This window comes from Lithobates pipiens, unplaced genomic scaffold, assembly GCF_037356315.1.
Source record: "Lithobates pipiens isolate NorthernLeopardFrog02 unplaced genomic scaffold, aLitPip1_a1.2 Scaffold_16, whole genome shotgun sequence".
Lineage (NCBI taxonomy): Eukaryota > Metazoa > Chordata > Amphibia > Anura > Ranidae > Lithobates > Lithobates pipiens.
Window position 1 is genome coordinate 347,214,981 of NW_027507748.1, and position 72,089 is coordinate 347,287,069.

Genomic DNA, 72,089 nt, shown 5'->3' on the forward strand with positions numbered 1-72,089 from the left:
TATACCATACTGTCCACTGCACTACACTAACCACTATACCATACTGTCCACTACACTACACTGACCACTATACTATACTGCCCATTATACTATGCTGTCCACTGCACTATACTGTCCACTATACTGCACTGACCACTACACTGAACAATACACTATACTGGCCACTAAACTATACTGTTCACTATACTACACTGTCCACTAAACTATACTGTCCACTACACTATACTGACCACTGCACTACACTACACTGTCCACAAGACTATACTGTCCACTACACTATACTGACCACTACACTATACTGACCACTACACTATACTGACCACTGCACTATACTGACCACTAGACTGCACTGACCACTTTACTGTCCCGCCTATAGTCTTCCTATACTGACACTACATATACAGTCCATCCATTCCTTACCTTCTTGTCCTGCATTGTCTGGACCCCGGAGGATAGAAGGAGGAGGAGAAGACAGCGGCCCTAGCGGCTCACACTTTCCAGTGCTTGTTTCTTGTTTCCCTTTGCGCTCCAACCACCATGTTCAGTGTTTCCCAGCACACTGCGATTGGGCACATGGGGGTCATGTGCCGAGGTCGGACTTCAGGAGCAACTGTAATCACAGGCAGGTCAGCCCCCCATACGCCCAATCACAGGATGCCGGACACTGAACATGGAGGCCGGAGCATGGGGGACACAGGTAATTAAAATTAGGAGGAGGCAGCACTGTGACACTACTGGCACTAAATTGCACCCCCCTAAATGTTGCGCCCGGGGCCACGTCACCCCCCACACCCCCCACGCTACACCACTGCCTATAGATAAAATAACAGTTAGGGATATCATTACTGATTAAAACTGTCCTGCTGCTGACCAATTTTGCACAACTTAATTTTATTGCAGTATTTTGATTCTTGTAATAAATCCCCAGCCTGTGCTCTTAGTCTCTTGCATATATGGGTCTGGCCTTGCTTATTAAAGTGATTGTAAATGTCGTTTTTTTTGTTGTTAAAACAAATATGTTATATTTACCTGCTCTGTACAGTGGTTTTGCACAGAGCAGCCTGGATCCTCCTCTTCTTGGGTCCCTCTTTGCTGCTCCTGTCCCCTCCCTCCTGTTGAGTGCCCCCACAGAAAACTGCTTGGAGAGGGCTCGGGGGGCACCAGTACCGAGCTGCATCTCCGTGTGTCCATTCAGACACAGAGCTGCGGTGTGGCCCTGCCACCCTCTCTCCTGATTGGCTAACTGATTTTGATTGACAGCAGCCAATGGCGCAGATGCTGTTTCTCAGGCCAATCAGGAGGGAGAGTCCCGGACGGCCGAGGGACTTGTGGACATAGCTGGATAGAGATGGGGCTTGAGTAAGTATTAGGGGGTGCTGGGGGGGGGGGGGCTGCTGCACACAGAAGGTTTTTTTAAGCTAAAAAAACTAAAAACCTTCTGCCTTTACATCTCCTTTAAAAATGCCCTCCTGCTGGCCAATTTTCAACTACAAAATCATTTGCAGTCTCTTTACAGTGATTTCCTGTAGTAAAATACATGCCTGCACTCTTTTGCTATAGGCCTGTTATCCCTGACTAAAACAGTCCTGGTACTGGCCAGTTTTACAATGCTGTATCTTCTGCAGCATTTTAATTCTTGTAGTAAAAAGCATGTGCTTTTTGCATCTAGTAAATTTGGTCCTATTTGAAATTTTCCTGCTGCTGGCCAATTTTTCATTTATGTGTCATCTGCAATCACAAAGGAGATGACATCTGTCATCAAAAGAGATCTAAAGTGACAGCATACAATTTCATTTTATAACAATAGTTATTATCTACAGTCCAGCAGCATAGGCTTACTAAGAAAAAGCTATTTCATGATGAACTTGTGAGCGCTGTCTATCTTTCAGCAACTTCTGGTGGCTTTGTGGCTTCTCATCTGCTCATTCCTTTGGTTTACTTAGGCCCCTTTCACACTGGGTGGTTTTCAGGCGCTACATACAATAGCGCCTGTGTAATGCCTGAAAAAACCGGGCTCTTTCACTCCAGTGTGAAAGCCGGAGGGCTTTCACACTGGAGCGGTGCGCTAGCAGGACGGTGAAAAATGTTCTGCTAGCCGTATCTTTGAAGCGGTGAAAGGAGCGGTGTATTCACCACTCCTAAACCGCTCCTACCCATTGAAATCAATGGAGCAGTGCGGCTATACCGCCAGCAAAGCGCCACCCCACTAGCGACCGCAGACCGCCGCTAAAATGACGGTAAAGCACCGCTAAAAATAGCGCCGAAGCCCCAGTGTGAAAGGGGCCTTACTATTTCTAAGGATTACATATCCCATGGTACCTTGCTGCCTTGCAGGCAGTGATTGCTCCTGAAATTCCTCCTCTCAGAACTTCTGTAGTTCAGACAGCTCTGTGAAATCTGGGACACAATCAGTGAATCCTCAAAAAGTAGGTTTTCCAACTGTTTAAAATAATAGGCGTATGCTAGAAATAATTGTGATGCAATGTGGAAATGAATATATCATTTTAAAATGTGACCGCAACGCTTTCATTCTTGTAGTAAAACACCCACCTGTACTTTTTTTTCTAGTAGATTTCAGCCAGTTCTCTCCCTTTATTCTGCTGTCCTATTTTCCACTGCTGTATCATCTGTAGTCTCTTAATTCCTGTATGGATCAGCAACAGCAGCACACTTTTGCATCAAGACAGCCATACTGAACTAATGTTCAATAGACTTGCGCACACTGAAATATTTTGTTTCAGAATTTCATATTTGTCCGAAAAATACATTTATTTAGTTACTCCCTAAATTCGTTTTTTATTTTTATTTTTTGTTAAAACTGCATTCGCCCGAAAATCCGAAATAATTAAGGTTGAATCTGTCATTTCCGGTCGAATGTTCTGCCTACAAGCTATAGTAGAATTCTAATGTTGTATGCCACTAGTAATAATTATATTTATTAATTATTATTACTAGTCAACCAACATTAGAATTCTTCTATAGCCTATGGGCCGAGCATTTGACCATAAATGTCCACTTGCGGCGACTGCTTCTGTGAATCTTCATGTTGAATCTTTTCTCTCTATGTCAAATAATCTTGGACTAATAAAGTTAGGTTAGGCACATTTGACCTTTTTTGCTATTGTCTCTATAATGTCAAATCTTTTCTCTCTATGTAGAATAATCTTGGACTAATAGAGCTAAGGTTAGGCACATTCCACCTTTTTTGCTATTGTCTCTATAATGTCGAATCTTTTCTTTCTATGTCAAATAATCTTGGACTAATAGTTAGGTTAGGCACATTCAAGCTTTTTTGCTATTGTCTCTATAATGTCGAATCTTTCCTCTATATGAGATAAATTGTTGAAAAAATCTGGTCCCCAACCAGAGATGTCAACCAAAAAGAAAGAGCGAGGGGACTATTACGGTGCAGTTCACAAAATATAAAACATTGAAAAAAACAGACATAAAAAAATTATATCAATTTATTTAAATAAAAACATTTGACAGTACAAATGATCCACAAATGGTGTAAGAAATGACGTATTTCGACTAGTTTCGCTTTTTCAGCTTCCTCAGGAAATACATATGTCTACAAATATATGTAAAAATCACAAACATTGCACAGGGACTTGCCCAAGCACCCGTTTCTTTCATATTGTAACTTTTCCCCATTGTATCTTTCGATAACATATTACTATTAACCACATATCTAATTGTGATTTTTACATATATTTGTAGACATATGTATTTCCTGAGGAAGCTGAAAAAGCGAAACTAGTCGAAATACGTCATTTCTTACACCATTTGTGGATCATTTGTACTGTCAAATGTTTTTATTTAAATAAATTGATATAATTTTTTTATGTCTGTTTTTTTCAATGTTTTATATCTTGTGAACTGCACCGTAATAGTCCCCTCGCTCTTTCTTTTTGGTTGACATCTCTGGTTGGGGACCAGATTTTTTCAACAATTTATCTCATACTTATTTGGGATGAAGGTGCTTTTTGTAATGTTCCAATTGTAATCTAATATTACATTGTGAGGCCATCCATATCTTTCCTCTATATGTCGAAACTTTTCTCTCTATGTCGAATAATCTTGGACTAATAGAGTTAGGTTAGGCAAAATCAACCTTTTTTGCTATTGTCTCTATAATGTCAAATCTTTTCTCTCTATGTCGAATCTTTTCTCTCTATGTCAAATCTTTTTTCTCTATGTAGAATAATCTTGGACTAATAGAGCTAAGGTTAGGCACATTCGACCACAGGTTCAATGGACACAGATTGCTATTATCAGCATCATATCGTATCTCCTATCTATATCAAACTGTTGCCACAACAAAAATGAAAATAAAGCATTTGTTTATGTTGGATTTTTCGGTTTGCGGATTTTGCACGTTCGTTATCGTTTGTTAAAATGATAACGAAAATATCAGAAATTCGGACGAAAATGCATTCAGACGATAATGAATGCACATGTCTATTGCTCAATTTCTATCTGCTAAACAGGTCTATTAACGGTTTAAAAGTATTTTTTGTGTTGCTGTAATCGGATTTCCAGTTAGAGGGTGACTATATTCATTCTCTTTGGTGCCACTGCATGTAGGAATGTAGCCACCCTATCTCGCTCACTTCCGAGTTTGGACTAGGGATTATGGGGTTTGTAGTGTGCATAGAGCAGTGCATGTGACCGCAACAAGCAAGCATGGCTCATTCCAAACAAAGAGAAGTGAGGAAAAAAGGAGAGGTTCGGGAGCTCAGAGGACATTACAAGTTGGAAAAAAAACACAGTAAGAAATGACTTAATGAAAAGCAGTTTACAAAGCCTTTGTCTATGTGGATTATATTTGAAGAATAAAGATTGTTTAGTCGCACTTTAAGGCACCCCAAGCATGCTATTTCACCTCTTAGTGCTGGTGCCTCCCTTTAAAATGTTTATGATGCCGGAGTGGCTTAAGACCATGTGACTGCTGTGATTGGCTGTCACAGCGGTCACATAATCCAAAAAATCCAGATTGTAAGGAACAATCGGGCGCTCTCGTTTACGTTATCATAACTGCGCCAGAAGCGTGCAGCATGTGCGCTCTTGGCATAGGTGTATGGGCTGCAATTCACGCAAATATGCTGCGCCAAGGGGTGTATTTATTGTATGTTCATCTAAACGAACACTGTTTAATAAATTAATTAAATTAAAATCATAATAAAATGCACTTAGCACATTAGTAGGGAAGAAGGCATATTGGTATTGAAGAAAAGCCCTGGTGTTCTAGCTTCATGGTGTAGAATCTGTCAGGCAGCAGCTGGTCTTTGTGCAAAGATCAACAAGATTTTGTCTCTTGTTTTACCTATACATTGGTAACTCAGGACTTATCTACTGGGGAGCCGCACCATCTTCTACCCAACTTGAATTTTGCCCCCCTATTTTCAGACCCCCCCCCCCCCCGGGTTTAGATTCTTCCTACACCATCCTAACTCATCATGGGTTTCTGACAGCACAATATTATATCTTTTTTCTCAGTATTTTAATTATTATTTTATATTAAACTTTCTCTTCCTGTTGCACAGTATTAAAAAAACTATATATATATATATATATATATATATATATATATATATATATATATATATACAGTGGTGTGAAAAAGTGTTTGCCCCCTTCCTCATTTCCTGTTCCTTTGCATGTTTGTCACACTTAAGTGTTTCGGAACATCAAACCAATTTAAACAATAGTCAAGGACAACACAAGTAAACACAAAATGCAATTTGTAAATGAAGGTGTTTATTATTAAAGGTGAAAAAAAATCCAAACCATCATGGCCCTGTGTGAAAAAGTGATTGCCCCCTAAACCTAATAACTGGTTGGGCCACCCTTAGCAGCAACAACTGCAACCAAGCGTTTGCGATAACGTGCAATGAGGCTTTTACAGCGTCCTGGAGGAATTTTGGCCCACTCATCTTTGCAGAATTGTCCTAATTCAGTTACATTAGAGGGTTTTCGAGCATGAACGGCCTTTTTAAGGTCATACCACAACATCTCAATAGGATTCAGGTCAGGACTTTGGCTAGGCCACTCCAAAGTCTTCATTTTGTTTTTCTTCAGCCATTCGGTGGTGGACTTGCTGGTGTGTTTAGGATCATTGTCCTGCTGCAGAACCCAAGTTCGTTTCAGCTTGAGTACACGAACAGATGGTCGGACATTCTCCTTCAGGATCTCTTGGTAGACAGCAGAATTCATAGTTCCTTTTATCACGGCAAGTCTTCCAGGTCCTGAAGCAGCAAAACAGCCCCAGACCATCACACTACCACCACCATATTTTACTGTTGGTATAATGTTCTTTTTATGAAATGCAGTGTTCCTTCTACGCCAGATATACTTGGACACACACCTTCCAAAGAGTTCCACTTTTGTCTCATCGGTCCACAGAATGTTGTCCCAAAAGTCTTGGGGATCATCAAGATGTGTTGTGGAGAAATTGAGACGAGCTTTGATGTTCTTTTTGCTCAGCAGTGGTTTTCTCCTTGGAACTCTGCCATGCAGGCCATTTTTGCCCAGTCTTTTCCTGATGGTGGAGGCATGAACGCTGACCTTAACTGAGGCAAGTGAGGCCTGCAGTTCCTTGGACATTGTTGTGGGGTCTTTTGTGACCTCTTGGATGAGTCGTCGCTGCGCTCTTGGGGTAATTTTGGGCGGCCGGCCACTCCTGGGAAGGTTCACCACTGTTCCATGTCTTCGCCATTTGTGGATAATGGCTCTCACTGTGGTTCGCTGGATTCCCAAAGCTTTGGAAATGGCTTTATAACCCTTTCCAGACTGATAGATCTCAATTACTTTCTTTCTCAATTGTTCCTGAATTTCTTTGGGTCTCGGCATGATGTGTAGCTTTTAAGGATCTTCTGGTGGACCTTACTGTGTCAAGCAGCTCCTATTTAAGTGATGCCTTGATTGTGAACAGGTGTGGCAATAATCAGGCCTGGGTGTGGCTAGAGAAATTGAACTCAGGTGTGGACAACCACAGTTATAGTATGTTTTAACAAGGGGGGCAATCACTTTTTCACACAGGGCCATGATGGTTTGGATTTTTTTTCACCTTTAATAATAAACACCTTCATTTACAAATTGCATTTTGTGTTTACTTGTGTTGTCCTTGACTATTGTTTAAATTGGTTTGATGTTCCCAAACACTTAAGTGTGACAAACATGCAAAGGAACAGGAAATGAGGAAGGGGGCAAACACTTTTTCACACCACTGTATATATATATATATATATATATATATATATATATATATATATATATATATATATATATATATATATATATATATATATATATATATATATGTGTATATATATATATATATTTTTTTTTGCTTTGTTAATGAAAAGTGGAAATGAATACCTATTATGTTGCACATGCTTCAATAGGTTTACGTAAAGTACATCTAAAGTGAACATTTTTTTATACAATAGGGAAAGTTTAAAGACCCTGACACTTTTTGTTTGCTGTTGCCACTTTCACTTCACTTCCTTCCTTCACTTTGGACAGAAAGTCAGAAAAAAAAAAACGCGCCAAAGTGAGTGGAATTCCTCTGTTTGACAGTTGTTACAGGAACAGGTGTCTCCATTGTAAGGTTTTCCCTTACCTCCTGTGTCAATGACAACTGTAAAGTTTATTTATTTATTACAGGTATCTTTATAGCACCATTAGTTTACACACAACTTTACATATATATTGTGCATTCACATCAGTCCTTGCCCTCAAGGAGCTTACAATCTAAGGTCCCTAACTTACAGTCCTACACATACTAGGGCCAATTCACCTGCCTGAATGTCTTTGGAGTGTGGGAGTAAACCAGGGAGGTTCAGTCAGGGGAGGCAGGTGAGGCCTGCCTCCCCTGCCATGAACACCTGCTATGAACATAAAAAAACAAATAGCAAAGCAAAAAAAAAAAGGATTGAGATTCAAGGGTCATAGCTCTGAAACCTGGAATCACAGAGCTGAAGTCCTACCGCACCACTGGTCAGAATTTGGGGCCCCTATCATCTATGGTTCCAGAGATACATGGCTTCTTGCACAGCTTGCCAGAAGCTAAATACAGAGCGGCCAGTTTAAATACAAGCTGGCACATGCTATTTGCAGCAAACTGAGAGGATGAGCTCACAGTGCCTCTCACTTCCTGTCAAAGGCACTGAGCTCAATGGGCAGCTTAGAGAATGGTAAAGTACCTGGCCCAAGCCGTCCAATAAAAATGCTGCAGTGGAGGCTCTTCTCTCACTGCAGTGTCATAGAAGGGAGCATGTGTCTAAAAGACAAATGCTCACTTCCAGACCAGCCCTCTTAACTACAAGGAAAAAAATGTGTTTATGTGTATAAGATTTACCCATTATACCATGTTTTTCTCACACAGTTAGGAGGGAGAATGAGAATCTTCTGTTTTAACCACTTCAATACCGGGCACTTAAACACCTTCCTGCCCAGACCAATTTTGAGCTTTCAGCGCTGTCGCACTTTGAATGACAATTGCGCGGTCATGCTACACTGTACCCAAATGAAATTTGTATCATTTTTTTCCCACAAATAGAGCTTTCTTTTGGTGGTATTTGATCACCTCTACGGTTTTTATTTTTTGCTAAACAAATAAAAAAATACCGAAAATTTTGAAAAAAAAATGTTTTTTTTGTTTCAGTTTCAAAACTTTGCAAATAAGTAAGTTTTCTCCTTCACTGATGGGCACTGATGGGGTTACACTGATGGGCAATGATAAGGCGGCACTGATGGGCACCGATGAGGTGGCACCAATGAAGTGGCACTGATGAGGTGGCATTGATGGACACCGATATGTGGCACTGATAGGCGGCACTGATGGGTGGCACTGATGGGCGACACGAATAGGCACTGATAGGTGGCACAAATTGGCACGGATTGGCATGGATGGGCATGGATAAGTGGCACAGGTGGGCATGGGTTAGGCGGCACAGGTGGGCATGGGTAGGCGGCACAGGTGGGCATGGGTAGGCGGCACAGATGGGCATGGGTAGGTGGCACAGGTGGGCATGGGTAGGTGGCACAGGTGGGCATGGGTAGGCACTGATAGGCGGCACAGATGGGAACTGATAGGCGGCATTGTATTATAATATATTGCACTAATGGATGCCAATCAGTGCCAATCAATAATGCATGCCAATCAGTGATGCCCATTGTGGGCACTGATTGGCATCCATTATGGGCACTGATTGGCATCCATTGTGGCACTGACTAGAATCCCTGGTGGTCTAGGGTGGCATACCTTGTCCTTGGCATCCCTGGTGGTCTGGTGGCGTCCCTGGTGGTCCAGTGTGGGCATCCTCGGGGGGGCTGTGCTGATAATCGATCAGCACAGACCCCCCCTGTCAGAGGAGCAGCCGATCGGCTCTCCTCTACTCGCGTCTGACAGACGCGAGTGAGGAAAAGCCGATCACCGGCTTTTCCTATTTACACTGTGATCAGCCGTGATTGGACACGGCTGATCACATGGTAAAGAGTCTCCGTCGGAGACTCTTTACCGAGATCGTAGTTGCCGGGTGTCAGACTGACACCCCGCAACAACGATCGCCGCGATGCGCGCCCCCGGGGGCGCACAGCGGCTCATAATCCTGATCACGTCATATGACGTCCGGTCAGGATTATGAAACCACTTTGCCGCCGTCCATTTGCTATAGGGCGGGCGGCAAGTGGTTAATCAAGCTGAATCATATATTTATATGCTATATGTTATGGCATCATAATTTATTATTTATCTATTTACTGTGAAATTACTGGTTGAAAGTTATAAATTCAAACTTCAGTAATTTGTCCGTTAAGCCACCTGCTTGAGTACAGTTTTTGAAAATATAGTAAATTACCTTAAAAACAACATATAATAATTATTTGTATATTACTTACTTATGGTAATTAACCACTTGCCTCCCAGGCCAATTCTGACACTTCTCTCCTACATGTAAAAATCATAATTTTTTTGCTAGAAAATTACTCAGAACCCCCAAACATTTTATATATATACAGTGCCTTGCGAAAATATTCGGCCCCCTTGAACTTTTCAACCTTTTGCCACATTTCAGGCTTCAAACATAAAGATATAAAATTAATTTTTTTTGTGAAGAATCACCAACAAGTGGGACACAATTGTGAAGTGGAACGAAATCTATTGTATATTTTAAACTTTTTTAGCAAATAAAAAACTGAAAAGTGGTGCGTGCAAAATTATTCGGCCCCTTTACTTTGCAGCAAACTCACTCCAGAAGTTCAGCGAGGATCTCTGAATGATCCAATGTTGTCCTAAATGACTGATGGTGATAAATAGAATCCACCTGTGTGTAATCAAGTCTCTGTATAAATGCACCTGCTCTGTGATAGTCTTAGGGTTCTGTTGAAAGCGCAGAGAGCATCATTAAGACCAAGGAACACACCAGGCAGGTCCGTAATACTGTTGTGGAGAAGTTTAAAGCCGGATTTGGATACAAAAAGATTTCCCAAGCTTTAAACATCCCAAGAAGCACTGTGCAAGCGATCATTTTGAAATGGAAGGAGTATCATACCACTGCAAATCTACCAAGACCTAGCCGTCCCTCTAAACTTTCAGCTCAGACAAGGAGAAGACTGATCAGAGATGCATCCAAGAGGCCCATGATCACTCTGGATGAACTGCAGAGAACTACAGCTGAGTTGGGAGATTCTGTCCATAGAACAACAATCAGTCGTACACTGCACAAATCTGGCCCTTATGGAAGAGTGGCAAGAAGAAAGCCATATCTCAAAGATATCCATAAAAAGTCTTGTCTAAAGTTTGCCACAAGCCACCTGGGAGACACACCAAACATGTGGAAGAAGGTGCTCTGGTCAGATGAAACCAAAATCGAACTTTTTGCCCACAATGCAAAACGATATGTTTGGCGTAAAAGCAACACAGCTCATCACCCTCAACACACCATCCCCACTGTCAAACATGGTGGTGGAAGCATCATGGTTTGGGCCTGCTTTTCTTCAGCAGGGACAGGGAAGATGGTTAAAATTGAGGGGAAGATGGATGCAGCCAAATACAGGACCATTCTGGATGAAAACCTGTTGGAGTCTGCAAAAGACCTGAAACTGGGACGGAGATTTATCTTCCAACAAGACAATGATCCCAAACATACAGCAAAATCTACAAAGGAATGGTTCACAAATAAACGTATCCAGGTGTTAGAATGGCCAAGTCAAAGTCCAGACCTGAATCCAATCGAGAATCTGTGGAAAGAGCTGAAAACTGCTGTTCGAAAACGCTCTCCATCCAACCTCACTGAGCTCGAGCTGTTTTGCAAGGCAGAATGGGCAAGAATTTCAGTCTCTCGATGTGCAAAACTGATAGAGACATACCCCAAGCGACTTGCAGCTGTAATCGCAGCAAAAGGTGGGTCTACAAAATATTAACGCAAGGGGGCCGAATAATTTTGCGCGCCCCACTTTTCATTTTTTTATTAGTTAAAAAAGTTTCAAAAATCCAATAGATTTCGTTCCACTTCACAATTGTGTCCCACTTGTTGGTGATTCCTCACAAAAAATTAAAATTTTATATCTTTATGTTTGAAGCCTCAAATGTGGCAAAAGGTTGAAAAGATCAAGGGAGCCGAATACTTTTGCAAGGCACTGTATATATATATATATATATATATATATATATATATATATATATATATATATATATATATATATATTTATTTATATATTTTAGCAGGCACGCTAGAGTTATTTATTAATGGTGGTCATTGCAACTTTTTATGTCTCGTGGTATTTGAGCAGCAATTTTTGAAACAGTAACGTTAGCCTGATTTTTTTAATAAAATGTGAAAGATGATGTTACGCCAAGTAAATAGATACTTAACAGAGGAGGTCTAGTGCTGGAATTTTTTTTTAAATGAACTCTTCAAATACATTTCTACATATACTCCTTATATTGATATTATTCATACATGTGCAATGCACTGAGCATGTATCTGTTTTTTAAACTACCATAACATGCTCCTTGGGGCTTATTTGTGCATAGTAGTTAGCCATCATTTGCTTCTCTCATTGGCATTATTGCACTTTTTGGGCTTATCTTGCACACAGCCAACAATTGTTTAGGAGGCTTAGTTTTGCTTTAAGAGTATTATTTTTGCTTTTTGACTCAGTTTATTTTGGAGTTATAATGTTTTCTTGTGTACCATACATTTTTTTTAATTGTTCCAATTATTCTGTATGTTGAATTATTACATGTGTAAGTATTTATTTGCATACGAGCCATTACATCACTGCAACATCATTGTTGTTTCTTTGTAGCTGCTTACTACATTATTTATTTCACTGTTGTGGATAGGACTGAGTTAGTCAAATAGGACTTGCAAGCCAGGACTTGTTTGCAGTAAAAAGACAACTATTGCATTTGTTATCCCTTATTTTATGTTCCAGTGTTGCTAAGAGGAACAGAGGTAAAGGGTGAGCAACGCCAATACCTACCTATATGCTGGACTTTACAAGCTTCTACACGGGAGACACAGACAGATTTGTATAAAGAGAGCAGATAGCTACATAATAGATAGATAGATACAAAGTGCAATGCCACATAACATGCAGAATACATATGCACCACCCACCGGGACACTCGGTGTCCCAAGCCAGTGGGACACCCTATTATACCCCTGCCATGCAGCGTCACAACTGAGCAACGTGGCCCATGATGTCACACGACATGCACACTGACGTCATACATGCGCATTCATTTACTAGTGATATACTCACTAGAAATGTCTTCCTTTATGCCAGCTCCCACTACCTCCAGGTAGAGGGGGTTGCACCGTGCACATGCTGTACACCCTCTTACGTGAACCGGGAGAGTGGGAGCGTTTGATCTTTTCGGACTACGCATTTTCCCAGTTTTGCCAGCATATTTTGATTTAGTTTTGATACATCAATGATGTTCTGATGTTTTGGATGGGCTCAGTTCTAGAATTAGATGCATTTATTAAAACACTTGACTACAATTACTTTAATTTAAAATTCACTCTGTAGTCCCACGAGAGATCAATTTTATTCTTAAACATCCAAAACTTCAAAGAGACAAATGGTATGATTGCTCTAAAACGAGGCTATGCAAACCATGCAATAGAGTGTGCGGACATACCAGGGAGGATCTACTGTTTAAACGAAATGAGAGGTCTAGCCCTAAACGTGTAAGAAACATTACACCATATACACATCAACATGCCCAATTAAGAAATATACTGCAAAATAACTGATATTTGCTAACTAATGATTCAATCCTAAAAAAGTATGTAGGCATAAGCACTGGTATTTGCCAACTAATGATCCAATCCTAAAAAAGTATGTAGGCGACTGGCCGGAGATCACATGCCAAAGAGCTAAATTTCTTAGGGACAAACTCACGAGCAGTAACTTCAATGATGTAGTAGACCTTCCAGAACCCCTACCAAATGGCACCTGGAAGTGTGGGAACTGCAATTACTTTGAATGGGTTCTTGAGAATCAAGCCCTGTACCTGCCGAATGGCAGTCTACATCGGATTTGGCACCATGTGGACTGTCAAACGGCAGGGATTGTATATAAATTGTGTTTTGTGAATGTGGTATGCTCTAGATTGGTAAAATGAAGCATCCATTCTGGAGAAGGATAAAAGACCCCATTTATTATGGCAGATACAATAAACTGTCCACTTCCACAAGTAGACATATTAATTTGAAGCATAAAAATGACCTAACGGTATTAAAACTTGCAGCACTGGAACACATTATGCCCAGTCCCAGAGGAGGTGACTGGGATAGGACAATTCTGCAATGTGAATGCAGATGGATCGTTAACCTTTAGGGTACACAGCCACCTGGGTTAAATGATTATGCCAGCTTTAAACCTTTTCTATAAAATGTTGTCCTGTAGCTGGGATTGGATAGGCCAAGTATCTGACATCCCTATGCAATGTATGTGATGCTCACCCTTATCTCATGCTGTTATTTTGCCTGAATGCCTGTACCATATTATCAATATTCTACAATATTTTTATTTTCTCCGCTCTCTATGTAATTGTATTGGTATGTAACTGTTCTCTAATACTCTTCTGTGCTGGATTGTGGGAGTCCTTTTGGATTGCCACAGGTGGGCACATGCGCACTGGATATGCCTTTTGACATATTTTGGGTACTTGCTTTGGTAGCTCCTCTGGTTCCTCCCTTTGGGCGGTTCCAATTTGATCCCTTCCCCCACCGCCACACGTAATGTTACTGCGCATGTGTGCATGCCGTGTGATGTCACGGTCTACGTCACTCGGTTGTGATGCCACACGGCGGGGGTATAATTATGTATTTGTATAATAATACATAATACATTGTGATTGTTAAAACGTTGACCTGGCATAACTGGTTAACACGAAATACATACTGTATATTGTGCTACGATGCTACTTTAACATTATTTTAGTCTTCGGCACCTATATAGAGCTATATACAACAGTAATCACTGAATGATCTAGGCTGATAGAGCATTTTTTTTTTTAAATATAATTGGATTTAAAATTGTACAAATAACATTTTTTTTATATACAAATCTGTGTCTCCCGTGTTGTAGCCTGTAAAGTCTGACATATAGGTGGGTTCCAGCATTGCCCAGCCCTTTACCTCTCTCTTTCTCTATAGTTCTTTTGGATGTGGCTTTTTTACCAAAATGTGTTTTCTTTACAGTGGCTGGTGGTGGTTAGCCCTTCTGCCTGCCAACGCTAGGGTTCAAATTCCAACTATGGCACTAAATGCCTGGAGTTTGCATGCTCTCCCTGTGCCTGCGTAAGTTTCCTTTCACACTCCAAAGACATACTGGTAGGTTGATTGGCTCCTGTCTAAATAGCCCCTAATATGTTTATATATGAATTGAGGGCACAAACTGATGTGAATGTACGATATATATGTAAATTGATGGTGCTATATAAGTACCTGTAATATAAAAATAATGTCACAGACAGCAAATAAAATCCAACAGAAATTTGAGCCCCTCTCCTAGTCTGTTAAGGGCAAGTTCACACTGGAATTCACAATGTGGTCCTGCACCAGTTTTGACAGCCTATTCATTTCAATGGGCTGCCAAATGTACTGGACCATGGAAAAAGCAGTGCAAGCACAAATTTTTCAGATGTGCTGCACCATACCGCAGTGTGCTGTGTTTGTGAAATGTGTTTGGGTGCCATTAACCATTATTTGTCACTCACACCCACCTTGCAAGGGCAGCACGTTTATGCGCAAGGAATGTGCCTTTCCTGCTCCATATTCTGGTGTGAATGGGCCCTAACAAAAAGTTATGTCTGGAGTTGAGCTTAAATCATGTGTGCTGGTTTAATCACTTTCTGATATTGATACCCATTTTTACATTTTAAACATGAGTTAATCTAGTTAATCTATTCAGAAAAAAATGATAGTCTGTCAAAAGTTCAAGCATGACCTGCATCACCTTAAGGTGCCTATGTTTGGCAACAGCTCCATAAACATAAATGCTTTGCTTGGCCAAGCATGGGAAAGCACCTGTAGATACCATCAATGCTAGCTTATCTAGAGGAACCAGAAGCCGTTGTATGGGGTTTTCTAACCTCTCTGATCACACAGTCTCCTGAGGAGTGTCAGTGTCTTCAGGGTACTTTAAACACGGAATTGTCTCCTAACCCACCCAAAACAGACATGTCATATCATGTCTACCTCCACATTTAGTGGAGGTAAGAGTGGATACATTATCTGGGAAAATAGAAACAGACAATTGCCAAAGTACAGTTTAAATGGGATTTGTGAAGCCACCTTAAAGAAAGAAGCCAGTTTCAGCACATACAATTACACCTTGGCAACCACAGTTAGAAAGAAGGATGAGAAGAATAGAGGTGTTGAAAACAATGTAGTTGTCACTCCACTTTTTACAAAACTCAATGAGTTGATTTATAACAAGGGAAAAAGTCCCATTTTGTTTTTTCTCAATTTGTGGCTGTTGTATTCTGCTCTGTCCTTAACTCTTTCCATCATTAAATGCCAATAAATCCCATCAAGCCAAGTGTCAAAGTTGATTCTGTGTAGTAAAAACAGAGCTAATAGGTGGTCTTAACATCTCATTGATTTGAGTTTAGGTCAAAGAAAACAGATGAAGCTACACAGTGTCAGTTGTGAGGGTCTTTTGTTACAATGATTTGTTACCAGCATGATTTGTGACAGGTAGTGCTACAGTAAGAGTATCAGTTTACCAAAGTTTTGTAACAGTTGAAATGACTGGCGTGTGAAACAGACACATTCAGAATGTTATAAGATATACACATACATAGCAAACACAGAAATAACTAATTCTAATATATCTACAAGTCAACCATAATCTTTACAGTAAGGTATCACTTTACGTGCATACTAAGTATGTGCATACTTCGTTTTTTTTCTATACTGAGTAAAAAAAAATGCATACATTAATTAACAAAAGAAACAGAAATTGCCTAAATCCCTTAGCTTTTTGAGCCATCCCAACACATTTTAATAAGTTTTCATCCTGAGCTTACTAAATTGAGATAAAGCACAAACACATAACGCACATGCATAAACTCAATTCAAATTCATTTGATGAAGAATTATACCTTGTGTATCGGTGTCTCATATAACAAAAACAAATAAACTTTAATATGAAGATCTTGCCTGCTCAGTTTCTTTTGCCTCTATGCACCTTATGACTCCAGCATCTTGAGCCTCCTTGGGGTCTTTTTCATCCACTTATGTACTTGGTTGTTACTTTATTGTTTATCTATTTATTTTCTGCTGGCTTTCTTAAAATTGCACCAAACATTAGAGACCCCCCCTTTTTTTTTTTACTAATTATTATGAACTTTTGGATTGGACCTTTTTTATTGCTAACCTTGTTTGACCTGTTTTGAATACTGGCCATCCTGACCTATGCTCTGCACCCTAAGCCCCCATTCAAACCAGTGTAGCTTTGAAATCTCGCTACTTCAGCTCCTACTTTGTTGCACCAGTGTGAACGGGGCAAACGGATTTGTTTTTGTATCGATAACTGTCTATACCCCGCTACACTTATGTTTGTCCCCTATGAACTATCGTTTGTTTTGGGTACAATAGGAGAGATATGACCAATCCAAAGCTTCCAAACCTCTCATACAGTATCTCACAAAAGTAAGTACACCCCTCATATTTTTGTAACTATTTTATTATATCTTTTCATGTGACAACACTGAAGAAATTACACTTTGCTACAATGCAAATGCGCTCTCCCCTCAAAATAACTCAACACACAGCCATTAATGTCTAAACCACTGGCAACAAAAGTGAGTACACCCCTAAGTTAAAATATCCAAATTGGGCCCAATTAGCCATTTTCCCTCCCCGGTGTCATGTGACTCGTTAGTGTTACAAGGTCTCATGTGTGAATGAGGAGCAGATGTGTTAAATTTGGTGTTATTGCTCTTATTCTTTCATACTGGTCACTGGAAGTTCAACATGGCACCTCATGGCAAAGAACTCTCTGAAGATCTGAAAAAAAGAATTGCAGCTCTACATAAAGATGGCCTAGGCTATAAGAAGATTGCTAGGACCCTGAAACTAAGCTGCAGCACGGTGGCCAAGACCATACAGTGATTTAACAGGACAGGTTCCACTCAGAACAGGCCTCGCTATGGTCGACCAAAGAAGTTGATTGCACATGCTCAGCATCATATCCAGAGGTTGTCTTTGGGAAATGAGTGCTTCCAGCATTGCTGCAAAGGTTGAAGGGCTGGGGGGTCAGCCTGTCAGTGCTCAGACCATACGCCACACACTGCATCAGGGAAGGAAGCCTCTTCTAAAAATTATGCACAAGAAAGCCTGCAAACAATTTGCTGAAGAGAAGCAGACTAAGGACATGGATTACTGGAACCATGTCCCGTGGTCTGATGAGATCAAGATAAACTATTTGGTTCAGATGGTGTCAAGTGTGTGTGGCGGCAACCAGGTGAGGACTACAAAGACAAGTGTTTCTTGCCTACAGCCAAACATGGTGGTGGGAGTGTCATGGTCTGGGGCTTCATGAGTGCTGCCGGCACTGGGGAGCCACAGTTCATTGAGGGAACCATGAATGCCAACATGTACTATGACATGCTGAAGTAGAGCATGATTCCCTCGCTTCGGAGACTGGGCCGCAGGGCAGTATTTCAACATGATAATGATCCCAAACACATCTCCATGACGACCACTGCCTTGCTAAAGAAGCTGGGGGTAAAGGTGATGGACTGGCCAAGCATGTCTTCAGACCTAAACCCTATTGAGCATCTGTGGGGCATCCTCAAATGGAAGGTGGAAGAGCTCAAGGTCTCTAACATCCACCAGCTCAATGATGTAATTGTGGAGGAGTGGAAGAGGACTCCAGTGGCAACCTGTCAAGCTCTGGTGAACTCTATGCCCAAGAGGGTTAAGGCAGTGCTGGAAAATAATGTTGGCCACACAAAATATTGAAACTTTGGGCCCAATTTTGAAATTTTGACTTAGGGGTGTACTCACTTTTGTTGCCAGCAGTTTAGACATTAATGTAATTTCTTCAGTGTTGTCACATGAAAAGATATTACAAAATATTTACAAAAATGTGAGGGGTGTATATACCGTATGCATTGGCGTATAACACGCATTTTTTCCCCTTAAAATCAGGGGAAAATCATGGGTGCGTGTTATATGCTGATCCCTGCCGATCCCCCACTGATTGTGAGCGGAGGAGCGAGCGCCGACGAAATACACATAGCCAAGTGTACTCGACTAGGCTTGGCTCCTCTCAGCTCCGCTCTCAGTCACACCCAGTCCTGCCCTATGATGGACATAACACAGGGACTGGGCATGACTGTGAGCAGAGCTGAGCCTAGCCGAGAACACTTGGTTCTGTGTATTTTGGTGGCGCTCGGCTCCTCTCGGCTTTGCTCACAGTCACGCCCAGTCCCGCCATTGGACCTGTGTTAAGTCCATCATTGGGCGGGACTGCGAGAGGAGCTGAGAGGAGCCGAGATACACAGGACCGGCTCTGTGTATCTCAGCGGTGCCATATTTAAACTGCAGTGACACTGACAAGGCTGCAATGTCACTGACAAGGCTGCAAATGACACTGACAAGGATGCAAATGGACAAGGCTGCAAATGACACTGGACAAGGCTGCAATGACACTGACAAGGCTGCAAATGACACTGACAAGGCTGCAAATGACACTGGACAAGGCTGCAATGACACTGACAAGGCTGCAAATGACACTGACAAGGCTGCAAATGACACTGGACAAGGCTGCAAATGACACTGACAAGGCTGCAAATGACACTGGACAACATGGGCGTCCGCAGGTAGGGGCAAAGGGGGTCAAGTGCCTCCCCCTGCAATCAGGGATCAGATCTTAAATTCAACACAGTTCCATCACTATCGGGGTGCGGGCAGCCCACACCCGTGTGCAACCCGCCAGTGGGGTGACACCATCAAGGTTCTGTCAAGCCCCCCTTTCAGTGTAATGTGACTGCGGGCTCTTTTGCCTGCTCAGTCCAGCACAGAACTCGGCGGTGGTGTTACAGGAGAAAGGCGAGCTGCGGGCTATCAGGTTTCCCCCAGTCACCCCCCCCCCCCTTTCTCCTGTCAGGGAGAAGAGACAACGGCTCTCACCAGGTTCCTCGCCCAGCTTCCTGCCCGCTCCGTTCCTTCCCTATTGGCTATAACTGAGGGCCAATCAAAGGAAACTAGGAGAGGAGAGCATCATGGGACATGTAGTCCCAAAGATTGGTGGCCCCATTTTCCACAGGGAGGAGGCTACAGCTCGAACAAGAGAGAGATTGAGAGACTGCAGCCTGGAAAAAAGCTGAGGGAGAGAGTGCTACAGGAAAAAGAACAAGAGTCACCCCCCGGAACCCAGAGTGAGTGATCGTCCAGCCAGAGAGATCACTGCTGTAGTCTCACTGTGTCTGGTAAGAGAGCCTGTTGGCCATTATCCATTACTTATCCTAGGGATTGTACTATGTCTGCAGTCACTGACCATGATAATGTGATAATGACATTGTCGAAAAGGGGCGGCGCATGGGTTACCATAAACAAGGCTACAAATGACACTGGACAAGGCTGCAACTGACACTGGACAAGGCTGAAAATGACACTGGAAAAGGCTGCAAATGACACTGGACAAGGCTGCAAATGACACTGACAAGGGTGAAGATGGACACTGATAAGTCTGCATTGATGGGCATTTAAATGTACATTTTTTTCCTTAAAATTCCCTCCTAAGCGTGTTATATGCTGATAAAAAACTCCTTGAGAGTTAGAATAATATCATGACCAATTAGCATAAATATATTAAATAATATCCTTCTATTGATGAATAAAAAAAAAAAAAACAACTATATATTAAATTTGCCACACATATATGCTATTTGAAACTTAGAGGTTTGTTCTACAAATATATTCAGGATTCCTTTTGTACAAAGAGAAGCTATATGCTTTAAACATATATCATACATGCATAAGACTGGATCAATGCCTATATGAATAAAAGTAGAGAATGCTGGAACAGCAATCACAAAAAGATATATTGATGTTGTACATTACAGTGAATTCCAATGGTTTAAATTCTTATAGATTATCACTCTCATCTGGTAATGCAATCTTCCTGAGAAGTATAACATCTGAACTATTTTTTACAATGTGACCCTTTGCTAAATTAGAGGACACATATGAATGTTGCAAAGTATTTCAAGCTTGTACATTGATTTGACTTGCTGTACTGTAACATCTGCTGTAACATCAGTGGTATTTGAAGACTAGGTTACATAAAGGGATGAGTGAATCGGCCTGAGTTTAATTCATGGTGGTGAGCGCATATGTTTGGCTGTGGAATAAATTTTTTGGCTTTTACTCAGAATTTAGTGCAGTTGTGCTTGGTAGCCAATCCGCTTCTAACTTCAGCTTGATCAATTAAGCTTTGACAAAAAAAAAACACCCCTGAAATTTGATTGGTTTCTGTTTTCAACAAGGCTCACCACAGTGTACAGATGTTAATATATAAAATAAGTGGGGTGAATGGCATTACCTATAGATGGGGACCACAACTTAATCCCTATCCAATAATACCCCTCTAAGCCCACGTACACACGGTCGGAGATTTTGCCAACCAAATCCGCCAGATTTTGCCTGTCGGATTTAGTCCGACGGATTGTGTCCGAAACTGTTGCATACACACGGTCGGGCCAAGTTGGCGAAAAATCCGATCTTTCAAAACGTGATGACGTAATTTTGTTACGATGGGACTACATTCAGGCTAGTAGCCAATAGCTTTGATGTAGGAATTTGATCTGAGCATGCGTGGCACTTGGTCCGATGAAAATGCTCTACACATGATCGGATTAGGTCCGTCCGGCCCAGTTGGTCGGGAAATATTTCCAACATGTTGGAAAATTGGATCGGACGGAGATTCGGACGGAATCAGTCCGATGCATACCACACACAGTCGGATTATCTGACGACACAGTCCGATAAGACTCATTCCGACAGATTCTCCGACCGTGTGTACAAGGGCTTAGAATCCAATATAGGGGTATAATGTGACGTGATAAATAATACCATATATATGCATGAATTAATTATACCGTGCAAAAAACCTCAATAATAGTATTGCATAAAAACAAACTTTCCAAAACAGCATAAGTGATTAATACTAAGTACCCAAGCCAACATGAGTATACATACACATGTAACTAATTAATGCTGTGAATGACACTGTGTATGCCAAAAAATAGTAAAAAATAACTGAAAATTCCAGTCTGTTAAATGGTACAGAAAATACAACCAAGTTTGTGATAAGTGAACCACCCACAAAAAGGGCTGGATGAATTATACCAACCACAACAATTAAAAAATGAATTAGTACTAAAAACCATAAGTGAGTCCAAAAAAAACAATAAAAATGTTGTAAAAAATAGTGAAGCTGCAAAATGACCAAGTGTTCAATAAAATAAAAATAAAAATAAAAGTGACTCTTATGCTCAGCAGATCAGGTGACTCTTGTGCTTCCCCTCAAGGGTCCCCACTCACCAGCTCCTGTTGCCCCTACAGGGGTGATGGGTGTGTATCGATAACCATAGATGGTCTCTCTTGGTAGCTCATACAGTGATATACCAGTAGCCCCTCTCACTGGTTTCTCCAGCTGCCCCAGCAAACCAAGATATCCACACTGATCTCCTCTTATGCACTTTCCCACTCGCAATATCCAGGGAGAAAATCAGAGCTTGCCCAGGGATAGGTCCCATAGTGTAGTCATTACCGTAGAAATTTATTTAAAACAATTAAAAATGCTGGGAGAGACTTGGCTTATGCGCCCTGGTTGTCCCCGGAATATAGGGGGCTATCGGTGGATGTCTCCCCGCTCACTGTACAGTCTCTTTTGATTTGGGACAAACTGAACAAGACGCTGGGCCTATCCCCCCCTGTTTCTCCGCTTGCCCCGCTGGGGGGGGTTCCTATGGTTCCCGCCGGGGGAGCAGAGGGCCTTTTTTGGCCCCTGGGCGGCTGACGGGAATGCCAGTTGTGGACAGTTTCTCAGCGGTGGCCAAATGGTCAGCTATGCATCCCTGCAGACCGGGCATGCGCAGACAGCTATGAATTTTTGGCGATACAGGCAATTGCACCACTTTTTTGAAGCCCATGGCCACTTAATTAGGGATGGAGTGCTCCTTACACCATTTGAGCGTCTTTTTGTAGCAGACGAACCCACTCCCCACATGATCTCGGAATTATATCACTTGCTGGGCTGTGTTACCGAGGTCGCTAGACCGACGTACATACGGATCTGGGAGAGGGAGCTACAACTTGACTTTTCCGCGGCCCAACTGTCCCACCTCTACAAACTCACGCACGCTAGCTCCATGGAGTCCAAAACCCAAGAAACTAATTTTAAAGTTCTGTCTCGCTGGTACAGAGTGCCGGCAGACTTAGCACGTATCTACCCTTCGGTATCGGACCGGTGCTGGAGGGAATGTGGCCAATTGGGCACCCTCCTTCATATTTGGTGGGATTGCCCACGAATCAAGCCATTTTGGGAGGACATCCGATCCCACATAAAGGCAGTCTTGCATCTTGATGTACCACTGTATCCGGCCAACTATCTTTTGCACATCCCTCCGATCCCGATTGGTAGATACAAAAAGAGCCCTCTGCCGCATCTGTTGAACGCGGCCAGACGTCTTATACCGACTTACTGGAAACAAACTAGGACTCCCACAGTGGAAGACTGGGTCAAAAAAGTGAATGACATCAGAGAAGCGGAATATTGGGTGGCAACCTGTAGGGGTACACGGGCTAAGTGTGACAGCATATGGCAATCATGGACAGTCTACATGTCCGAAACTATATACGCTACCTCCAGTCTGGACTTGGCTCTACTGGAGCTAGCGGAACCCTCTTTGAGATCCCGCACACACAATAATGTTCCCACCTAGTGGCTGTTTTTCACCTTCTTGCCCCATGGACGGAGAGACGACTTTGCTGCTGAGACTCGCCTGGTGCTGGACCGCTGCACTTCGCAGGGATGTCAAGTAGGCACCACCCTCCTCCCTTACCCTATTTCCCAATCCCCTCTCTACCCCTTCTTGTCTCTCTCTCACCCTTCCTACTGTTCTTTTTTACCTTCTTTCTCTGTATTCCACACTATAAGATGTTGCCTCTTATTGACCTACGTGGTATTGAGCTGTGGTGGTACGTTAGGCTTCCTGTGGGCTGGCTGGCCCTGCGGCCACTCTGTTTGGCTGACGGGGGAATCCCTCTGTCCGGAGGGGTCCATGCTGGGACGTCCCTCCTGGGCGGGGGGGTTGCTGTGGGCCTGTCCTGCCCCCGGGGGACGCTCGGGAGAGGTTGCTGGAGGTGATTGTGCCCCCCTCTCCTGGGCGGCCGCTGGGGGTGGTCCCATGCCTCCCCAGCCTTCTGTATGGCGAGAGGTGGGGGACTGGGCACCGGCCCATCCTCTCCTTTCCGCTCAGAGGCACCTTGGAGCAGGGCCCTAGCCCATGGAGGCCGGAATTGCCGTGTGTGAGCTGGAAGATGCTCCAGACGTTCATCACCAACCGTTTGCCTAACTCATGTGTCTGGTTTAAGCCGCCAACTCTTGGCCACTGGGTCAGTTCTTCTGGCTGTCATTGTTTCCTACAGTTTATTTGTTCTTTGTTTGGTCCTGACACACCTGTCTACTGTATACTTAAGTGTGTTTTACTGTCAAACTATCTCAAAATAAAGATTTTACAAAAAAAAAAAACAATTAAAAATAAACACAATAAAAACAAAGACCTTCCCAGCAATTGTGTAAGGTCCTAAACCAGTGATGGCGAACCTTGGCACCCCAGATGTTTTGGAACTACATTTCCCATGATGCTCAACAACACTGCAGAGTGCACGAGCCTCATGGGAAATGTAGTTCCAAAACATCTAGGGTGCCAAGGTCTGCCATCATTGTTCTAAACCATCTACACTAGAGCACATACAGCGTCTAGAGGAGCTGGTTCGTGGCGTGCACTCCACCTGCGTTCCAGGCTCCCTCCTTGCGTACCCGAAATGACGTAAGTGCGTAGCTCCGGCTTACGCGTTGCGCCATGGACTTTTTCAAGGTGGCACAGAGAATTCACATGTGTCTTGTGCCAAAATGCACATACGCTATAAATTGGTTGGCAAGGTGCGTCAGAGTCCATTCAAATAAAAGCCACTAACACACCTCAGTGTCATGCATTACTATGTATAGTAGTAACTGCATGTAACTAGCAATGCACAGGTATGAATAATACTCAGAGGTTCTGCTCATTTACATTTCTTAGCTGGTGACTGAGCTACCATCTACATCTACAGGGAAAGGACTTCATTGCATAGAATTATTGTAGACATGTATGCCTACACTCAAGTATCCAACACTAATGAGCAAACACCTATAGGGATGCTGGGGATACTGGTGACTCTTTAGAAATTGGGGTCAACAGTTATGGGACTGTAATCACAAGTGAGTGTGTCTCAGTTTCTGGTTAGCTGCCAAACGATGGTTATACAAAATAACTGCCTCCTTTGTATTTTGACATACTGTATATATGTATATGCATTATTGAATTAAACATTCTAAGAATTATACCAACTTTTATTAAGGTATTAAATCGTGTTGGAATTAGGGTGTATATGGAAGAGGGTGTGATTGAACTTGCAACTATCCTACTTTTTTTACTTTGTTTTCAGGGTAGGTCTTCCAAGAAATGACAAAAGTATATCACTGTGATGAAAGTAATAAAGTAATATGTAAATTCTCAATGGGTGGATCTCATGTCAATATGCCAAGAAAATTATCTTACCAATCTTTACTAAACATTTGTAATATGTGCTTCTAGAGGAAGTAAAGAAGCAAAGATAGATTTAAAATGAAATATGTAATGCTATAGCCTGACATGAATGCATTATTACAAAGAACCTTAGGACTTTTATTTTTTTATTTGTTATATAAGGCTTTGACTAAAACTGGGAATAGACACACAATTATTGTCACTAGTTGCGGTCACAATATTTGCATGTCTGTGACAACTAGTAAGTGGAAAGATCAGTTTGACATTTTACAAAAAATTGGACCTGGTTGTACCTCCTCCTTCCACCTTATAGTTACATGCATGCATGCCTGGGTTAATGAAAAAAGAATATATTTATCTGTAATACTGCTGGAAAAGGATCTCTTTACGTGTTTAGATCATGCCTCTCAGGTTTGAGGACTTCTTTAGAGACATTAGAGTGCTTGCAAAGGTTGTGTTTTTTGGCTTTTCACAGGGCAGCCCCAATCCCCTTCTTTTTTGGGTCCCCCGCTGGCGGTCCTGGCTTCTCCCCCAAGAGCATGCCTTGCGCTTTTTGCAGAAGAACCCGAGAGGGGAGAAGACCCAGCAAAAGAGCAGAAGATAGCGGAGAGACAGGAGAAGAGCCGGAGCTGCTTTAATAAAATACTTTAAAAACCTGTGTAGTGTATTTATTTTTGACACTTTTTTTATTTAGGTGAATGGGTAGGGGTATGATGTACCCCATGCTCATTCACCTAGGGTGGGGGGCCATGATCTGGGGGGCCCCTTGTTAAAGGCTGCTTGCAGATCATGATAAGTCCCTGCCCGCAGACCCCGACAACCATCGGGCAAGGGTTGTCGGGAAGAAGCTCTTGTCCTCATAAACGTGGGGACAAGGTGCTTTGGGGTGGGGGGCGCAGGGGCCCCCTCTGCCCCAAAGCACCCACCCCCCATGTTGAGGGCATGTGGCCTGGTATGGTCTGGGGGGGACACTCGCTCGTCCCCCCCTTCCTGACCTGCTGGGCTGCATGCTCGGATAAGGGTCTGGTATGGATCATGTGGGGAACCTCACGCAAAATTTTGTCGGGGTTCCCCTTCAAGATTCTCAGCACACAAGTCACACCGCAAGTCGGACATCATGCTGATGTCAGCACATTCATGATGATGGAGGGATTGTAGTACTAATAAAGACTGTATTGAGGCAGTGGTGATGGAACAGCTGAGAGCTTGCTGCAGGCAGGGATGACACTGGATCCAACACCTAGACCAATTTCCCAAGGGGATAATCCAGTGACTTCAGGAGTGGAGCTCGGTTCAGAAAGCATGAGTGGAGGTATGAGGAGACACAGATGTGGGTGAGAGTATTTTACATTGCCATCATTCAGTTGAACATGCTGATTAGCTGTGGACTGACAACACCAATTCCCCCTGCTGTATTCCTCCCTCCCCATACCTATTTGTGATGGATCAGTGAACTTGTAAATGAGTATTATACTTAAGAAGTTTTACCCCTGCAGCCTTGCTTACTGGACATTGCAGCCTTTACAATTAAGCCACCTGTGCCTCCAATAGACAAATGAGAGCCCCTACTCCTAGGTGTCACAGTTAAATTTGTGTACTAATAACCTAGGATGGCCCATGCTATACCCACTTGTTTGTTCATGCTCATCCACATCTCTATCAAATTACAGCTATATATCCTGTTTGGGATGACCACAAATCTCTGCTTTATTAGGAAGGAGGAACGATATGCAATATATTAATCAACAATACTTCAACAAACTCCCATCCTTTGAGTTTTGTGTATATCTGATTGTGTGGATGTATGTGCAGCTGTAATCCCTCTTTTTAAATGACAACAGTGTATTTTTTAATGTTTTGGAAAGTTAGAATAATTACATAAATATATAAACATATATAATAAGTGCAAACATGCAAATGTGAAAGTGCAAAAACCTCATGTGAAAGGTCATGTGACATGTTTTTCATGTGACAGGTCATATGAGGGGCAAGATTTGCATTAGCTTATCATGTTCTAACTGAGTGGTCGATTCCAGCAAACTGCAACACTATTTAACTTCCTGGTCCCTTGAAGACTTCACTGATGACGAAACGCGTTGAGAGTGGCTTGAGCTGACGACACCATGCACGTTACGCCGCCACTTGTACATGAGTTGACAGCTTGTTGGACTTTCCTATGTGTATGATACAAGCCATTAAAAATTATAATCTGATGGGCTTTACTATGGTAGTTTATTTTAATCTCTTAATTCTTTGGGTTAATAACTAGGATTCGGCACTGAATGGCAAGCATTTCCATTTGAGGACCAGCTCTTGATGTTATCACACATGCGTTTATCACCATTATCATTTTTAATCCTATACATTTGGTAAGAGGCATATGCTGAGTGTTTTTGGCTGGTGGTGGAAGCTCTTCCTTCATCTACATTGCCCAGTGCACTTTCTGGATGGTTGGATGCTGTTTCAACCTATTTAAAGGACTGCTTGTGGTTTAGATAAACTTTTTTTCACAGATTTGTCTGTAATTTTACAGGCTGTTTTTTGCACTTTCACCTTTGCACATTTGCACTTTTTATATATGTTTATATATTTATGTAATTATTCTCATTGTTTAGCGCTACTTGTGACTGAGTTTCTTTTAGGATTTTATCATGTGGATTTATGTCAGTCTTCCCCAAATAGAACAATAGTTTGCATGAAGAAAACAGATTTTGTTTCAAAAAAGCTCTCATCCCTCATCCTATCTTATCTTTGTTAGCTTACCAAACCTGTCAGATTAGTCCCTGACTGTAAATCTCTTAAGAGTGTAAGAAAGGGGCACTGATGGTATCACTATGCCCTACAGATCCATGTTAAAATAGATGTGTTAAAATTGGAAGTGTAAATCTTCACAAACATTACAATGACTAGGCTCTTATCTTCAAAAAATTTAAACGCCACAGCAATGTTTTGTGTAAAAGAAAATCAAAGTTGGCTTAGCTGAAGAATGCTGGAGGGATTTTTTATAATAGAGTAAAAATGAGCTGGCATTCTTTTTTTTCTTGAGAACAAAAGTACCATCATTTTTAGTTGATTTAAAAAATAGAATCTGGAACAGTTTTTCAGCCTGTGAAAGTATTGGAAAAGAAAATTGATTTCAATAGTTTTAAGGAGGTCAAAGATCAGATTTTGTAGAAATTAGCATTCAAACATTTTTTAAGCTATTTAATCTATTCCATAAAAATTCAATAAGAGCTCCACTTGTGCTTTAATTTATTCTAGTAATGTTTATTCATTCTAAAGAGCTCTAAAGTGACTTTTTGATGGTTGTTGGACTGAAAGAAATGTCCTATATGAAACACGCTGAGCAAAAAAATTTTGTAATCAACATATTTTTAAATACAAACCACCTCTTGCATTGTCAAAATTACCAAATGTTTAAATTGTTCAAGCATCACACCACACTGCACTGCAAAGAGTTTTTATACCTTTCGGTGAGTTATGGTATGCTATGTTAGGCACCCCTTTAAAAATAAGTGGGTTGCAAAGCATCTCAACACACAAAACAATAGGGACGTGGCTAGCCGGCGGAGAGTATGGACGCTCACTAACACAGCTCCTCTCCACAAGGGGGCCAATAGGGGGAAATACAGCAGCTAGAAGCCCCGTTTCACAGCACCGATGGGATATCTTGGTGCTGGGACACACCAGGATGCCTTCCCTCAAGAAAAAAAGAGGGCACACAACTGGGTAAATGACCCGATTACTTCATGCTACAGTGCTGTTACATGGACCAAGATGGCGGCGGTAAGCTGAGAGACCACACATACGGCTCTCACACTCAGAGCAGCGTGGCCTCACAATCAAATGCAGGACACGACAACAGCAGCCTGGGGAAGGAACGAACCTCTGTACCTCTGTCAGCATCATCCAGCCGGGCCAAAAGCAGGCAAAAGATGAACAACCCAACAGAAGAAGGCCTGGAGGTAAGCCTGGAATTACAGGACTCGATCACTGACTTCCCCACTGCTAACATGCTAATAATGGACACAATGCTTAAGGACATGCTAGTGTCACTGAGGTTCACATTGCATGCTGATATCCTTGCCCTGGCCAGACAATTTAAAACTGAAATATCCACAGTTAACGAAAGGGTTTTGCATGTGGAGGAGAAAATGGGGGAATTTGCTTCTACCTTCAATGAACTAGTGGATGCCCACAATGACAGGAGTGATGAAATGATGCAAATCAAAATTAAGTTAGCAGATTTAGAGGACAGGTCCAGGAGGAATAACATCAAAATCAGAGGAATCCCTGAGACGGTGAAGCCCCGTGACCTGAAAACGTACTTTACTGATGTCATGACAGCTGTCCGCCTTGATGCACCCCTGGAAGATCTTCTAATAGACAGGATCCACAGGCTGCCCAAACCTAAGCACATTGCATTCCATTTGCCCAGAGACACTATTGTTAGGATCCACTTCTACCATACAAAAAATCAACTTATGGCGGCCGTTAGGCTACCTGCAAGACCGTCTGACCTGCAAGACCTGTCCGCTGACCTGTCAGCCTTCATTATGCAACAACGCAGGCAACTGGCCACCATAACAAAGCCCATGACTAACCACAATACAGCCTACCACTGGCTATATCTGGCGAAACTACTAGTAACAAAGGAGGGCAACAACCATGTGATCACGAGCGTGAAAGAAGGTAACCACCTTCTGCGAAAATGGCAAATTATTGCCCCTGGATCTATGGCTGGTAAAAACACCAGCTCACCTGTGTCTACCCATGAAAACTCTGATCATGAAACAGGCTGATCATCTTACATGTGCCACGCACACTTGCTCACTCCCTGTTGGCCCAGGAGATTTCCGCATTACTCACAGTTAACGCCTCAAGTTGAGCGGTTGCTCTACCGCAGAGGATTCTCCGTAGAATTGCAAGTTGTTTCCTATTAATCTTATTGTTTTACTTCCTTTAACTTTTACTGTTTCCCTAGAAAGTTTCTCCAATGGATCCAATCATCTTCACCTCGCCACGGAAGGTTCCCTCTCACCATCCAATGAACATACACATACTGGGTCCGCACCCACAACCACTCAGGAACAGGTAAATCTACATAACACCAGCAACCCGCCTCTCATACGTTAGATTGACATCACCAATACTAAAACATGCCTCTCATAATCTCTTCACTATAGTTAAGGGTCTGAACAGCCCTTACAAATGGCAGATGGCATGGAAAGAGACGAATAGACTCCATAGTGATGTAATATGGTTCCAAGAGACCCACTTTGTTTCTCACAGGCCTCCTTCTTTACAACATTGCAAATACTCACATATGTTTCAGGCTAATGGCACTTCCAAAAAAAGGGGAGTGCCAATTGCCATTAATTGCCACCCATGTGCCCCCTATGGATGGGCTGCCACTGCTGTGGGTGTCTCAGCAAAGTTTTGGAGAAATTTGAATTGTCCGGCCCAATACAAAACACGATACTGCCATTGCACTCCCTCCCTCAACATTTGTCTTTACAGAAGGAATGTTTTCTAAAAATTTCCGAATCACGAATGGGACCAGGCAAGGGTGCCCCCTGTCTCCTCTAATTTTTGCACTCATTATGGTACCTCATGCGGAAAAAGTAAGATCAGATCCGAACATTCAGGGCATTAAAACCCACAAATATCAGCATAAAATATCACTGTGCACTGATAAGGTTATTCTCTATCTAACCCGACCACGTCTTTACCCGCAACCCTTGACGTATTGCAACTTTTCGGTAGAGTGTCCTTCTACAAAGTTAATGCCACCAAATCCAACATGTTAGGAATAGCCCTGGACACAAACATGGAAATATCCCTGAAAAGGAATCTTCCATACCCATGGACTAATGATTCCATCACTTACTTTGGAATAAAATTAACATCTCCCCTCTCGAGACTATATCATGCTAATTACTTACCACTCATTAAAACCTTTCAACAGGAACTCCATAGACTCCAAAAATATTACTTAACCTGATCAGGGCGACTGATGGCGTAAAAAATGTTGCTACTACCAAAATTGATTTACTACTTCAGAGCATCACCTATTTCAATACCCGCATCTTTCTTCACAACAATGAAGAAGCAACTATCAAAATTTGTCTGGGCGTTGAGCAGAGCTAGATATTCTCCTCTCGTACAGAACAGGCACAAATCTGTTGGGAGTATGGGATTACCGTTACTGAAAGACTACTTTATAGCAGTGGTTATAGATCAACTCAAAACTTGTTTCCAGAAAACCATCATAAAACAGTGGTGTCAAATAGAACATATGTGGTTGAACAACAAATCCCCACTCTAATGGCCCCCAAGTTAACAAAAACAGGTGATTTAGCGGATCACCCTACTTTACAAGTTGCAGTCCAGGCTTGGACTGCTCTAAGCCCAAAAGGAACTGAAATATACCCAACTACTAAGGTTCCCATCCCTCTCGAGTCCCATTGGTGGATTATTCTCAACCTAAGGTTGAATACTTGGATAGGGAACGGCATTCTTAACTTAACAGATATAGTTAAGCGAAATAAATAACTGCCCTTTACAGCTATACAGCATAAATACCAAATTTCTCACGTACCCGCAAATATCCTCTTTTTACCAGAGTACCAAAACCACCCATGTACCAATAATGGAAAAGGTATGAAAATTTATTCAGTCATGTAACCCCACATTGAAAGGTACCATATTCATTTACAACACACTAAACTCAAAGGATATATTCACTAAGACCCCTTTCACACTGAGGGTGTTTTGCAGGCGCTAGATCGTTAAAAATAGTGTTATAAATAGCGCCTGCAATCCGCCCTCAAACAGCTGCTCCATTGTCTCCAGTATGAAAGCCAGAGGGCTTTCACACTGGAGTGGTTCGCTGGCAGGGCGTCAAGAAATGTCCTGCCAGCAGCTTCATTGGAGTGGTGAAGGAGGGGTGTGTTTACCGCTCTTCCACTGCTCCTGCCCATTGAAATCCCGCCGGCAAAACGCCATTATTGAGGCACATTTTAACTTTAGTGATTTTATTAATTTCTTTTATTAAAGGGCAGGTGGTTTAAGTATCGCACTATGGACTCATTATTTTCTAACCACTAAACGGTTAGAGGAAGCAAGTACGCATTTTGCCTAATGAAGAAACGTGCAACAAACTCACATAACACACTGCTCTTATACCCTATATATTGTTATTGATATCTTATTAGAAGCTCACACTTTATGCCATTCAAAACATAACAAAAACATATAACACCAAATTTAAAGAGGAAGTAAACCCTGAAGGGTTTACTTCCTCTTTGTCTCCCTGCAAAGGTAAAGCATAATGGGCTACTATGCATCGCATAGTAGCCCATTATGTGTCACTTACCTGACACAGGAGCCAGCGATGTCACCACTGTCCCCTGTAGCACGGAGCGTCCATCTTCTTCCGGGTATCGCTGCTCCGGCCAATCACAACACAGGATCAGCGATGATGTCTCTCCCGCGCATGTGCACGGGAGCCGCCACTAATGGTATATCGCCATTAGCAGCAGCATGCCTGGTGCGGCTGCACGCCGCTGTCTAAGTCACATGCGCCGTAGACAGCGGTGCTTGTCTTTTTGTAAATATCTCCTAAACCGTGTAGGTTTAGGAGATATTTCTTGAACCTACAGGTAAGCCTTATTCTAGGCTTACCTGTAGGTCAAAGTTGTTTGTAAGGGTTTACAACCACTTTAATGCATTGCTACCATGCTGCAAAATACATATCACCCCAAACAAACGTATACAGTGCTGAAATGATGTGCATAAAAAATCTATGTAAAAGAAAGCTTTTCTTATGTGTGAATATAATGAATCCACCTCCAACAACATAAAAACATTCTCTGGTGTTCTTATAACATTAACCAATCTTCAGTGTGCCTTGTGCAGCCAATTTCACTGTGTTTACAAATCACACTCCCCCACTGATTGTGCTTTGCAGTCAAGATGTGCTCTCAGCTTTACTTCATGACCCATATATTATAGAGGTCACAAACAGTGTTTTCTCTTTCTGGGGTCCTTTGGGTCCAGACCGAATCCACTCATCCCCAGCAACACTCACAGCAAAAAGCATTAACAATACATAGTGCTATCCATTTAAAGCAGGGGTCTCAAACTGGTGGCCCTCCAGCTGTTGCAAAACTACAAGTCCCATGAGGCATTGCAAGGCTGACAGTTACAAGCCTGACTCCCAAAGGCAGAGGTATAATGGGGCTTGTAGTTTTTCAGCAGCTGGAGGGCCGCCTGTTTGAGACCTCTGATTTAAAGCCACCTGTATTAAAACCGCTTTACATAAAAGCTCACTAATATTCTATTGTCCACTGATTCTCAGTGCACCAAAATGAAAAGTGCAATTTGTACAATCTGCAGTATGTCATCTGCACCCAGTGTAATACATACAACATTCAGCTACTTCCTGGTTCATTTTGTGCATGATGTCACCCAATCTCTGTCAAACACATTTTGTCACAGTCATGTGACTTCTTCAGGGTCGGGATTGCTTCGACAATATATTGATTATTTAGCTCTAACACTGGAGATGCCATTTTATTTGAGATAAACTCCAGCGCACCATATATTAAATAAAATCAACTGATTCTAACATATATAACATCCATATTTGATATTTTTGATTTGCTCTTCTACATACCCAACCTGATATCTCTAAACATTGCATAATCCACAATTTCATATAATAATAATTACCGTATACTATAGGTTTGTTCCTTCTTGTTATAGACAATTAAATATATTCACAGCACCAGCTTCCCATGAATGTATATAATGAATATATTTCTCTAAATAATCTTTATTCTTATATAAAAATATATTCTACCCTTTTAAAAGACTAAAACCCCAGCCCTAGTGTTCTTTTTATAAATCAAAATAAAAAAACATGTATCATTTGTAATAATAATATTTTAAAAATCATTAATAAAGCAGTTCAGATAAAATTCAATATTTAGCCCTTTTGGGGATAATGTTTTTAATCTGTAGTTTCGCTTATGCACCTTTTTACTTTTATTTTATTGCTTCCTCTCCATTGTTTCTTGTATCTCTCTATGCCCTAAAACTGAAGATCAATGGGATCTCTATTTTGATAGATAGATAGAAATATTTGATAGATAAAAAATGTTTGGAAATGTTATGCTTTTTAAAATCCTATTGTGATGTTAGAAATATGTTCTTTTATGCATTTCTTTAGGGGTCTTTTAGTGCACCCCACATACTAAAGCCCACAGGGGCATTACAGATATGCTACCCCTCAATGGAACTTGATATAAAATCCTGAATTTTATACTCTTTACTAGTAACATGGAAATAAATGCTCACTTTTCTCTTTACCTTTTTCTCAACCCTGTGTTTAATAGAGCGGCACATGTGTAGCACCACTTTAGTAGGGGGAAAATAGTAGCAAACAGACAAGGTTTTCTAACTTGTCTGATTGTCATTACCCCAAGATAAAATTTGGTCACCCAATTAGGTTCCTATCATCTCAAGTTTATCTTTAACTCCCAAAAGGTTTAGTTTATTAAAAACGTTAAACATAATCGTAAAACTTAAAGCTATACCTGTTTTTTTTGTTTTGTTTTTTTACAAGAGCACCATACTTATTCTACAGATTTTAAATACTTTCCCATAGTGTTAATGTTTATTCTAGACACAATTATTGAGTATAGTCTGACCATAACTCCATAATTTTCAATGTTTTATTAGCTTCCCTCTTGTACCCTTTATCTTTTCTAAGATAGAGATAGAATTAAGTAATTGTTTTATGCAGGGTACTTCCAAGCTTTAGTGTATGCTATGCATGGTCTCTAAGAAATTACCAAGCACTAGCACTTGTTGACAGCAGAATGAACAATTTCTACACAGTACATTCCCTTGAAAATTAGTTATCTCACCATGAGAGAACTTTTGATGCCCTTTTTACTTTTATAGCAAAATCTTCTTTGCACATTCTATCACACAAGCACCCCTCAACTCAGCACATTTCTCATTTCAATTTTGTGATTACTGACTACTACTGACTCAAAGAAGTTAATTTTCACAAATTTAGGATGTTTATGACAAAAAAATTCTTCAAACAATTAAAAGATTGAAACTTGGCAGGGGTCCAGGTCTGATGGACAATAATCATTTTACTGTAAAATGTTTCCTCATTTCCTTCTTTGTATAATTTAAAATACGATGGCCCAGAACCTGCACATCCCAGTAAAATAAATTTGGATAGATAAAGACACCTACAGTAACTATTGTGCACATTTGAGAGGCCACAAAATAAATACTAAGAATAACTAAGTCAGGTTATAGAATCATATATGATTGTACTTGTAGTGCTATGTACTCGGATTGCAACAATGCAAAAACAAGTATTTATCTTTATAATACTCTTGATGCCATGCTCAAGGATTACACACGTGTTGACTAAAGGTGGCTGCACTTAAATTGACTTCAATCCCTTGAAAACCTTTCTGGTGTTGGGGTCCTGGGTTCAGGACAAACTAAAACTCAGAAGTGACACCGCGCTATTCAAATATAGCAGCTAACACATTAAAATTGATATTTTAGCTCAAATAGTATAAACAGTATGTAAAGTGTAGCGCTGAAAAAATAAATAATAGTGCATAAATCTGTGCAACAATTTTGCCCATACCTGAAAAATCACATGGCTATTGCTGGTCTAAACAATAATGGAATTTACATCTCCAACATTCAATATATACTTGTGCACATAAATTATTGTACATACATCAATAAATAAATACACCTTGTGTATAACATAAATAACACAAAAAAATTACGTGAAAGAAATAGAAAGTCCTTTTTAAAAGGTGAAGTCCCAAATGGGAGATTGGATATCAGATGAACCGGTCGATTATATAGCTCAACCGTGCAGTCACCCGTGTGACGATACCACCACCTTAATAGATGTAAGCTTACTAGATGGTGTTGACCCAAATGAAAATAAATTCTAAGGGTCATACATGCTCAATATAATGAGTGTGGAAACTGGACTTCCCAGGTCCTAGGATTATCAAATTCAATGTAGAAGATGCCTTCTCCCAACGTATGGATATGAACAGATTTTCTCCAATTAACAGAAACGTCCAACATCAACTGGAATGTATATAGGACAAAAGGATAGGGCCATATAGCGTAATTCTGTTTAAAATTGTATTTATTAAAAAAGTAACAGACTTACATTTATGCAGTTACTGAAGCGCTTATCAATATAAAATAGGCAGTAGTGTAGTCCCATCGACGCGTTTCGATCTCATGGACTTCATCTGGGGTATACTACCATTCCTGCTAGACTTTCTTATATAAGCTACCAAGTGCAAATGAGCCAGATTCCATCCCCCTGTGTCACCACACATCAATTCTGGTTTTCGGCCAAAATGGCCGCTGGGCGTGCGTTCCACGCCTCCCTTGCAAAACACAACAGTGCGCTCCACCTGGAGTCTATGCAAAATATCTCCTTAAACCAGTGATATGGCCCATCAGGGCACTACCAAATGGAGACCGAACAGGGAGTAGTCGGCTATCAAGTACTCTATGTGCGCCGTAGCTTCGTATTTGTAAACAAAGACCCCGGAAGTGACACGGAGACGCTCACCACGTCACTTCTGGGTAAAATCCAGATCCCATCTCAGCTTGCGTACCAAGCCTCGATGTTTTAACCGATGCTATGTTGGGTTCAGGAGGCAGTATCATCCCTGTGGGTGCCAAAGCAAACTCTGTTTGTGCTGCAGCAGAAAAAGAAGAAGAAGAGGCCGTGGCAGAACTCCCAGATGTAGCCAAGTAGCTTTTATGTTCAGATGTTTTAACTAGCCTTGTAGGATTTTAAATGACATATTTGTATGTGTGTGCTATCAGTTTGTAGAGCAGGACAGACAAACAACTGGATACATGGTCAGAAAAACCAGGTCAGCAACAGATGGTCAGATACAGGCATGGACAGCAGGCAGAGAATGGTCAGAGTACAGGCAGAGGTCAGCAATGTAGAATCAGGCAGATGAGCAGGAGATAGAGCAGTGTCTAAAGACAATCAAGGTTGGGGCAGGGAGCGTTCAAGCGTAGTCAGGACAAGCCGGGTAAATCACAGAAGTCAAACACAGGAGCAGATACAAGAACACAGGTAACAGCTGCAGATCAGACAGCATAGGCTAGTACAACTGCTGCAGTTCAAATAGTGGCGAGTGTGCGCATGTGCGCATATCTGCACATTTATACATAGCTAAGCGAACACTTGCAAGTCTGCGCCTGCGCGTTTGTGTGCACCTTGAGCCCTTGTCTGTACTATGCCCAGTGCCTTCCTGACAGCATCTAGTCCTAGCTAGACAAATATGTCCTCCACATGTGTTGGAGTTGTAAGGCTAGTCATTCACACTCAAATTTCTCTCATTGAGCCCTGCAATTGTTTCTCCTATCCACACTAAACAGTGTGAATGGCGGATTCTGCCTGCTATTATTATATTTAGACAGACGCTGAAGTCATTGCTGACTGAATACCCAAGCATCTGATAGGATGCAGGCAAAGTTCAGCCAAGAATTTTCCACCTGACTTCTTTAATTTGGAAATCGACTTTTATTGAGCCGGGTGGTGAATCATTTCATTCAGCAGTAACTGTCTGAAATTTGAGTAATCTATGACAAATTTAATGAAGTGTCGCGTGATTTTTACAGATTTTTACAGATTTTTACAGGACTGTAAGCATCAATGATACTCTGGGCCCTAGTTATTCATTTGCTACAGGATAGAGAGATTTTCAATATTGTATTAGCATTAAACGTGACAGACTATATATTGATTTTGTTAATTTGTTCTGTTTTATTACTTCTCTGGACCAACCTTTTTTTCCTGCCTCTTTGTTACTTAATGTAATATAAGCCCCCACGTGAGGAAATAACATTTTGAGCCATAAGAATTGTAAAACTCAAATGAAAACTGTTGAAACTAATATGCCATTACGTAATTCAAACTGCCTATTGGTTATTAGTGCATTTACAAAAACGGAAAGTCCTAATATGCAGTACATATTTGATTTGTTTCTATCTTTACTTTAAAAACTTTTTTCAGCAAAGTGATTTGTCAAGATCATGCATAAAATATGGTTTAAGGTATGAAAAATGTATGGCTGCTTTAACAAATTAGACATACAGTATATCCTTTTCCGTGGCATAATTCAGTATTGTAAATGTATCCTGACCAATCTATCTATAGATGTTTTCTGTTTCAAAAAGTACTCCAATTAAAATGTTTTCTTTTTTGATGGAGTGGAAAGAGATTAGGTTTTGTTGCTATCTTTGTCCCTGGGAAGGGGGGATAAGGGAGATATAATTTAAAGTGTAACTAAACTCTGCTGCTGTACTTATATACCCTCCAAGATTTTGAGGGAAAATATAGGTATATACTGGCTAGTGTTTCCTCCTCCCCCCTTTTTTGTCATAGGGATAACATGGGGTGTGATTAAACAGAGACTGTGTTTACTCAGAGTATTCACAACACACCTCTTCCTCTGTCCATGCAACCACAAAAAGAAAGCATAACACCATTCCATTACATATATTTTCTATAAGAGCCTAACTTAAAAAAGAATGTCATTAAAAAATGTGGGAGGCTACTTTGGCCAGATGTATGCAATATACAGCTTGGCTTACAGACTACAGCATTCGCAACTATGTAACATGTGATCTACTATATAGATTGCCATCCACAAACTACCTCCTCAGACCTTAGATTGGCTCTCCCTTCCACAAATTACCCCCTTAGGCCTCAGATTAACTCCCCTTCAAACCTCAGCTAACCCTATCTTTAGACCTTAGATAAGACCCCCTTTCAACTTTATATTAGCCCTACTTTAGACCTCAGATCAGGCCCCTTTTGACCCACGCCAGGCCATACATCAGTCATCTCCCATTGAGAATTTAGAGCTCTGGTCTGTAGGTTGTGATAGCCCTCATCAGCTCCTAAGTCAACTAACCACTCTACCCCATTCAGAATTAATACCCCCGTTAGTGTGGGACCTGCAGGTTGTAACAGCCTTTATCAGCTCCAAACTCAACCCCTTCATTCCCATTCAAAATGCAGACCTATGTCAGGTCTATAGGTTGTGACAGCCTTCGTCAGTTCCAAAGTCAACTCATCATCTCAATTCAGAATTCAGACCTCTGGCATTGCTGGTCCTATAGATTGTGACAGCCCTCATCAGTTCCAAAGTAATCCCTTCAACCCAATTCAGAATTCAGACCCCTGCCAGTGTGGAAACTATAGGTTGTGACAGACACTCATCAGCTCCAGTAGTAGATGTCCCTTAAGTCGCACATTGAAGCAGACCTAATGTAGTGTAGTGAATGGCAGCCTCAGCCTGGGCTTGCCTGGTTGAAGTACAGGCTGGGGTTGCCATACACTAAACTAGATTGCGGCTGCTTCAATGTGCAGCTGAAGGGACATCCATTTTACTACATACTGACGTCTGGAGCCGAGATGAGCTTCTTCCCCAGCTGGCACTCACCGTGGACTAGGACCCCTTCAAAGCCTGAGCATTACACATTTTTTTTGGTTCACACCTGTAGTTTGTGACAGCCCTCGTCAGCTCCAAACTCAACCCTTAATCCCTATTCAGAATTCAGACCTCTATTAGCCTGGGACCTGTAGGCTGTGACAGCCCTTATTAGCCCCAAACTCAACCCTTCACCCCTATTGGGAATTCAGACCTCTGTTAGTGCAGAACTTGTAGGCTGTGACAGCCCTTATTAGCTCCAAACACAACCCTTCTGCCCTATTGAGAATTCAGATCCCTGTCAGTGCTGGATCTATAGATTGTGGCAGCCCACATGAGCTCCAGTCAACCCTTTATCTCTATTCAGAATTCATACCTCTGTCAGCGTGGGGCTGCTGCTCTTTTTTAGTTTTCCAATATATCTTTCTGTAATCTTATTTTCAGCAGGCAGAAGAAGCCTAATTTTACAAACACCCTTAGCAGCTTTGGCAGCCAATAAGGTAGTCTGTAGAGTTAGGCTTCCTCTGCCTTCCAAAAAGTCAAATTTGAAGCTTTTTTTTAAGATGACTTTATTGTTATCCAAAAAAGAACAATATAAGAACAAACTCGAGCAAATGTTGCTCACATATAAATGAGACACAGTACAAAGACAAAATGTCCACTCAGTATATCGCCAAAATACAATGGAAGATCATATAAAGGAAGGAGGCATATCAGGGCATAACATATACAGGATCCAAACAATCCAGATGGCAGCAAGATAAAAGAATAGCTTTGGGCTGTAAATCATACAAGCAAAATACATAGTTGCAATCAGCAGTGTAGATTAAACATATCCCAGCCCATAACTATTATTATCAACCCTCATGTTATATAGTATGCACTGAGTCTACCAATGGAGTCCAGATTTTATGAAATTTCTTAGGATAGCACCTGGCCTCATATGTCCGTTTATGTAATGGAATTGCCTGGTTGAATAAATTAAGCCAAAAATTTATAGAAGTGGGAGCATGTGATTTCCAATGCATAGCTATGGATTTCCTGGCATAAAAAAGAACCAAAGGCAAGAACGTTTTAGTACAATTAGGGACGCTATCATTATCTATATAGCCGAAACAGGCATCATAGAGGGTTATAGTTAATGGGCAGTTGTATTAGAGAACTAACAAAAGTAGAAACTGCAGACCAGAAGGTTTGGATAGTTGGGCAGTCCCTGGCCATATGATAGAATGTACCATCCACAAAGGAGCACTTAGAACAGACAACACAGGGTTAAGTTAAAAGAAGGATCCACCGCTCCAGGCTGATCCACCAAGAAACTGGCCACTCCAAACAGATAGGGGTCCCAGGTGCAGGCTGATTGCTCTAGCCAAATGAAGGAACCGAAAAAACTCTGGATAGCCGCACTCCGGATCAGGTAAAATAAGTTGTGCCTTTATTATTTCCACTAAAAAACCTTCACATCATACGAGTCACAACAGCAAAGAGAATGCAGAACAGGGAAATCCTGACGCGTTTCACACTGAAATTAGCGCTTACTCATAGCTATGAGTAAGCGCTAATTTCAGCGTGAAACGCATCAGCATTCCCTGTTCTACATTCCCTTTGCTGTTGTGACTCGTATGATGTGAAGGTTTTTTAGTGGAAATCATAAAGGCACAACTTATTTTACCTGATCCGGAGTGCGGCTATCCAGAGTTTTTTCGGTTCCTTCACAGGGTTAAGTTACCCAGGCGGAAATGGAGACATGGAGTGATATATGATCGATAAGGAAATTTGGTGTGGACTACTTTATCTCCAGACGGTATCACTGTGGGAATCTGTAATATCCACTTTTAAGTGAGATTCAGTAAAGAGGAGTCTAATAGAATGAAGTAAAGAGGAGTAGTATGTGGAGACAAGTTTCAAGTGTAAGGGGTCACATAGCAGGTTTCTGGTGTGGAGGTGAAATTTATAGTTGGTAGAAAGGTGTGCAGACTGGTACATGTGCTTGGAACCAGCGTACATGTTGAAAAACCAGTATAGTACTTGCCAAGATGGTACAGTTGGATGGTCTTTACCTCCCCTCCAGTGAAATGTTGCTTGTGAGTTCTCTTCTCTAGGGATGAGCCGAACACCCCCCGGTTCGGTTCGTACCAGAACTTTCGAACGGACCCCACGTTCGTTTACGAACGTTAGAACCCCATTGAAGTCTATGGGACTCGAACGTTCGAAATGGAAAGTGCTAATTTTAACGGCTAATATGCAAGATACCGTCCTAAAAAGGGTTTGGGGACCTGCCTCCTGCCCCAGGGGACATGGGTCAATGCCTAAAATGTTTTTAAAAATGGCCGTTTTGGCGGGAGCACTGATTTTACTGACAATGAAAGTGAAAAAAAAGTGAAATATTCCTTTAAATATGGTGCCTGGGGGGGGGTGTCTGTAGTATGCCTGTGAAGTGCCACGTGTTTCCCGTGTTTAGAACAGTCCCTGCACAAAATGACATTAAACGGAAATAACACCATTTAAAACTGCTTGCGGTTTTCATGTTATATCTGGTTCCTGCAATATGGTTGAAAATCATTGAGAAAAATGGCATGGGTAGCCCTCCCTGCCCATTACCAGCCTATTTGGGTCTTGTACGCATATTAAGGGGAACCCTGTACCCATATTAAAAAAAGGAAATGCGTGTGGCCCCCAGGCCCTATATACTCAGAACAGCAGTATACAGGCGGTGCAAACAAGACAGGGACTGTGTAGGTTTGTTGTGTTAAGTTGAATCTGTTTGTAATTTTCAACTGGTACATTTTTAAAGTGTAGCTCCAGTCAAAAAAACTATTTTTAAGCTTTTTGGAAAACATAGGGAAGGGTTATCACCCCTGTATAATTTGTTTTGTCGTCCATCTTTTTTCATCTCACTTGCTGCTGTCTCCTTGCGTTTGCAAGTAGGAGATGTTTGTAAAATGGATGTTTGAAAGTAGGGGCCTGCCCTATATGCTCTGCAGAAATGGCGGAACAAGGTGTTGGTTTTGCCACAACATTGTAAGCCCTGAAAGTGACTCTTGGTGGGCGCTGGAGCGCCCTGCTGTGAACGATTATATCAAGAATTGTAATTACATGCCATTGTTGAACAGTGGTAGAAAAATTGACCTTTGGTGGTTGTGGTGCTGGTGTCACAACACTATAAGTCCTCACCGTTACTCTGGGTGGGCACAGGAAGGGGCCCTCCTGTGAAATATTATATCAAGAATTGTAATTACATGTCCCTGTTAAACAGGGGCAGAAAAATTTGGCCTTAGGCACTGCTGCTGGTGCCACCACACTGCAACCTCTTCCATATACTCTAGTTTTTTTGCTGGAATTAGCCCTGCTGCAAAGCATTGCATCAAAAATTGTACTTAAACGCCCCTGTTAAACAGGGGAAGAAAAATTGGGCCTTAGGCTGAGGTGAATATTGCGGTGTATACTGCGGTCAGGGCACGCAGACAATAACCAGAAAACAGCAGAGATAAAGGGGTATATACAGATGTATACTGTGCTGTGCTGGAGGCACACACAACTTCCAATAACTCCTGCAGATGGCAATTGGGCTCAAATGGAGAACAGCTATGTAGGTGGATTATAGCGGTATGTACTGGGTACAGAGCACGCAGACAGCACGCACTCCTAACACTACTGACTGCAAGCTCTATTATTAAAGATAGATCACTAGCTATATAGGTGAGGTGAATATAGTGGTGTATACTGCGGTCAGGGCACAGACAATAACCACTACACAAGAGCAAGATAGGAAATCAGCCAAAAACGATCGGTGTGTACTGTGTTGAAGGTACACAGAACACCCACTGCTTCAGATGCCAACACACTACACGAGGCCGCCTCAATGGCGGCCTTATATAGTGTGGGGCGTGCACTACACAGCCTGAGCTATGATTGGCCACAGGCATCCTGCCAGTGGCCAATCATGGCTCTCCTCGCTGCTGGCGCTGCGATTGGCCAAGCATGCGGGGTCACAGTGCATGCTTGGCCAATCATGAGTCAGCAATGCACTGCGCCATCGCAGTGCATTGTGGGCTGTGAGCGCCACACGAATTTTGACGCGAACGGACCAAGAGTTCGGATTTCGCCGAACGGACGAACAGCCAATGTTCGAACGCGAAGCTCATCCCTACTCTTCTCTAACACCTTTCAGACTGTAGCTGCAAATATACCTTCCTTAGCAGAGTTTGTATTTTGTATATGTGCTTTGCTTCCAAAGAGTTGAATGTGTTCCAGGTCAACCTTTCTTTCATTACATAGTTCATTTGGAGTTGTCTCTATTGCTTTTTTTTAGGTAGCCCCCTTTAGCTTATAAATTGACAACCACTGTTTTAGAGATAACAAGCTGCCATATTTTCCTATCCTCAGTTTGTTATTAACATATGTGTATTTTACAAAGCATACTCTTGCCACTTTCGCATAAAGTGCAGTTCATTTTGTCCTGTGTTGTATGGTACAGTAGACTGGAGCAGAATACCATACTTCTTAAGAATAACTTATGTTTCACAGAGTTTAATAATGCTGCTGCAGCAAGTGTAATAGATCATTAGGCATTCCCGCATGCATGTTGTGGTACACCGCCAGGCCAGTCTATCGGGCTAAAGGCTTACAGATCTATCACCAGGAAGCACAGTGTGAGCCGGCGGTGGCCGACCTGCCCACTACACACCATGTATTCCGTTAGCTTGCAGTGCCACTCCCAACTTGGGCTTGAGAGAGGTGCTCTGCCTGGGCCCTGGAGCGCAGAGTGCTTGTAAAGTGCTGTGTAGCTGCCGTCCCCCACGTGGATGAACTGTTGTTGTCCTGTCCAGGTATGTCCCTCTTTCGGCCTAGTCTCAGAAAGTCTCAGAGAGTGTCCTCAAACTTACCACTGCTCAGACTGCCGTACAGCTGCTGGCATTCTGCTGTTCATACTAGGTAATCGCTGCTCATTCTACACTGCTTGGTAGGATTTTTGCACATTATTATTTATTTAGAGTGGCAGCAAGTTTTTTTGTTGTTTTTTTTTTGTTTTGTTTTTTAGTGTAAGTGCAGTGGTGATACATAAGTGTGCATTATTGTTTTTCATACTAGGTAATTGTTAGTCAGTGAGAGACTGTCTTTGATTCTGCGTGGCAACTGTCAAAGTATGTGATTGAGGCTGGCTGGGCTACATCTGCTTGTGTTACTGACAGTCCAGCTTGGCACTGGCAAGCTTGTTCTTGTGCTCACCGGCTTACTGAATCAGCAGTTGACACCACAACATATCTGTTAACAACTCCCCAAAAGAAGGTCACAAATGCAGTGTTTGTCTGAATGAGATTACATGGTTGGTTTTCAAAAAAAGTTGCACTTCTTTGGTGTGATGTGGTGCAATTCAGCCCACTCAAAATGGGCTTAAATCACACCACACAGAATCGCATGGGACATGCACAGGAATGCTGTGCAGTTCCTGTGCGATTTACATGCAAACTATAGTGTGAAACCAGGCTTACTGTTGTGATTGTGGTGCAATCAAGGCCTATTCATTTTGAATGGGCTCAAATCACACCAAAGTCATGCATGCACCAATTTTGGAACCGCACTGCAACCGGTTTGCATGGTTGTTTTGTGAATGAGATCTGGCTCAGGCAAACACACTGTGTTTTGCAACCTTTGTTCAGGATTTCATTAAGATAGCACTGACAGCCACTGCAGATGCGATTTGAATAAGGTGCATGAAACGTGCGTGGATTGAGGGTTTTCTGCATTATAGTGTACCTCTGCATATCTCCTAAGCAGTAATGTGTTTTTCCTCTGCCAGTGTAGGAAGGTGTGCAATTACACACCTTCTCGCACCCACTTATATGTGAACCTAGCCAAAGGAAATGTCAGTGTATTCAAGGCTGGTAATTGTTCAGTTTTTTATTTTATTCTGTGATTAATTGAAAATTAAGCTAATGTGAACACAGTGAGTGAGTGGTGCCCTTTGTACCTGTCCAGTAAGATTGGCTATTACAGTGCATCATCCTGTGGTAGGCAGAAAAGTAGGAAAAAAAGAAAAGGGAAGGAGAAGCAATAGTTCTCACTGGATTCATTGATGTATTGGGTCCACTTTTAAGTAAAGCCTGTAGTTGTTGAAGGATGGTTCGCCTGGACGAGTCTCCCAAAGGATGGATCCGCTAAAGTAAGTAATGCAACGTCTAAACTAGATGAGGCCACAGTTGTGTCATGTATGTGTTTTTTCCAGGCTGCCCATGTAAGGTTGAATCGCTCGCGAGTATCTCTAGAAGTAGCGAGCCAACTTTCTGCTTCCATGATCTCCCCCACTTTCCTCAACCAATCCAGCTCACTTGGAATATGCAAGCTCTTCCAGTGTATTGGTATAAGGCATTTTACTGCATTGAGGAGGTGGGGGAAAGCACTTTGTTTATAGCGAGACAGGGGCATGGGGGGTATGTGAAGCAGAAAATGTTTTGGCAGAGCTGGGATATCTGTGCCCAGGCTATCTGTTATGTGTTTGCCAACCATAACCCAAAACAGCTTTTGCACACTCCCACCAAATGTGGAGGAATGTGCCTTTCATTCCACACCTCCTCCAGCATCTGTTGGGAGCAGTGGGGAAAATTCTAGCCAGGGTAGTAGGTACCCTGTACCATCTCGATAGGATTTTATAGTTGTTTTCTTGGGTCTTAGAATCTATTGCACTTAAGTGAGTCAGGCGGTATAGGTGGTTGAGCTGCTCTTCTGTGAATTCAAATTGGAGGTCCTTTCCCATTCTTTAACGTAGTGGGGTGTGGGACTAGGTGTTGCTGTCTCTAACATCCCATATAGAGCCAAGAGCATATGGGGCAGGAGGTCTGCAGTTGCCCACATACTTTCAAATTCTGTTAGAGTGGTTCTGATCTGTGCTTGTCTGTGGCATTTGGCTATGAAAGTCTCTAAATGACGGTGTCTCCAGAAGTCATAGGGGAATCTATCATATCCTTCTTGTAGGGTGGAAAGTGGTGTCAATGAGCCCCCTTCCATGAATCTTGCCAGATTAACAACCCAGTCGTTCACCCAAGTTCCAAGAGAGGCCATCTGCTCCAGGGGTACACTCCTACAGGTGCCAGTGGAGATGTCCGCAGTGCCAAAGCTAAGTGGACATTCATTCTGTCCCACATCTTCAGGGAGTGTACCGAGAGAGCCCCCTATCTTCTGCGGGGACCCATGGTGCATAGGACAAATCCCCCCTTTAGTTTAGATCTTTGTAACGTCGCCATGGAGAGACGTGGCTTCTTGCCGCCCAATACAAACTTAATAAAGATGCTGCGAAGGTCCATAAAGAAGCGCTTTAGTAAATGAATTGGTATCATTTGCAGGAGGAAAAGGATGCGGAGCAGTATACACATTTTTAAAATGTTTGTCCAGCCATTCCATGTAAATAACGCCTTGTTCCATGTCTGCAGACCTTGGGAGATCTTCTTAAGTAAGGGGATGTAGCTGTGGGAGTATAGGGAGTCTAGTCGATCTGTGAACTGGACGAGTACATATTTCATAGAGGGAATGGACCAGATGAAACGGAAAGATCCCTTTAGCGAGGTTGCTAAAGTTGGGGGGACAGTGATCGGTAGGATCTCCGACTTAGTGTAGTTTATTCTAAAATTGGATACCTCTCCATAGGCAGTCAGTTCTCCCATCAGTTTCAGCAACAAGACATGGGGGTTCACTACATGGAATAGTATGTCATCTGCATAAGCAGAGAGTTTGTGCTCAAGGGAGCCTGCCTGTACCCCCCTGATATTTTGATTGGCTCTGACCTTCTGTAGAAGTGGTTCCAAGACCAGCGCAAACCGAAGGGGCATGAGCGGGCATCCCTGTCTCGTGCTGTTCCGGATAGGGAACGCTGTGGAGAGGCCTCCATTTACCTTAACCTGGGCAGTAGGAGATACGTAAAGCACCAAAATCCAATGTAACATATGTGGGCCTAGCCTGGTACCCTGAAGCACAGTGGTAAGAAAATCCCAGTTCACACGATCGTATGCCTTCTCCGCGTCCGTATACAAAGTCAGGTATGGAAGCATTCGATCGTGTATATGCACCCAGTGGATAACCTGAAGGGCCCTATTGGAGTTGTCTCTGGCTTCCCATCCCACTATAAAACCCATCTGGTCAGTGTGTTTTAGGCAGTTGGCGAGAATTTTAGAAAAAATCTTAAGGTCCGTGTTCAGCAAAGAAATTGGGCAATAGCTCTGCGGTTGGGTGGGGTCCTTTCCCTCTTTGGGGAGCACTGTAATGTGTGCCAGTGAGGTCTCCTGTGGGAGGTGTCCATTGGTTGCTAGGGAGTTGAAGAGGGTACAGAGAGGAGCCTGTAGTTTATCAAAGAATTTTAAATAGTAGGCCCTGGTGAAGCAATCAGGCCCAGAGCTTTTGCCAGTGGGTAGGGACTTAAGAGTGCCCAGTAGTTCAGCTGTGGTAATTGGGCATTCTAGGTCGGTTGCTTGTTCTGGGGATAGGGTGGGGAGCCATATTGAAGAGAAGTAAGTTGTTATTCGGGACTTTTTAAGAGCTACTTCTGCAGGAGAGGAGGCGGAGTCCAGATTGTACAAAGTCGCATAGTAGTCGTGGAACGTAGAGGCTATTTTCGATATTTGTTGTGCTGGTTCTCCCGTAGAGGAGTGTAGCTTATGCACGTGTGCTAGGATTCGCTTTTTACGGAGAGCTCGGGCCAATAACCTGCCGCATTTATTGCTGTGCTCATAGTATGTATGGGCCATGTTGCGTAGCTTGCACCTTATTCTGTGGTTTAGTCATTTTGAAAAAAGCTGTCTTAGCTCACTCAGACGGCGGAACTCCTCAGGGTCTGATGTCCATTTATGGCTGAGCTCAGCACTCTGTAATGCCTGCTGAAGTCTTTTTAATGGGGGCACAGTTTGAGTTTAATGCCTTGAGTCTGAATTTAATTTTGTTCTATGAACAAAATGAAGAGTTAAAATAAGGTTTAGTGATAGTGTCAAATATCTATAAAAGAAATGAAATTAATTTTCTTTCTATCCTTAAAACCACCTAAACCCCTTGTTAATAATTAGCCCTCATAAAGCAACTTGGAGCCTTTCAACCTAGAATGGTAGGTGTCACTTTTTTTTTTTTTCTCTTCATTCTAAGATCAACAGAATTGACAAAAGATGAAAGCTTGAAATGACAAATAACTGAACAATGACTACCACCTTATTGTGAGATACTACTTATTCTCATTGTTTATTCTGAACATGAATGCAGTGTGATCTAAGCTTCTTAGTTATGTTCCAGTGTTCATTCCATCATATGTTCCTAATCAATCCACTAGAGGGCAAATGGCACCCTGTAATTGAATTTCTGTAGAAATATATACAGTAGAACATTTTCTTGCATACGTGACTCATACCTTTGGAACTTGAAAAAGAGGGACACCTTGGGACAGAAAAGATGAACCGTGCTGAATATAGTCTGAATCTATATATTGCATATATTACTGTCTGCAGTCCTTATACCCACACAATAATTACTGTACTGTGAATACATGTCTCTTGTATGTAAACCAAAATAAAAAAATAAAATAATATACATAAAGAGTTAACACCTTACCTGAACCTACTTAAAGTAGATTTTCACCCAAAAGTGGAACTTCCACTTATCTATCTCCTCCCCCCTCTGGCATTGGCACCTGTTTTTGACAGGTACCCTGTCCCCACTTCCATCGGACCTCGCCAACACGAGGTACGTCAGAAGTCCGGCCCCCTCCTCCTCCCTCCTCCTTCGTCTATTGTCGGGCCAGTAGGAGAGCGCTGCTGCATTTCGTACATGCACTGCAGAGACCCTGCTGTTAATCTGTAATGCTTCACTGCCGGGTTCTCTTACCGGCAGCGGCGGCGACAGCACCCGACAACCGATGAAAACATTAGCTGAGGTGCCGACATCACTGGTCTCCAGGACAGGTAAGTGTCTTGATATTAAAAGTCAGCAGCTACAGTACGTGTAGCTGCTGACTTCTAATTTTTAGAGGGAAAGGAGGAACTTTAAAGAATGAACTTCTTTAGCTGCAAACTACCAAGCAGCAAGCAACTGTTGAGAAAATATACATTTTGGTCAGGACATCATTTTTGGTCAGGATGTAACACACAACATAGTGTATAGAGTGAAGGGTCGGTCCATAGGTATGCGCACAGGGTGTGCCGGATGTGCTTGGGCACACCCTAATCACCCCGTGCGGTGAATATGTTTACTATGCTTCAGTTTGTAAATGAACAGGTAGCTACTCAGCACAGAGCACTTCCCATTCGTTCACTGTCCAGTGAAACTAAGGCTGCAGAGAAAAGGACTCTCTGTCCTCAATCCTTCTCTCTGAATCCAAAGTGAGACATCATGGGTCTGTTTAGACACTTGATGTTTCACCAAAGCCCTCCAACAGGGCTCCTAGTAAAACTATATATAAAAAAAACAATTGGAAAAATGTAAGTAAAAAATAATAAAAAATAGTAAAAAAAAGAGCAAAAAAACAACGGACATCGTCGACTGTCCTACTAAAGCCAATCTCTGCCCTTCTGACACTATCCACTGCCCTACTGACACCAACTTCTGCTCTACTGATGCCGTCCACTGCACTGCTGACATACACGCATGCATGTTTGTGCTCTGCGGTGCAAACCCTAATGCAATGGGCTGCACACACCAATGGTCAGGTCTATGTAATGTATTACTCAGCACAGATCATAGCAGCCAATGGGCAGGAGTTTTATTGAATCCCTTGGCCTGGTGGGAGAACCTAAATATTTCAGTGGAGTCAGGCGATCGGGGTTCTGTGCCACCTGGACAGCTGTCTGGGTGGATGTGTGTTGTTCTGCCTGGGCTGCTAGGCTGGAGTTTGGGCCTATCCCGGGCACATCTGGCTGCTAGACTGTCTGAGGGCCTATCCAGAAGCAAGAAAGCAGTAGGCATGGGCGGCGTCATAAAATGCGTTTAGTCTCGTATTAAAAAAAATTCATATTTCGTAATTCGTGTCTGAAATTCAATTTGGATTTGTACCAAATATGAATTTTCGTTTGGTTCGTAAACTTTTAGTTAAAATAACGAAAGTTCGTTATGATGAATTAATTTATCATTATGAGGGGCTCCCACCATCCTTGTGTTGTGCTGACTTCCTGGAGTTTTAACCTTTAGTTTCATTAACTTTTCGCAAAAAATAACGAATGTTCGTTATGATTGAATTTATCATTATGAGGGGTTCCCACCATCCCTGTGCTGTGCTGACTTCCTGGGGTTGTAACTTTTAGGTTCGTTAACATTTCGTAACAATTACGAATTTTCATTATGAATTTGGATCCAAAATTCGTAAACGAAATTTCATATTTCATACAGAATTTGTTTGCATAAAAATTTGTATTTTGGTTTCGTATGAATGCACGAATTTCCGGAAATTAGTATGAATTTTCGATTCATACAAAATGAATCGCACGTGTCTAGAGAGCAGCGCAGGCTTGGGATTGCAGCTTTCAGTCCAACCAGAAGTGACGGTTCTACTGGCTGGAAATCCTGTAGTGGTCAGAGGAACAGGGGAATCTGTCATCACTAAGGGACCAACTACCTTATTACCAGGAACCACAGTGAGTAGCTTAAGCAAGTACCGGAGCAGAATTCTCACCAACCAGGGATGGTGAAGATTTGGGAATCTTCAGCGGGTGTCAAGCCAGGGACCAAACCAGTGGAGGTGGCGCTTGCAGAGCAGCCTTGTGTTTCAAGCCAGGGACTGAGCAGGCCAGTGGGGTGAAGATTGATAAGTATCTGGAGTGCCAAGTTAGGGACCCAGTAGAGAAGCGGGGGTGATGCTTGAGGAATTACTACAGTGAAGACTGGAAGAGCTCAAGGGATTCAGTGGCAGTGAATCATCTAGCCTAGTGAGAGAGAGACTGGGAGCTCAGTGGGTTGAAGAACTACAAGAAGTGATTGTAGTGGAAGTGATAGAACTGCTACACCTTGTATTCAAAACTGTTAAAGACTGTTGCCATAGGAGACAGCATTCCTACATATGCTCATGTGGCATCTTGCTGGATACCTTTCCCTGCATGGCTGTCAACCTGTAGAAGTCACAGTGTCTGCCAATTAACATTTCAACTACCTAAGTGTGTCCTGGCCCTAATTCCTCTCTCCCAAATCTCTTTGAATTGAAGAAGTGTCTGGCACCCATGAATCTAATTTGCATTACACCCACCATGCTTTACAACCCACTCTATATGGAAGGATGTCAGCAGTTCTTGGCTCTAAAGGTTCTCATTAGACTAGAGGAGGCCTGGAACCTTGCTACATATTTCATTTTTTGATTTAAAGTGGTTGTAAACCCACAAACAAAACAAACAAACAAGAAAAACCCTGCAAGACAAAGGCATAATGAGCTAGAATGCATAGCATACTAGCTCATTATGTATTACTTACCTGAGATCGAAGCCCCAGCAGCAGTCTTTGTTCACCGCTCCGGCCAGCGACATCTCTCCTGGAGTTACTTCTGGGTATCGCGGGCTCTGGCGCTGTGGTTGGCCGGAGCCGCAATGATGTCACTCCCATGCATGCGCACGGAAGCCGCTTCTAACAGCACAGTCTAACTGAAGCCGTTGTTTCAGGACACACATGCCGATGACGTTGGCACATGCAGATACAGGGGATATCTCCTAAACCATACAGGTTTAGGAGATATCTGTGGTAGTTACAGATAAGCCTTATTATAGGCTTACCTGTAGCAAAAAGTGGTTATAAAGGGTTTACAACCACTTTAATATAGTGGCGTTAGAGTTGGAGTTGGGAGCTCTGGGACAAAGCCTGGATCTGGGGCACACTGGGATATGTTATATATGGATTACCTAGCGTAGGGCTAAATCAATGCAGCAGACAAAGGATTATTGCTGAAGTATGGGAGCAAGGCTAGGTGTGAGACTAAGCTCAAAGGCTCAATGCAGATACACATTTTATAACGTCATGAACAATTCTTTTAAGGTTTTCTAGGGTTACACAACCATTTCAACAGCAATTTTAGTCCAGCTAAACTTATTGGGGTATAATCCCAATCATCAGTAACCCTCCACGTTATATATTTACCTGTGCCTGAATTCTTTACTGTGTAGCCTGCTCGTTTGTGCACAACCTCCTATGAACATTTTCAATGTCAGATCAGGAAACTGCTTGTATTATACACATATAAAAAACAGTCATATAGTCATCTTTTGCCTTATTTAATATATCTGAAAAGGTTTACACTTGGGAGGGAGGTAAGTGTTAAAGTGTTTGCTACTAACACTTCATATTCCTAATATGTGCCTGCTGTACCATGTACTTGTATTGGAAAGTATCCTGTTCCCTTTGCGTTGCTTCCTTTGTATGAAATCCCTGGTGTTCCTTCAAGTCCCTCTGCTTTCTTATTGAAAACTGACCACACTAAGCAGGAGAGTGGAGAGCGCACCGTGGTCAGTTCTCTAGCTGTGCAAAGCCATTCGCTGGGAAGCTCAGCGTGCTGCTGCTTCTCCTCCCCACAGCTCTTATGCAGCTGGGTACAGAGGGAATGTGATCACTTAAAAAAAAGGTATACAAAAATGTTTGCATTGAATTTCTATTTTAAACTGAATGGGTTGTTTTACAAGGTGATCGTTTATAATCACTTTAACAACTTATCGCCCACCCACCCACCATGAAATGACGGCAGAGCAGTTGCGACTCTCATTTTGGGTGAACGTCATATGACATTGCCCCAAAATGGCCGCTCTTGTGCTCCGGTGGGGGGCGCACAGTGTGGCGATTGCAGCCATATGCTGTGTTGCAAGGACACGGCGTGACCCCAATCTCTGTAAAGAGATGATGAAATGGCTCTTTAACCATGTGATCGGCTGTGTCCAATCACAGCTGGTCACATGTAAATGCAGAAGTGCTGGTAATCGGCTCTCATCGCCTCACACTGACAGAGTATGTGGCAAGGAGAGCCGATTGGTGGCATCTCCTCGCAGGGGACCCCTGGACAGGTAATCAAGGCACTGATTATCCGTGCCCTGATTACAGTAAATCTCCCCCAGTGCCACCAATCAGTGGCCATCAGTGACAACAAACAGTACCCATCAGTGACACCAATCAGTGTCCATTAGTGATGCCAGTCAGTGCTGCCTTTCAGTGCCTGCTCATCAGTGCTGTCCATCAGTGCCCATTAGTGCTGCTTATCCATGCACATCAGTGCTGCCAATTAGTGCCCATCAGTGCCAACTATCAATGCCCACAAGTGCCGCCCATCAGTGTCACCCATCAGTGCTCATCAGTGCCACATATCAATGCCCACAAGTGCCGCCTATCAGTGCCACATATCAGTGCTCATCAGTGCCGCATATCAGTGCCCATCAGTATGGCATATTAGTGACTCCGCATCAGTGCCACCTAATCAGTGCCCATAAGTGCCACCTCATCAGTGCCCATAAATGCCACCTCATCAGTGCCTGTCAGTGCAGCCTATCAGTGCCCATCACTGCAGCCTCATCAGTGCACATCAGTGAAGGAGAAAAATTACTTATTTACAAAAGAAAAACTTTTTTAAAAAAATTTCTGTCTTTTTTCTTTCTTTTTTTAAAAAATAAAAAACCCAGCAGTAATTAAATACCACCAAAATAAAGCTCCATTTGTGTGCAGAAAGTGATTAAGAATTATTTTGAGTATAGTGTTGCATGACCACACAATTGTCATTCAAAGTGCGACAGCGCTGAAAGCTGAAAATTTTCCTGGGCAGGAAGGGGGTGAAAGTGCCTGGTATTGAGGTGGTTAAAAATAGGCAGGGGGGTCATCATTCCCTTAAGGCAAGATCTGGAGAATAGAGAATAAAGCATATTTTTACTTTCCCCAGAAGAATTTTTTCCACTTGAAGAATGGTACTGTAAAATTCCTCTTCAGACACTTTAGGACTTGTGCGACAGCATTCCAAGATGAATTGTAGCTGTCCTGAAGGTAATGGATGGCCCTGTTATAGCCTTGATACTAATAAAGTGTTAAACATTTTTGTTATTTTGCTTTCCAAAATGTTTTAATGAAAGGGTAAATCTTTACTTATATTTTCCTTAAAATGGCTATAAATTTAGGAGATCGGTTAGATATGCTGGCACCATCTGACCACCCCCAGGCAACTCTGGCTTGGCCAAGTACTCATGATCATGCCTTTGCAGAAGAATAATAGAACAGTTAAGGCACCTACAAATTACTGTATCCTCTTATCTTGAAGGTAGGGAACAACAACGATCAGAAAAGATTTCCTAATTGTCATATCAAGGTTAATTTATTAAAGGCAAATATACTGTGCACTGCAAGTGCAGCTGCTCTAGATCTCTGAAATAAGGGGAAGCTCTGCTGATTTCTATCATCCAATCACGTGCAAACAAAAATGCTGTTTTTTTTAATTCTCCTTGCATGTGATTGGTTATTCTTTGCAAAGCGAAGCTTTACTTCATTACTAAGCTCTGGAGCAAGTGCACTTGCAGTGCACAGTATATTTGCCTTTAGTAAATCAACCCCATCATGTCTATTAGAACCCAGTGGTGGCTGGTGAAGTTTTAGGATGGAATCCACCCACTCCGCCCCCTGTATTGCACTTGTTTCCACTCAGTGTCAGGAGTATACAACTCATCATTAGACAGAGTATATAGCCCCAGCATCACAGGACAGAGTATATAGCCCCAGCATCACATATCATGGTATATAGCGCAGCCTTACAGAACTGGTATATAACATTTCTCACAAAGCCTGGCATATAGCATTTCTCACAAAGCCTGGCATATAGCATTTCTCACAAGCCTGGTATATAGCATTTCTCACAAAGCCTGGCATATAGCATTTCTCACAAAGCCTGGCATGTAGCATTTCTCACAAGCCTGGCATATAGCATTTCTCACAAGCCTGGCATATAGCATTTCTCACAAGCCTGGCATATAGCATTTCTCACAAAGCCTGGCATGTAGCATTTCTCACAAAGCCTGGTATGTAGCATTTCTCACAAGCCTGGCATGTAGCATTTCTCACAAAGCCTGGTATGTAGCATTTCTCACAAGCCTGACATATAGCATTTCTCACAAAGCCTGGTATATAGCATTTCTCACAAGCCTGGCATATAGCATTTCTCACAAAGCCCGGCATGTAGCATTTCTCACAAAGCCGTGTATATATCAGTGTCAATGCTGGGGGGTGGCGTCAGTGTCAGTGCTGGGGGGGATTGGATGAGTGCCAGTGCTGGGGGGAGATGGCGTCAGTGTTAGTGCTGGGGTGGTGGTGTCAGTGCTGGGGGGGTGGTGTCAGTGCTGGGGGGGTGGCGTCAGTGTCATTGCTGGGGGGGTGGTGTCAGTGTCAGTGCTGGGGGGGTGGCATCAGCGTCAGTGCTGGGGGGGTGACGTAAGCGTCAGTGCTGGGGGGGTGGCATCAGTGTCAGTGCCGTGGTGGATGGGATGAGTCAGAAGTGAGGGGGGGGGTTTGCTGCCATCAAAAATCATAAAAATAATCCATGTAGTTCAGAAGTGGGGGGTGCTGCCATCCAGACTGAGAAAAAAAATGCATGTAGTTTAAAAGGGGGGAGGGGGTTGGGTGGGTGTTGTGCTTGCTGCGTCCAAAATCATTTAAAAAAATCCATGTCGTTTAGAAGGCGGGGGGGGGGGGGGGGGGGAGAAGCTGCCGTCCAGGTTAAGAAAATAAAAACATGTCATTTAGAATAAGAAGCGGGGGGGGGGGGGTGTTCTGCCATCCACAATAACCAAATAAAACACTTTAGTACAGAACTTTAGAACCAGGGGGTTGCTGCCTTACATCCATCCATGCATACCATCCACAGCAGGAGCTTCTGCATACCAGAGCAGACGAGTGCCAACGACGTCACTTCCTTCCTGCTTCTGAATGAATTTATGCACTCATCCGGCCAGTCAGACAGCCGGAAGCTGTGGCACGATTGACCGCGCCACAGAGCGAGTTCTTTTGGGCCAAATGAAGTGCCTCGTCTGCAATCTCGTGATAGACGTGGCGCTTCACATATCGCACTGTGCCCGACGCCCGGTGCCGGGACACAGTGCACATAAGGACGTTTAAAAAAATTATAAAAAAAATTAAAAGGGACATGTTTAAATAAAATTATTATTATTATTTTTTTTACTTTTTCTTTTTTGGTCTGCCTGGGGGGGGCGGCGTCCAGGCGCCCCCTATGGATGGGCCGCCACTGTTAGAACCCTAAAATATGACTTCCCAATTTGAAAACAAGCACGGTGCTTTAAATTCATGCACGTGTGTATTTAAAGTGAATGTAATGACAATTTTTTTTTTTCATTTCACATCAAGAAACAAGGCAGGAGGTAAACAAGATCTTTTCAAATTGAGAATACATCCCTTCTAATGCCACGTACACATGATCGGAATTCACATCGGAAAAAGCTCTGATGGTTTTCCTGACGGAATTACGCTCAAACTGTCTTGCCTACACACGGTAACACAAAATTCCGACCGCCAAGAACGCGGTGACGTACAACACGTACAACAGGACTAGAAAAAGGAAGTTCAATACCTAGTAGCAAATAGCTTCCATCTCGTAGTTGAATCTGAGCATGTGTGAGTTTTTGTGCGTCGGAATTGCATACACACGATCGGAATTTCCAATAAAAAGTTTTTCCATCGGGAAAATTGAGAACATGCTATCAAATTTTTGCTGGTGGAAATTCGACCAGCTAAATTCCGATGGCGCATACACATGGTTGCATTTTCCAATTAAAAGCTCTCATCGGTCTTTTGCTGGCCAAAATTCCGATCGTGTACACGCGGCTTTAGACAGTTGTCATACAAATAGGCAATCCCATTGAAAGATTTCCTTCTACCTTTTTGTGTCACAACTCAAAAAAATTTGGATTTCCGAATAGTAGGGATGAGCTCAGCCATGCTTGGACCCTAGTCCAAACCTACCTAGTCCAAACCACATGGAAGCTGTTATGGCACACCGCCAATCATAGGCTGCCAGGGATGGCATCAGGGGGAGACAGCCCATACACATGTAGTGGACCCTGGTTTCCAGAGGGGCCTAGCCACCCAGGCCCCAACCAAAATTTGGTGGAACAGCCAGTGGGTTGGCCCTGGGGAATGTAGGTGGTTGGGCTAAGGATGCCCAGGCTTAAAGCTGTGTTTTGGGGGCCCCAAAATTTCTGATGGCTGCCCTGTGGGCTGCTATGGCATACCGCCCCACAAAGGTCGTGTATACGTGTGGCTGTGGGGAATACCTCAACCGCTTATGATTGGCAGGGTGCTGTGACAGCTTCCTGGTGGGATAGCTCAGGCAGGTTTGGACTAGGATCCAAACACGACATAGCTTATTCCTGATCCATCCCTTGCTGTACCAGGGACCAGGATCATCACCGTATCTGATATGGATCTCCCCAGAAGAGACACAATAAAACCTCACAGCAGTTCTAATCCTTTCACATTCTATTCAAAAGTTAAAAAAAGATTTGTCTTTACAAACACTTTAATAATAATAATGATAATGATTTATATCACCTAGATCTGTTAAAAAGCACTTGCTTTATACTGTGGCATTGGGAGAAACCGGTCCTGTAAAAAGGTCACTTGTATAAGTACACTTTGATCCTTAGAGGGAGTGTTGGTATTTTTCAAGATAAGACAGCAGCCTACAGCAGTGAGGACTAGGGGATGTCGTTAAGCCCCACTTGCTCTGTTATCAGCGGGTGCTATGTTACAAGTGCTTTAATACGGGTGATAATTACATGTCAAGCCTTTTCTGCTTGGAAGACTTTAAAGATTCCACCACAAGTGAGACGGAGGATTTTCCTGACAGTCCTGATTTTCCAGGTTACTTGATTTCACTGATCAGGTGCACAGAAGTAGGTGCATTCTGTTGGTGGGAAAAATAAAATAGTTTTTTTCAGTTGTTTTTTTTTGTTTTTTTCATGTTGCCCGTGTTAAAAAAAATAGACACAGTAAGTGAAACAGAAAGAATGATAATTTTGTGAACTTAATCCATGCTAACACACTTTTGAAAAGGATTAATGCAGATTTAATACCTGTTCGGCTATGGTTAATCCTCATCCAGTGTAAAAGCCACACATGGTGACTTAAAATAAAAAATGACTCACTGTACGAATAAGATATAAGAATGACTAATGGCCATCTTTCAAAGCTAAATTACTAAATCATAATTTCGTGGTGATATTTTTGGGATGACTGTGAGGGTGCAGTATCAATCAGTGTCATTAAATTAACATAGTAGTAGTAGTGAGGATTGGATCCTCAGGGGCCCCTAGCATTACATAGATGCTCTTCATTTCTTTACTTCATTTTTAGGAATACCTGAAGCTGGGTTCATATGCTACAGTCACTGTTGACAACCTAAAAGTTGGTTAAGATAAAATGCAGTGGTGGCTGGTGTTTTTTTTTGGGGGGGGGCAGCAAACAACCACCCCCACAGGTCGGTCGGCCGGTGGCACCCCCCTAGCAGCAACCACCCCCCCCCCTACCTGCGGGAGGACGGTTGGTCAGACTTCAAAGCCTCGCACTTACCCGATCTAGGTAGCGGGCAGGCAGCGCGTCCTACGAGCAAAGGCGGCTTATATTATGTCTCCTCCTCCTTTGCATCATGGTGGCTCATGCACATCTCCTTCCTGATTGGCCAGGAGGAGAATCAGTGTGAAAATAGCGAATATACATTCACTACTGTCACACAACTAGGTGGGCCCGGAGCACAGTGCTCTGCGTCACGATACCACCATTTTTGAGGCCTATTAGAGCCTCTGGCTCTAATCACATGCTTAACCGCCCCCCCTCATTGGAATCCATGCATGCGGCACCCCGAATGAAGATTAGGAGGCCTGATGCATGAAAAAGGGTCTGCGCCCGTGCACCTCTAATGGACAGACAGCTACTGATGAAACTTAAGGTGTATCTAAACACAAGAACAAAGCCACAATATATTGCAGTAGATGTGGTGGCTTTCATTTGTTTTCTTTTATTAGGCTTTTTTTCCTTTATTTTGATCTAGTGATCCTGCTGGTAACACACATCCTGTCCTGTGTATTTATGTGGGAGCAACATTGTCACCCTAGGTTTCTCACCCCGGAATACACTATATAACACCTCCCCCTGTCCATTTAAAATTTGAATTATTTGAAAAATAATAGTTCTTCATTAGACACTTTTTGGGGCTGGTTTACTAAAGGCAAGTGCAGTTGCTCCAGAGCCTAGAAAATGATGTAAACTTTTCAAAGATTACCCAATCACATGCAAGGAAAATAAAAAAATGCATTTTTGCTTGCACATTATTGAATGACGGAAGTCAGCAGAGCTTCTGCTAATTTAATAAGCCCTGGAGCAACTGCAACTGTACTTTGCAAAGTGCATAGTCTATTTTCCTTCAGCAAATCAACCCTTTAGGGCTCTTTAACACTGGTAGCATTGCTTTCTGCAATAAATCCCTTTCAGAGGGAGATATAGCAGTAGCTGGCAGGCTTTCAGGAGGCTATCCTGTCACCAACTGAATATCTGCTTTTTTTTTATTTTTTTATTTTTTAGGGGGATTTTGTATTTTAATACCACATCATGATTGCAATGGGTGAGTTTGACAGGCAGTACTTTCTGCCAAACCCTGCAGTCTGATTACAAATTGAAGGGGTCATGAGGCATTTGCCTGTGTAAAGTCCTATCCGAATGTAATAATAGAATTTTGGTAGGCAGCCAGGAGGCGGAAAAACCATGGTTCAGCTGCCTGTTTTGTTTTTTTCTGCCCCCGAGCTGCCTGTGTTAAAGGGTCCTTAGGGTATAGACACCTTTCAGGGTGGTTTCAATAGAGATCCTTCAAGTGATTCCCCTACTGCTCAGGAATGAGTACTGAGAATAAAATTTACACCTGTCTGCAGTGTACCTGATAGATATGATGTGCTGGGCTGCGCTGTAGTAAGTTGGAGGGAATAGATTATTGAATATTTGTTACATCAGTACCAACACAATGCCTGATGCCAAGTAGGAATGAGGTTCTGACGTGCCGCTACCATGGATTTGAGGTGAATCCTGTGGGTTCAGGATTCATGATCCTGGCTTATTTACATGCAGATTTGCCTGGAAGCATTGTTTTTAAGCCATAATGCATTAGTAAGTCTTTGAAATATTACCAATACAGTTAAAAGGACATATAAAAAGGGTTTTGGACAAGCCAAATCCTCGCTATAAAAAGGGGGCAAGGTTTGTTTTTGAAGCTGCTGCAGGGAAGGAATAGGGAAAGCTGACTAAGCCCCCGTACACATGGTCGGAAATTCCGACGGAAAAGGTCCGATCGGATTATATTTTCGGAAAATCCAATCGTGTATGGGCTCTATCGGACTTTTTCCGTCGGAATTTCCGATGGAAAAAATTTGAGAACAGGACCTCAAATTTTCCGACAACAAAATCCGATCATACTTTTTCCGATCGTTTGTAGAGAATTCCGATTGCACAAAGTGCCACGCATGCTCAGATCAAATTACGAGACCAAAGCTATTGGCTACTAGCCTCAACGTAGTCCCGTCATTAACGAACGAACATATCACGTGTGTATGCAACACCAGTTTCGGACAAAATCCGTCGGAAAAAATCAGACGGATTTTGTTGTCGGAATGTACGACCGTGTGTACAAGGGCTAACAGCATATGGAAAGATTAGGGTCAGTTAGGAAAATATACTTTATTTTTGATTGCTAGCTCTTTGAGCAATCAAGCTTCTTGCTGATATTTTTTCTTATATGATATAAATCAGTACATTGGCTTGTCATGAATACAATTCATAACTTCAATTTTATTTCATGGTTGAGTTAAAGCGGGAGTCCGCGGTTTTTTTTTTTTTTAAAAGCCAGCAGCTACAAATACTGCAGCTGCTGACTTTTAAAATAATGACACTTACCCGCCCAGTGTGCGCGCGATGTCGGCACCCGAAGCCGATCTCTCGATCGTCTCTCGGGTGCTGCCGCCGCCATCTTGGGTATGGCAATCAGGAGTGGAGCCTTGTGGCTTCATTTCCCGGTTCCCTACTGCGCATGTGCGAGTCGCGCTGCGCAATAAGGATGGTCCCCACTGTCTCTGGGATCCGTGTGTTTCCCAGCAGGCAGTGGGGGACCTTCAGAAAGGGGCGTAGATTCTGCAGATATCTATGCCGGAAGTGGGTGCAGATACCTGTACTGTACAGGTACCTGCACCCCCCTCCCCCCTGAAAGGTGCCAATTGTGGCGCCGGAGGGGGGAGGGTTCCAATGAGCGGAAGCTCCACTTTAGGGTGGAGCTCCACTTTAAGGTCAGTGGCTAATTTCAGTTTTTGTCCCATCCATTTGTGTCAATGCTTCCCTTTAAACAAAAAACAAAATACAAAAAAAGGTGGGTGAGTGGTTTGCTTTGGGGTGATGATATTATTTTCATTGATTTTGATGGTATATCATGTATTATTTTATATTGATGAAGCATTCATTTTAGGTCATTTTTTTTCAGCTATCACTATGCTCTCCTGCTAAGTGTGGTCAGTTTTTAATAGGGAAACAGAGGGACTGGCAGGAACAAAAGGGATGTCAGACAAAGAGAGCAATACAAAGAGAACAGGATCATTTTGCATACAAATACATGATAAAGTAGCCAGTAGCCACATATCAGGAGTATGAAATGTTGGGTTTACATACTCTTTGTTTTCTTCCTAAATGCTATTACATTGTCTACTTGGCAAAAGCCACACTGAGCACAGTTGTCAGTGGAATAGTACACTTACCACAGAAAAAACAGTAGTATTCCCATTCTGAAAACATAGGCTAGCCAGCATTTAGAGGCAGAGCACTCCATCCCATGGTACAGACTGTTCCTCTTTTGCTTTGCGCTTCTGTTTTCTAGGGCAGTGGTTTTCAGCCTTTAGAGAGACAAAGGTCTGCCCAAAATATGTGTTACTATAATTTAAAAACACACAATGACAAAAACTGTTTTTCTATTTCACTCTTTATTTTTTCTAATTTTTTCTTATTCTTGCTCTCTTTCCCTCTCTCTCTCTCTAGTTCTCATTCTCTCCTTCCTTTCTTATTTCTCTCTCTCATTTTCTTCCCTCCTTCTCTCTCCCTCTCATTTTTTTCACTCTGTCTGTCACTTCTCTTTTATTCTTTATTTGTTGTTTGTACTGCTTCTCTCTTTCTCTCTACTAATTAGAGTCATCTTCCTATCATGGGTAGTTACACCTTTACCAAGTAGTGCAATATGGAGACACCATATATTACTAAGTAGCTATGTTTATTCGGCATTAATGTTGATTCATCCTTGATTGCAGTAACATAGCAAAATCATCAAAAAAGCTTTCTCCATTGAAACTGCAGTATTGCATAATTGAAGCACACTTTCAGTCAGTGTCTGTATTATTTACTACTGACTGTTTGTTGTATCTGTCCAGCTCTGTTGCGTTATGTCTCAATGTAGTATTTTGCATATGACATATTGCAGTGAAATATATATGAATGAGTAAACAATCCCCTAAGTGAAAAATGACTGCTGGTGACACGAAGTAAGGGTGTGCCAAGGCAGCAGATGCCATGTCTTCAGCCTTGTAGTGTTGTTTTTTCTTTTGTTGCTGTCGGTGTTACATAAGGATGAGCCGAACAATCCCTAGTTCGGTCCGTACCAAAACATGCGAACAGACAAAAAATGTGTGCCAACATGCGAACACCATTAAAGTCTATGGGACACGAATGTGAAAAATCAAAAGTGCTAATTTTAAAGGCTAATATGCATGTTATTGCTATTAAAAGTATTTGGGGACCTGGGTACTAACCCAGGGGACATGTCTCAATGCAAATAAAGTTTTTAAAACTGACATTTTTTCAGGAGCAGTGATTTTAAGAATGCTTAGCTAAGTGAAGCAATAAAAATTAAATATTCCTTTAAATATTGTGCCTGGTGGGTCCCCTTAGTCTGCCTGTAAAGTAGCACATTTTCCTCATGTTTATAACATTACTGCAGCAAAAGGACATTTCTACAGGAAAAATGTCATTCAAAATTGCACGTGGCTGTAATGTATTGCCGGATCCCGGCAATATATATAAAAAATCATTGAAAAATGGGCGTGGGTCCCCACCCCCCAGGTCCATTACCAGGCTTTTCGGGTCTGGTATGACTATTAAGGGCAACTCCACACCAAAATAAAAAAAATGGCACGAGGGACCCCCCAAAATCTTTACCAGGCCCTTCAGGTCTGGTATGGATATTAAGGGGAACTCCACGCCAAAATAAAAAAAAGTCCTTACCAGACCCTTATCCCAGCATGCAACCTGTCAGGCCACAGGAAAAGAGGGGGGGACGAGAGAGCGCCCCCCCTCCTGAACCGTGCCAGGCCACATGCCCTCAACATGGGGAGGGTGCTTTGGGGTCCCCCAAAGAACCTTGTTCCCATGTTGATGGAGACAAGGGCCTCATCCCCACAACCATTGGCTGGTGGTTGTGAGGGTCTGTGGGCAGGGGGGCTTTTCGGAATCTGGAACAAGGGGGCCCCCAGATCCCACCCCCCATGTGACTGGGTATCAGGTACATTTTACCCCTACCCATTCACCAAAAAAATTTCAAAAAGTAAAATAAAAAAGCAGACAGTTTTTGACAAAGGGCCTGGGAAGGATTTAGGGGTCGACCCCTACGCCATATTTCTCTTAAAATTTTGGCACAGTGTTCCCCTTAACCACTTCAATACACTATGTTATATAAACTTCATTGCCTGCATTGACTAAATATAGAGTATACACTGAATATCTTGTCTACGCTAAATGCAGAGTATATATATATATATATATATATATATATATATATATATATATATATATGTGTGTGTGTGTTTATTAGGCTGTATATATATATATATATATATATATATATATATATCGAATACACTGCCACTTACTAACCTGCCATCCTAATATCGCTTAATCTATCTCTGTTCCCACACTACACACGGCTGCTACGTAAGCAGCCTTATATAGCGTGGGGCATGCACTTAGTCCCCCTGAGCATTATGGGGCGTTCCGCGGTGCTCTAATTTCCAGTGAACGCCCCATAATAAAACATGCGATGTTTGAGTCGGATTTATGTTCGATTTGAACATTGAGCCTATCCCTAGTGTTACACTAGTGTTGTATCAGCAGTTTTGTAGTGCCAGGTTTGCTGTTGCTGTCGGTATTACACACAGAAAAAAACAATAGAAAGATGTGAAAATCATAGATTAGTAGAAGCCCCAAGGATACAATGTCTGTAATTGATGTATGCAAAATACTTCAGATTGCTGCAATTTTTAGTCTTACCCAACCTGTAGGTAAAGAACATGTGTCAGTACAGTGGATTTTACCCTTCTCAGTATTTACAGTACTGTGCTGAGTGTAGAGTAAGAATGCTTTCAAAAATATAATAAGTCAAATCAATGTTTGGCCTGACCACCCTATGCCTTGAAAACAACATCAATTCTAGGTACACTTACACACAGTTTTTAAAGGAACTCTGAAGGTAAGTTGTTGCAAGCATCTAGGAGAACTATCCATAGACCTTCTGTGAATGTAAGCTGTCTCAAATCCTTGTGTCTCTTCATATAATCCCAGACAGACTCAATGATTTTGAGATCAGGGCTCTGAGGAGGCCAAACTATCACTTCCAGGACTCATTGATCTTCTTTACATCAAAGATAGTTCATAATGACATTGGCTGTATATGTGGGGTTGTTTTCCTACTGCAGTATAAATTTGGGTCCAGTCAAATGCCATGATGGATAAATATCTGCCTGTATTTCTCAGCATTGAGGACACCAATGATCGGGCAACGTTGACCGTAGAGGCAGTAATCTGCCAAGGAAAACTTAATGCAGCAGATGAAAGACACATCATCATCCAGAGAAGTCTGTCCAGATGTGGTCTTCATGGAAGAATTGTGTTCCCAAAGCCATACCTCTGACATAGAGACAAGGCTAAGCGACTCAAATGTGCACAAAATGATAGGAACTGGGATGCAGAAAAATGGTAGCATTGGCTCTGAGTCCAAATTTTAAATATATGGCTGTAACAGGAGGCAGTTTGTTCACCGAAGGGCTGAAAAGCAGTACAATAATAAGTGTCTGCAGGCAACAGTGAAGCAGTTTGGAGATTTGCTGCATGTTTGGGGCTGCATTTATGCAAATGGAGTGGAAGATCTGGTCAGCATCATTGGGGTCCTCAACGCTGAGAAATACAGGCAGATACTTATCCATCATGCCATACCATGTTTTGTGATTGGCCCCAAATTTAATCTGCAGCAGGAAAAGGACCCCAAACATACAGCCAATGCCAATATTAAGTATCTTCAGCGTAAAGAACGAGGAGTTCTGGAAGTAAGTTTGGCTCCCACAGAGCTCTGATCTGAAAATCATTGAGTCTGGGATTACATGAAGAGACAGAAGGATGTGAGGCAGCCTACTTCCACACAAGTTCTGTGGTTAATTCTCCAACCTGTTTGGAACAACCTACCTGTCGAGTTCCTTAAAAAACAGTGTGCAACTCTATCTAAAAGAACTGATGCTGTTTTGAAGGCAAAGGTTGGTCACACCAAATATTGATTTGATGTGGATTTCTTTTCTGTTCATTTAATTTCCATTTTGTTAATTGATAAAAATAAACTAAACATTTCTATTTCTGAAAAAATTCCTAATTTACAGTATTGTTTCAAAGTTTTGCCTAAAACTTTTGCACAGTACTGTAATCTTATTAAAATACATGGTGCAAATATTAATGGTATGCAGTAACTCATAGCAAATATTCTCAGATCACAAGCCATTCGTTTAACTGATCTAACCTGCTAAAAGCTGATTTGTGATCGGTTGTCATATTACTGTTGTTTTCATTGTCTTGTCTTGTCACAGGTAGTCAGCTAATCCAATTTAAATAAATTAAAGAATTTGTGATATCAGAGCAATAAATAGTATATTGCAACATGGTGCACTTCAGGGGACAGGGCTGGATGCCAGAAAAAGCACACTGATATGTGTCATTAGCAGAAGCGGCTGGTGCTCAATATTTTTTTTGGGGGGGGTGGCAAAGCAACGATGCCCGCCCCCTACCCCCACATGGGAGATGGACAGCAAGGCGGATGACAAGGATCCAGGGTAGGGCTGCTGCTCCTTGCTCCAGCTACTCCTTGCTCCAGACTCCCGATTGGCCGGGAGTCCTAAGACCTGCTTCCTGATTGGCCGGGAGGAGAGTCAGAAAGACAATATCAAATATTAATTTGATATTGTCACAAAACTGGGTGGGCTTGGGGGATGGAGTGCACTGTTCGTGCTTAAGAAAAACACAAAAAACATTGAAATCCATGCTTCCGGTGCCCTGCATGTAGATTAGGGGACAAGCACATGGATTAGGGGGGCAGCGCTCCTGCCCCCCGTATGGATGGGCCGCCACTGGTCATTATCATGGTAAACACTCCAGTCATGTCTTGCAAAAGCAGAGAAATAGCAAACATATGGCATATTGTATTTACTAAATGGGCTCATCTGAATGAGCAGAACATTGAGGGAGGGAGTATGATATCTGATTTATTCTATGGACTGATACATTTTACACATTATCATTGCTGGCTGTGCTACTTTAATGAATAACCCATTAGATGATATCTACCCTTATCTACCTTATCTGTTTGTGCTATGCCTTCTCCTGGTTCTGCTATTAGACAGTATGTAGGCAATTCAAAAATCATAACAGAGAAAAGTGTTGTACTGTCAGCTATACCTTGAAGTTGATAAAAAAAGGGAATGCATATTTTGCAATAAATAAAATCAATATGTATTTTATGCAACACTAAGAAAAGTTTTACCTTTAATGTCCACTGAGCATACCACAATGCATGGGATTGTTTAACCACTTTAATATGAAGCACCTTCACCCCCCTAACTGCCCAGGATAATTTTTAGCTTTCAGCACTGTCGCACTTTGAATGATAATTTTGAGGTCATGCAACACTGTGTCCATATGACATTTTTAATTTTTATTCATACAAATAGAACTTTCTTTTGGTGGTATTTAATCACCACTAAGTTTTACATTTTTTGCTAAATAAAGACCATTTTTTTAAGACATGTTTGTTTCTGTTATACAGTTGTGCTAATAAATAATCTTTCTTCGTAAATTTACATCAGAATGACTGCTACAATTCTTTGGTGAAAATAAACCAAATCAGTGTATATTATTTAGTCTGTTTGAAAGTTACCCACTCCAGTTATTTCTTGATGGACAGATACAAAGAAAGATGATCCAGGCCTAAAGGATCAACAATGGCAGCTAGCACCAAAGAAGAAATTACATCAAAAAGAAAATAGACAAAGAAGTTAAGAAGAGCAAAATAATTGAACTTAAGATGGGACTGTGGGGAGAAAGAGGCCGGGTTGGGGGGAACAGGAGGCTAGGAGGATGAAAAAGAAAAAGAAAATGGGATGGGACTCCTTGATTGGTGCACGCTTTGGACCTATTCCACCTATCAAGAAGGATGGTTCGATCCAGCTGTTGGTTAGGGACAGAGCTAGACCTCAGGGAGAAAGGAATCGATAGGCAGGGAAAAAAAGATGGGAAAACCTGCAGTCGACTTTAAGGCTAGAATAGGCCCAAATTCCCTAGCAATAAAGCTTTAAACATTAGGGAGGAAAAGGGGAAGAAGGGGGATAGATTGGGGGAGAGTGGGAGGGAGGAGAGGTGCAAGAGAGTGGAGAGAGGGAGGGGAAAGAAATGTCTCAAAATGTGTATGGGAATTCTTAACCTGGGTCTCTAAATTCTGGATCCTTGCAATCAGTGCCCATCGGCCGATCCAGTTTCATATATCTCATTAGAGAAAAGAGAGTACGTTTAAAGAAGAATGAGAAGTGGAGCGGAGGGGGGAGATGGGCACATAGAGACCTAAGATGATAGCAATACATTTTCTAACGTATAATGTAAGGGGCCTAAATACACCAAGAAAAAGACATTTTGTTCCTCCACAAAATGCTAAAAGAAATTAAACAATACTCAGTGGGAATAATATTCCTCCAGGAGACACATATTTCCCATTACACAAATATAAAATTATATTCAAAAGAACATCAAGGTACTATGGAGACTCAACAACAAAAAAAGCAAAGGAAGTTGCTATAGGAATGGCCAAAGACATACAATTTATTCTAAAAGATAGGATGGTAGACCCGGAAGGTAGGTTTCTTTGGATTACAGGGGCTCCCCAAGTTACGAACCTTCAACTTGCGAACAGCTCCTACTTACGAACGGCAGGTGGCGCTGGCTGGCACATCGGAAAACAGCGAAAAACATCAGAAAACATAATTGGAAAACAGCGGAAAACATTGGAAAACACCGTTCTGCGCATGCACGTCCGAATTACGAACAAATCCGAGTTAGGAACAAACAGGCAGTGCCTAACCCGTTCGCAACTCAGGAACCCCCTGTATACCTTTTATTAGCCCGTGCATGGGACATATTCTAGGATTGATTATATAATGGTGGAATATAGGTTATTATAATTAGTGGTAAAAACTAATGTAGAGATAACATCAATATCAGATCATGCTCCAGTAACAATGAGGATGAGGATACTGGGAGCTCTAAATAAGATGAATATATGGAGGCTTAATGAGGAGTTGTTATTAGATAAAGGAGTATAAGATAAGATAAAAAAGAACTGGAACAATATTTTGAACTAAATGAAACCAGAGATGTATCTGAGGTTATGATTTGGGAGGCCCACAAGGCCTATAATAAGGCCTACATAAGGGGCATCCTGATAGCTATGGGAGTGAAAAAAATGAAAACGAGAACTATGAAAGAAATCTATAATCTAGAACAAATATATAAACAGAAAATGGATCAAGAGGTCCAACATACCCTGGTGATAAAAAGAAATAAGTTAAAAGAGCTGATGGAACAAGAGACTAGACTAGACAGGTCTATAAAAGAAAGGTAAAGAAAGGTATCAGTGGGGAAATAAATCAGGAAAACACCTAGCGAGAATGTTAAGAATGAAAAAACTCAAAAACTATATATAGAAAATAAAAAATAGAGGCGGTGTGCTCGACTTCACAAATTGTGAGAGCATTTCAAAATTACTATAGTGCACTATACTCCATAAAACAAATGGGAACACAGGAATAGATTTAAAAAACGAAAAAAATAAGAGTAATTAAAAGAGGCTAAACTTCCTAAAATAGCGGAGGAAAAATTACAAATTTTTGTGAAACCTATTACAGAATAAAAGATTAATGTAGCATTAAAAGACACAGCAACAGGCAAAAGCCCAGGCCCCGATGTTTACAATTTGTTTCTATAAAAAATGTAAAGATCGGTTAATTCCAAAACTATGCTCATATATGAATGGGGTAGGAATAAACTTTGAGATGAGGAGGGATGCCTTATTAGCATATATCACAGTTATACCTAAAGAAGGAAAAGATGCAACCCTTTGCTCGAGCTATAGACCAATAGCATTATTAAATGTAGATGCAAAGTTATTTGCTAAAATACTGGCTACAAAGATGAAAACTCTGATGTCAGAATGGGTACATGCAGATCAAGTTGGGTTTATCCCTTGAAGAGAAGGAAGAGATAATGGAGTGAGAACACTACTTTTGCTACATAAACTCGGTGAAGGAAGGTCCCCAGCCTTAATTCTGTCAATAGATGCTGAAAAGGCATTTGACAGAGTAGACTGGGGGTGAATGCTAATGTGAATGTAGACTTATGCTGAATGCATTAGAAGCACTGGGCATTGGTCCAAAGATGATCCAGTGAATCAAAACATTATACAGTCATCCTATGGCAACAGTGAAAATCAATGGATCCTTATCCACACCATTCGAAATGTTTAATGGAACAAGACAGGGCTGTCCCTAATCCCTCCTGCTATTTGTTCTGTCATTAGAGCCCTTACTAGCAACTATTCAAAAACTGTGTAGATTTAAAAGGTATCAGGATTGGAGATGAGGAACATAAAATAAGGCTGCATTCACACCTGAGCGTAGCGTTTTCAAGCAGAAAATCGCGCAAATTTACGGCGGTTTTTCCTGCGTTTTTTTACCGCGATTTCGCAGCATTTTTTAACTCGTTTTGCCGTGATTTTATGCAGGGTAAAAAGTCACCAATGTAAAAAGAAGAAAAACACCAAAATCTGCTTGATTCGAGTGACAAAAAAGGATCCGGAACTTGTTTGAGCTTCAGGCGTTCGGCTTCAGGCGACATGGAGTGGAGATGTGAATCATCTCCATTGAGAATAATGGATTTTTTCCCCTCTAGCGTTTTGTAGCTTCAGGCTTCAAGCTACAAAATGCTCAGGTGTGAATGCAGCCTAAGAGCATACGCAGATGACGTATTGTTCTATATCTCCAAACATAGGATAACATTGCCAAATTTAATGAAATTATTGAAAAACTATGGAGAAATTTTTAATTTAAAAATTAACTTGGCAAAATCTGAGATTCTGAATATAAATGTAAGTAAGCAAGAAGAAAAAGAAGAAGATCTAAAACAGGAATTCTCATTTGCATGGAGAAAATCAGAAATCAGAAATAAAATTTCACTCTTAAATTAAATAAAAATGTAAATAAAAAGATTAACAACATGACCTCTCTCCTGGATAGGGCGGGTGAATATAGTAAAAATGGTATTATTACCCAAAATCATGTACACATTTCAAATGTTACCTATCTCCCTGCCTCAAACATACTTTAGGATGTTAAAGTCTATGTTACTAAAACATATATGACAGAATAAAAAACAGGAGGAGGTACTTTCAGCTGTGTCATTTTGTCGCTACCTTGCCCCAACCAATAAGATCAGGAGATAATTTACTAGATGGTATATAACACCAGACAAAGGATATAGATACCAAATAGTAAAATCAGAAAAATTGCTGGTGAGGTTGTATAGCAATAGGAAACATGGCCCACATATGGTGGAAATGCCCAAAAATAAATAAATATTGGAGAGAAGTCATATTACAGATAAACGAGATTACAAATATTGAAATTCATGAAGACCCTTGGGTCTGTTTATTCCATGGTACATCACAATAAAAAAATATAAGAATACTACAATACCACACCTGGTGAATGCAGTAAAAAGTCCTACAGTAGAAGAATGGGTCAGAAAAGTTGAAAATATATATAAAATGGAACATCTGCGCTGCAGTGAGAGATGAG